The sequence below is a fragment of the Hyperolius riggenbachi genome, chromosome 9 (genome assembly GCF_040937935.1).
Source record: "Hyperolius riggenbachi isolate aHypRig1 chromosome 9, aHypRig1.pri, whole genome shotgun sequence".
In the NCBI taxonomy this organism is placed as follows: domain Eukaryota; kingdom Metazoa; phylum Chordata; class Amphibia; order Anura; family Hyperoliidae; genus Hyperolius; species Hyperolius riggenbachi.
The window spans coordinates 14,649,184-14,708,084 of record NC_090654.1 but is presented as its reverse complement, the minus strand read 5'-3'; the positions used below and the strand labels follow the sequence as shown (position 1 = coordinate 14,708,084).

General features: G+C 46.6%; 2 protein-coding genes across 2 annotated transcripts; both read left to right on the top strand.

The window, feature by feature from the left end:
* Positions 1 to 8,050: 8,050 nt before the first annotated feature.
* On the top strand, positions 8,051 to 34,752 carry LOC137533393 (uncharacterized). The gene is made up of 7 exons (XM_068254796.1): positions 8,051 to 8,333; positions 16,363 to 16,483; positions 20,091 to 20,133; positions 21,554 to 21,704; positions 31,058 to 32,271; positions 34,183 to 34,282; positions 34,676 to 34,752. The coding sequence occupies exons 1-7, from the start codon at positions 8,051 to 8,053 to the stop codon at positions 34,750 to 34,752; spliced, it is 1,989 nt and encodes a 662-aa protein (XP_068110897.1).
* A 1,406-nt stretch (positions 34,753 to 36,158) lies between these two features.
* LOC137531484 (probable ATP-dependent RNA helicase DDX46) lies at positions 36,159 to 56,023 on the top strand. Its single transcript, XM_068251391.1, has 6 exons — positions 36,159 to 36,216; positions 48,356 to 48,487; positions 49,048 to 49,237; positions 49,388 to 49,609; positions 49,780 to 49,866; positions 54,383 to 56,023. Exons 2-6 carry the CDS (start codon positions 48,368 to 48,370, stop codon positions 54,616 to 54,618), a joined length of 855 nt encoding a protein of 284 aa, XP_068107492.1. The 5' UTR covers positions 36,159 to 36,216; positions 48,356 to 48,367; the 3' UTR covers positions 54,619 to 56,023.
* Positions 56,024 to 58,901: the final 2,878 nt, after the last annotated feature.

Below are 58,901 nucleotides of genomic sequence, written 5' to 3'. Positions count from 1 at the left end.
CCAGTGACAGTCTCAAACCTGTCCTCATGACTCCCCAACGGTGCATGTTTTACAGACAACCTAACTATGCCCAGGTGGGGTAACTAGTGACTATGCACCGTTGGGGAGTCACGAGGACAGGTTTGAGAAACACTGCCCTAGACTGCGGGACCAATGGATGTGAAGTCAGGTAGGGGTAACCGCAGTGACAAAGGTAAATCACTCACACCCTAATCCTTCAAAACACCAAAACCTCACTCAGCACGCCTCCTTAATGGATCGCGCACTTTGTGACGCAACTCGCAGACAATGGTAAATCACCCCCCCAAATGACACACACTAAAAGAGCCAACATGTTTCACCCAAAGAGGTCTTCGTTAAAAACTGTCAGCAATTAAACCAGAAGATTGTCTGACTTGGGTTAATTGCTGAAGTTTTAGCGGTGGGTTATTATGAATTTGTTCTTCACACGTTACGCTGTAAATATTACATGTACCCTGATGAAGCCCTATTTGGGTGAAACATGTTGAGTGTGTGTTTTTGAAGTGTGATTTACGCCCTAGTCACTGTCTACGAGTTGTGTCACATAGTGCACAATCCCCTAAGGAGGTGTGCTGAGTGAGGTTTTGGTTTTTTGAAGGCAGGGCCGGCGCTACTGTAGAGGCAAAGGGGGCAATTGCTCCAGGGCCCCAGAGCCTGTATGGGCACCCAGTGGCTACAAGAGGGAAATTTTTTTTCAAATGGACCTTATAGTTTTTGAGAAAACTGATTTTAAAGTTTCAAAGGAAAAAAAATACACATTTAAAAACCCGCCGACTTTAATGGTTAATAGCAAATCCACCTTAAATGCTAGAAACCCTAAATTTGCAGGATATGTTAAGAAGATCATTGGGAATAGGAGGAAAAAACAGTTTTTCAAAAAGACCTTATAGTTTTTGAGAAAATCGATTTTAAAGTTACAAAGGAAAAATGTATACTTTTAAAGGTACTTATCCGTTAGCCGGGCGCATCCTCTAGGTGGCGACAAAACTCCACCAGAGTTACATCTTTCCCTACTATCCATGGCGGCCTGGAGGGGGAATTGTAATTAGCGCCACCTGCCGGATGCGCCCGGCTAACGGATACGGTAAGTACCCTTTTAAATGCGGTAAATGTCACTTTTAGTAGCAAGCCTAACGGTAGTGTAATTTTTCATGCATCAAACGAAAGCGCAATAAATTTCCTGATGGGGTTTCCAGGGAGTCCATACGCAGCCGCAGCGCTTTGGCCAGGGATCGCTATACAGCCGCAATATGGATGTATGAAGATCCCTGGCATTTTTTCCTATTTTCCCAATTTTTTTTTTATGTTTAGAGTGCGGGAATTTAAAAAAAAAAAACTATGTGGGGTCCCCCCTCCTGAAACTTTTTAACCCCTTGTCCCCCATGCAGGCTGGGGTAGCCAGAATGTGGAGCTCTGACCGATTGGGGCTTCACACCCTGACTATACCAGCTGCAAAAAAGGTCCCTTAATGTCGATTTTTGTTCCGGGGTATCTGTTGGGGGGGGGGGGGGGCAGGTTTATTTTGCCCTAGGGCCCCATTGTTGCTTAAACCGGCCATTTGAAGGCTTAGGATGTACCGTGAGAGATTTGATGCTTTCACTGCTGTTACCTCTACCTGACTTCACACCTAATCTGACCTACTTTTGTAGCCCCACAGTCTATGGGGTTTTACGATATACATACATTTCTATGCATCGGTCTAGGTAATTAAGCATACCATTGCATGTACTCAGAGCCGGGACAAGGTCCTCCAACACCCAAGGCTGAGACACCAAAGTGCGCCCCTCCATCCCCCCCACCCCAGCCGTCACACACTGATTGGTATTAGACTAAGAGGGCCACAGGGCCCACAACCTCCCCAACACCTTAATATCTAGTTATCTGGCGTGCAGTTACTGCCATGTATCCCCTTTTCTTATTTCTTTCTGCTTCAAACACAATTAGGAATGACAGCTGAATGAATTCTGCGCCCCCTCCTACACTGCGCCCTGAGGCTGGAGCCTCTCCAGCCTATGCCTCGGCCCTGCATGTACTGACCGATGCACGGAATGGTATAATTACAGACATTTCTACATGTGACACATTTTGCCGCAATTGCCAGCGTGTGCTCCCCTGTGCGTGTTCTCGTCACCAGCGGTTACTACACTGATTGGTGAATGGCAAAACAATACCATTCACTTATCAAAGCACCTGTGATCAATGATCACCAGCTTCAATGAGCAAAACACATGCTACGTTTCCTGTGTACTGTTCACATAACATAGGAATAAGTAGGGGGACATCTACTGGCAAAATAATAAAATGACACCTACATACACCAAATTTCGGGCTTGTTCACACTAGGAGCATTTTCGGCCTTTTTCAAGCACAGGAGATTTTTAAAATCGCCCACAAATCGCTTGTGCAATGAATCTCTAGGAGAAGGTTCATATCAGCGGTGCCTGAACCATTTTTGGGGCGTTTTTGCTATAATGAAAGGTATAGGAAAAGCGCTAAATGCTCACAAAACCGCTTTATGTGGCGATTGCATTCGCGGATTTTAGAATAAATACATTGTATTTATTCTTTTCCGGGTCAAAGAGTTCACTTCTGACTTGCGTCAGGGAGTGAATTACAAAACTGCTGTGGAAAAGCGCTTAGAAAAGTACTTTTACCAGAAATGCAGCGCATAGTAGAGCGCCGGGAGGGGGGGGGTGCACAAAAATGCGAAACGCTTGCGTTTTTTAGGTGTGAATGAGGCCTAATATAATATCCTATTAAATAATATCATAAACTGTCGCCAGAGGCAATGAGTCCTGTACTGAGTGGAAGACAGTCCATGTGCATATGAATGAGGCATAGGATTTCAGAACATCAATGGGCTCTATTCATAAAACTTTACCGCAAGTTTTCCGCTCAAAACAGCGGACTTTCCCGACCATTTAGCAAAGTGGGCATTCATAAAGGCTGTTTCCGCAGGAAAAGTTACAATTCCCCAGCAGAGCGAGAAATTTCCGCCTTGTGCGGTGTTTTTCTAGATTTATCTAGAAAAAAGTAACAAAATGGCCATTCATAAAGATTAGAGGAAGCGGTATGTGGACGGGAAATACCGCTTCCTCGGATGTAGTGAGAAGCCTGCGGATTACATACAAGTGAATGGGACAGACCTCCCAGAGAGAGCAGCGCACAGAGGGACTCTGCCGGCTGAAGTGTTTCCGCATGCCTTCCGACAGCTTACCGCCAGCCTTCAGCGGGAGATCTCCGCTCTGCTATCGCAGCTGCCAACATTTTTATGAATGCCCACCCAGAAGTCTAAAATACCGATGCGGTATTTTCCCTCCACGAGTATTTTCGCCACAAATGTTTTATGAATAGAGTCCAATGTATTTGTTTAGTGCCATATTTATGTACTTTTGTAATAGTTACAATAAAAATGCTCGGTTGTGTAACTGAGGGGCGTCTGAACACAGCCGGACTGGCGGCGTCACAAAAAGGAACCATAATTCATTTTCCTTTCCATTTCCATGGCAGCCCTACTACGGGGTTAGTCCCGCCCACTAACCCCTACAGGACCTGTGTGTATAAATGTTTAGCCCTCCCCTTCTCAGGTGCTTTTTTTTCCCGTCCTACCTACAGGACTGTCGCTTGTGTTTTCTTTTCTTTTTTTCTTTTATATACTTCGCTTGTTTTTCTTTTTGCCCACTTGCTGTACCGAACTACAGCAGCCGCACAGAGTAGCCTCACTGTGCGAAGCCCCCGCTATTTGATTTTAAAGAGATCTAGGCGGCAGGGTCTCCCCCTCTTTCTTACCTGGTCTTTCTGGGGGCCAATGGATGGAGGCATAGGAGCGGAGTGCGCTGTAAACCGGCGCGAAATGATCGGGTGGCAGTGAAGAGCGGCGTGCGCTCCACGCCGGAGCGCACACAACTTCCGGATCCGGCTCCGGAAATACCACTTTCGGGTTACAGCGGCAGTAAGAGGGCCGGAGGTCGGCAGAACGGCGCAGTCTGTGACGGGAGAGGCTAGGAGAAGGACTGCTGCTGGAGCACACAGGACGTTTGTGACAAGGAGGTCCTCTTGCTGGTGCATAACTTTTCCTGCGCAGAGCAGGTAAGACGCAATTCTTATGAAAACGTTGTGAGTGACGTTTGCAGAAGGGGAGCTTAATCAAGCTTATGTACATTGCAGGGCCATACAGGGTGCAATTGCATTCATCAGGCTCATGACCATTAAAGGTACACCTCCATTTATTATCACTGGGTGATTTCGGGGGTTTATGGCACGCTCCTTACTGCATGTACCATTCTCTTCAGACTGTCAGCTGCAGGAGGATGGAGGATGCTACTGCCACCCGCAAAACAGACCAGGCACGCATAGATAGGTGGGCACGGTATTTTTTCTTTTTCTCATGTTTTACTGTTTAAGAGGCACAGAATTAACAGAAATATTTATTTCTGTTTCTTTTCTGCACAGCCCCTCACTACAAGCAGAAGATTCCTCTACCCATAGAAGAGGGTCGTCTTCACGCTCTAGTAAATCAGGGAAATCTCAGCCAAAGGCATCTACATCTGGCAAGCAGAAGGCCAAGCCTTGCTGGGCATGTGGACATTCTTGCATGCCAGGGAAGCTGGTATGCGCAGATTGCTTTTATTCTATCCCCATGGAGGAAGAACCGGTCCAGGACTTACCCTCCTTAGTCCGAGACATGGTACAGCAAACACTGGCAGAACAGTCTGCCTCCCATGCTACAGTGCAGGACACTAGAGGAGTAGAGGCTTCAACAACCTATGATGTACCGGAGGATACGGAAAGCCTGGCAGTTGGCTTCGATTTTTCCCTAGTTGAGCCGTTTGTAAAATCGGTGAGAGAGGCAATACAATGGAAGGAGCCGGAAGAGCCGCCAGCAAAGACGAGACGCTATTATCCGCATCTGAAAAAGAGGCCACTATCCTTTCCAGTAATGGAAGAAGTAACTGAACTAATTCAGGAAGAGTGGGCTAGGGTAGACAGGAAAATGTCTATGTCTAACAAATTAGCCAAACTTTATCCCATGGAGGGGGAGATTATTACTCAACTGGATACACCCCCAACTGTAGACGCCTCAGTAATGCGCCTAGCGAAACATGTGACCTTACCACTGGAAGATGCGGTGTCCTTCCGCGAGCCATTAGAGAGGAAGGTAGACTTTGACCTCAAGAAGCTGTACTCCTCGGTGGGGGGGGGGGGGGGGGCTTGCAGACCAGCGATTGCTCTTACGTCTGTGTCCCGAGCCATTAGAGCATGGACTGATAATTTGGATGGGGCGATCCAAGCTAATGTAGATCGCAAGACACTCTCCAGCGCTCTCGAAGAATTTAGGCTAGCGGCGGATTTTGTAAGTGAGGCCGCATTTGACGTAATCAGGGGTAATACTAGAGCCATTATTCAAACAGTGTCGGCTAAAAGAGCTATGTGGCTAAGGCCCTGGTCGGCCGATACTAACTCAAAAACATCTTGGTGCAAAATTCCCTACGATGGCAAGAACCTATTCGGCCCTAGGATGGACACAGCCATATCCAGAGTGACGGGAGGCAGATCTGGGCTGATCCCTCAGGACAGGAAACAAAGAAGGTTCAGATCTAATGATAAAAGACCATTTCAGACCAGATCCAGAGACTTTCGTCCTCAGAAAACTAACCAGTCCTTTCGTAGAACCTGGCAGGGAACACAGTCCTCCCTGTCAAAGTTTAACAAACAGCAAGGTACCAATCAGGGTACCTCAGCCGCAAAGTCATTCTGAGAATTCGTCCGCCCCACTGGAGCCTGTAGGGGGACGTCTCCAGAAATTCGTACATCTGTGGGCGGAGAACATAAAGGACAATTGGGTGACAAATACTTTAGCTTGGGGTCACGCATGGAGATTCAAGGGCCAACCACCAGAGCCCCAGTTCATGGCCACGAAGGTTCCAAAATCGCTTATGAAGTCTCAGATACTATTCGAATACGTACAAGACCTGTTAAAGAAAAGGGCAATTATACGGGTGCCTCCGGAGGAGGAATTCGAAGGACTGTATTCCCCCCTGTTTTTTGTGATGAAAAAATCAGGCCAGTTAAGACCGGTGTTAGATCTGCGGGTGCTGAACAAACACATATTACAGGACAGTTTCAAAATGGAGTCGGTACAAACTATAATACCTACAATTCAATTGGAGGATTGGCTCCTGTCCGTGGACTTGGCCGATGCTTACTTACACATTCCAATCCACAAAAAGTTTCAGAAATATCTCAGGTTTGCTGTAGGGGCTGCACATTACCAATTCCAGGTGTTGCCATTTGGCATCTGCACTGCACCCAGGACGTTCACGAAAATACTGGTAACATTGATAGCACTTCTGCGGCAACAGGGGTTGCACATACACCATTACCTGGACGACATACTGCTAGTAGCAGCGTCAGAAGCAGAACTGTGTCGACACAGACTAGTCTTACTCCAAACACTCGACCGCTTTGGTTGGTTGGTGAACTGGAGCAAGAGCCAACTGCAACCAGTGCAAACAATTATCTTTCTGGGAGCAACGCTGGACACACAAAGGAATGCAGTAGAGTTGCCGGAACAAAAGTTGACAACAATTATAACAATGGTGAGAGAATTGATCCAAGTCACATCCCTAACGGCGAGACAGGTGTTGAAAATATTGGGAACCTTTGCAGCAGTGATCCCCATGGTGAGGTGGGCGAGATGGAACATGAGATATTTACAGAAGTCGTTTCTCGATCAATGGATATCAGGAGATTACCAACAGAAAATCCTGATCTTACCGAATATCAAACAAAAGCTCACGTGGTGGACACACAGAAAAAATCTCACCAGACATCATCAGCTGAGCATGGACCCCCCGGAATTAATAACGACAGACGCCAGCTTATGGGGCTGGGGGGCACACATGCAACTCCACTTCGCTCAGGGCAGGTGGGAGCAGGACGTGACAGGGACTCCAGCCAACATACTGGAGATGAGGGCCGCATTCAGAGCGCTCAGATACTTTTCCAAAGCAATCAAGGGGAAAAGAGTAGTTCTGAGAATGGACAACACCACTGCAGTGGCCTACTTACAGAACCAGGGGGGTACGCACAGCCAGACGCTTCTCAGGGAACTGGAGCCGATAATGATCTGGGTTCAGGAGAACCTACTAGACCTTCAGGCAGTCCATATTCCGGGGGTGAGGAATTGTGTCGCGGACTCACTCAGCCGACACTGGATCGACAACAAAGAATGGAGTTTGAAAGAGGAGATATTTCAGACATTGTGCAGGACATGGGGGACGCCACAGGTCGACTTAATGGCCACCCCGTGGAACACAAAGTGCCGCATGTTCTTCTTGAGGTGCAAATACCAGCAGGCGGCGGGGTGGGACGCCCTCTCACTCCCGTGGAAGTTCCAGTTAGCATATATCTTTCCTCCAGTCCAGCTAATTCACAGGGTGCTGAAGAAAATTCAGCAGGGACAATCTATAGTACTGATGATAGCGCCGCACTGGCCGCGCAGGCCATGGTTCCCGCTATTACAGAGACTATCAACTGCACCTCCGATCATACTACCGTACGTACACGACCTGTTAACACAGAACCAGATTTTTCACCCGCATCCGCGGATACTCAATTTAGCGGCATGGAGACTGAAAGGAGAAGGTTGCAGGATTTAGGATGTTCCACAGAGGTGATACAAACCCTATTAAGATCAAGGAAAGCCACTACTAATAACACCTACCACAGGACATGAAACCGGTTTCTGCTTTCCCTGACAGAGAGGGGGCTAAGTATTGCTACAGTTCAGGTGAACAACATCTTAGATTTTTTCCAAAAGGGCCTAGACAAGGGACTTGCTCAAAGTACTATCAGAACTCAGATATCGGCAATATCAGCTCTTACTCATCGGAAATGGGCTTATGAAACATTAATAATACAGTTTATGCAGGCCGTAATGAAGATAAGGCCACCTAGGAGAAACTTATACCCCCAGTGGGATTTGCCTCTAGTTCTGAACGGACTAACCAAACCACCTTTCGAACCGATGCAGGATTGCTCTCTCACTGACCTCACCCTAAAAGTATCGTTCCTGACAGCGATTTCCTCAGCAAGAAGAGTGTCGGAACTGCAGGCGCTTGGCTGTGACCCGCCATATATCCATTTTTTCCCGGATCGTGTAACTCTCAAACCAATAGAGCAGTTTATACCCAAGGTGGCCACTCAATTCCATTTCAGTCAAGAGTGGAATTTGCCTTCTTTCTCAGATAATATACTAGAGAGCCCAGACTCATTGAACATTCCGGAGTTAATAAGAATATACATTGAACGTACAGAGGAAATTCGTACAACCAGGAGACTGTTTGTAATCCCAGCAGGATACAAAAGGGGTCAGCCGGCAACCACGAGAACCATAGCCTCATGGCTAGTAAGAACGATTAAGACAGCATATAGGGCAATGAATGTAACTCCACCTGAGGAAGTTACAGTCCATTCTACGCGGTCCATTGCCTCTTCATGGGCTGCGCTAGTGAAGGTATCCCCGGACATTATCTGCAGGGCCGCAAACTGGTCATCCGAGAATACCTTTATGTCTCACTATAAAATTCATCCTGGTGGATTATCCACGGTAGAATTTGGCAGAGGTGGATTATCTGCTGTTAAGAATTCTGTAATTACATGATTCATTATTTTTAGGATGTGAATACTGGATATATTTCATTAACATCCTTTCATTTGTGTTACTGAATAAAGTATCCTTTGGTTGAACGCAGCTTTGTTCCCTCCCATTTGTTAAAATAAGCTACCGAGATCCCCGTAGTAGGGCTGCCATGGAAATGGAAAGGAAAGCGGAAAATTGTATACTTACCTACGGTAATTTTCCTTTCCTTTCGAGGTCCATGGCAGCCTACGGAGATCCCACCCTACTAGGCCTAGTCATTTTTTGGACTACTAAAAAGAAAGCACCTGAGAAGGGGAGGGCTAAACATTTATACACACAGGTCCTGTAGGGGTTAGGGGGCGGGACTAACCCCGTAGTAGGGCTGCCATGGACCTCGAAAGGAAAGGAAAATTACCGTAGGTAAGTATACAATTTTCCGCTATTTAGGCATGGGGCCCACTACAGCATTTGCAGCTGCACTTTGGAATTGCCGCCAATCACCGGAGATCCCAAAAAATGGTATGCCGATAAAAGTGGATAGAGGGTAATGCACAGGAGCAATTGTAATTTGGCCAAATCGTAATCCTGCGGCATAATTGGAGCGATTATGCTTCAATGCAAAAGATAGGAGCACTGTAAAATGGCTTTTGAATTGCTTCTCAATAGAGATTTTGCAGCAACTTTGTGGGCCATTTTCATATGTAAATTAAGTTTCAACCGAGATCCATTTCCGCCAGTTTCGAGCACGTAGCCCCTCCCCTTAGCACAAGAAGTCATCGGCACGTCTGTATTTGAGGATTGAGACTCACTTATGACCTCATGTGTTGGGGGTGGAGCCAGGCACCAGAAACAAAATCGTTTTATGATTGATCTGGGCAAATATACAATGATTGGTTGCGTTTTCGTAAACGATCATTTAGGCAATCCCAAGAACTGCCTCGGGAGTCTATGGTGGTCTGAACGATCAGCAAACGGTCATGACGGTCATTCAATACGAATGACGTCTGTGGGTGGTTGCATGTCGTTAAACTTCGCTTTGTATATTTTTGTTAAACGATGTTGTGGGATAACGTGACGAAAACGATTGTTCTTCGTGGAAACGAGGCTTTTGTGATCCTTCAAACGATAAAGTGTGCAGAATCGATTTAAGCCTGGAACCCACTACCAATCGCTAGCGTTTTTAAGTAGCGTTCTGTAAGCGATTTCATGACCATTTTCTGGTGATTTTTGGCAGCGATTTTAAAAAGTGTAAGCTTTTTGGCAACAATTGTAGGGCCCATTCACACTAGAAGCGCTTTTCTGAGCGTTTTGCGATTGATTAGCGTTTTTTTAAATCGCTCCCATTCACTTTTATTAATATTGCGTTAATTATCATTGAAAAATCTTTGCGATTTCGCGATGGCCTACGTGAAAAATCGCATCAAATTTTCCGCGATTTTTACCGCGATTTTAATGAAAGTGAATGGGGGCGATTTTTAAGAAATGCTAATAAATCGCAAAATGCTCAGAAAAGCGCTTCTAGTGTGAATGGGCCCTAGCAAGTAGCGATTTTAATTCTGATTGGTTCTTTCAAATTATTGTAATTTTTTTTTACAGTTTGCAGTCATTTAAAATCGCACACAAATCGCTATGTGTAACGATTCATGAGCGATTTGCCAGCAACTATATACTTTACATTGAAGCGCAAACGCTCCCAAAATGCTGCCTGTCCTGCGATTGCGATTTTTTTTACATTGGCAGAGTGTTTAGGGAAATCGCTAGCGATTTACAGCGCTCCTCAAACGCTCAAAAAAGCGCTCCAGTGGGTTCCAGGCGTCATACTGATTGGATCAGACATAGGTGGGGTTACAGGTACATCCAATTCCATCTGTGAGATCAAATGGGCATGACAAATTTGTTCACGTGAACCTTTCCTGACTTGTCCAATCCAACCCTTCAATCAATATTGTAGGCAGAAACGAGTGATTGGATCTGACATGTATGGTCCACAAATGTCCATCCAATTCAATCTGGAAGGTCAAACAGGCGAGACAAAAATATTCCTGTGTGTCTATCCTGGTGTGTCCAATTTGACTCTTCAATCGATAAAGTGAGCAGAATGAAAAGTAAATTGGATTGGACATGTGTGGGGCCACCCGATTCTGTCTGGGAGATCTAACAAGTGTGACATCTGTACCCTTTGCCTACCCATCTAGACTAGGGATGAGCAATGAGATGCAAATATTTCCAAGTTCATGCAGATTTATGTAACTATAATGCAAATATATGCAGCTTGAAAATGGACCAATCAATTTAAACCTGGGTGGGACCTGATTGGTCCATTTTCAAGCTGAATATATTTGTATAAAAAATTTGCATACATTTGCATAAACTCAGGGATATTTGCATCTCATTAATCATCCGTAATCCTGACACCTATATTCAAACCCTTCCACCAATAATGTGTGAATAGATTGAGGGCCCGTTTCCACTATCGCGAATCCGCATGCGTTGTCCGCATGCGGATTCGCACAGCCAATACAAGTGGATGGCCCTGTTTCCACTTGTCAGTTTTCAATTGCGTTTTTCTGTGCAGGATTTTTCTGCACGGTAGAGCTCGCAGAATTCGCCTGCGTGTGGAATGCAGGCGAATCGCAGGCAATGTATTTAATAGGGCAAACGCATGCGTTTTTTGCATGCGTTTTTTGCCGCGATTTCACGTGCGATTTCGCATAGGCACCCATGTTAATTCACACAGGCAGTGACATGGTTAAAATCGCATATCCCCTGCCTATGCGAAATCGCATGCGAAATCGCGGCAAAAAACGCATGCGGAATCGCATCCGCATGCGATTTTGTCAGCGGTGGAATCCAGGTGATTCCGCACCGCAATAGTGGAAACGGGCCCTGAAAGTGATTGGATGATGTGTGGGGCAACAGATGTCCATCCAATTTGATCTGGGCTTTCGAATGAGCTGGACTACAATAATCATGCACGCTGGTCCTGCAGCTGCTATATTTCACTAGTCTACTTCTAAGCTGCCTATATTTGCATAATATTAGCATAACATTTGCATCATCTCTGAATTATTTGCATCTCACTGACCACCCCTGCTCTGGAGCTGCGGGGTTAAGTGGTCCGAGCTGTGTGAGCTGCTGTGATTGGCCGGCAGCTGCCTGTGCCCCAAGTGAGGCTAGTTAGTGTAATGACTTGCTGGTGGATGAAGCTATGTAATATATAGGAGTCACTTCACTAGGGCTGAGCGCTGATACTCTGTGAGATGGCTTTGTTTGGTATTATTGGTAAGTCATTACATGAATTAATCTGATGCCTTTCCATTAGGCCCCATTCACACTAAAGCACTTTTCAGGCGATTTCAGCATCGCTGGAAATCGATAGCGTTTTGAAAAGCGCTTGGTCAATGTTAAGTATATGTGGCTGTTCTCATTTAAAGTGGACCCAAATCAAACATTTTTTAATTAAAAATATTTAGTTGCAGCACTCTGGCACATACAAAGATAAATAAACACTCTTTCATACCTATGATCATTTCAGTGCATGCTTTTCACCCTTCTCTTTTCATAGCTAGGGTTATACTGGGGGCAGCCGTTAGCAATTCCTCCATTGCCAGACACATCTACTCCACCAGTTTGCCGGAAAAATTCCGGCAATTTGAAAGGAAGGGAGGGGTTCCTCCAATAAATGTAAAATATTTTATATTTGTCATCATGCAGCTGAAAAATGCTGCTATTTATTATTATAATTTAGAAAATAGATTTTATTTCTAAAATCTTGTATTTTTAATTTGGGTCCACTTTAAGTGCTTTTCAGTGATTAGCTCAAACGTTTAACCTGCACCATTTCTCAGTGTTTTTGAGTGATTAGCGCTTCAATGTTAAAGATAGGAGCGCTTCAAAATTGCCCCAGAAGCGCTGGGCTGTTTACAATCAGCATTTTTCCAGCGCTTTTACTCTTTTTTTTTTTTTTTTTAAATATTGCAGATTACCCATAAAACACTGCAGTTTACCAATAAAACACCGGTTTCCTGTGTAGTGGCCATTTCCTGTATGGGAGAGCGACACACGTGCAGTAAAATTGCTAAAAGCAAAATGTTGGAAAAAGCAGAAAAACACTACCCCATACAGTTAAAAAATATGCTCAAAATACTATTGAGGAAAACTACAGAAAAACCGCTCAGCGTTTGCGTTTAGTGATTTGTAGTGTGAGCATAGCCTAAGTGCTAGAAGTTTCCCTGCAATTATGGGCTCTATTCATAAAAGGCTTTGCGTAAAAAAAAAGTTACTTATGCAGGCTTTCTGCTGTAAAACATATGAAAACAGGTTCCCAAGAGGTAAAAAACACAACCTGGGTATTCCGGAAAGCCTTTTATGTTCAGCTCTTGCTGCTGCCTGGGAGATCTGCCTCCATTAGTTTTGCTGTTATCACTCTCCTATCACCTTTTTTTTTAAACAGATGGCATTCTCCGTTCCAATACTGCCTGTTCTAATCTTTTTGATTTGACATTTACTGACATGTGTTGATGATCACCGCACAAGGTGGTAATTTACCTCACTGCTCAGTAATTTGAGCTTTTCATGCAGTAACAGCTTTTATTAATTGACATTTTGCAAAGTGCTCGGTAAAGTCAGCTGTTTTCAGTATTACCGCATGTGGGAATGCTTTATGAATGATAGCCATTACATAAATTGATCTGATGCCTTTCTATTAGTGCTAGACGTTTTCCTGCAATTTATATGTATAGCTTTGTGTGTAATGGACATTAGCTACAATTCACTGGGACATATTCGGTAAAAAATTAAAGGGTTGGTAAAATACTGAATTTGGTGTTTTAAAGTGACCCTTAAAGAGAATCTGTATTGTTAAAATCGCACAAAAGTAAACATACCAGTGCGCTAGGGGACATCTCCTATTCCCCTCTGTCACAATTTCACCGCTCCCCGCCGCATTAAAAGTAGTCAAAAACAGTTTTTAAAAGTTTGTTTATAAACAAACAAAATGGCCACCAAAACAGGAAGTAGGTTGATGTACAGTATGTCCACACATAGAAAATACATCCATACACAAGCAGGCTGTATAGAGCCTTCCTTTTGAATCTCAAGAGATCATTTGTGTTTCTTTCCCCCTGCAGCTATCTTCCACTGAAGTGTCAGGCTGTTTCTTCCTGCAGAGTGCAGACAGCTCTACCCGTCTGTAATTCCTCAGTATGTAAAAGCCCGGCAGCCAGCTCAGAGGATGATTTATCCAGCTTGTAACAGATAAGAGAGCAGAGAGAAGCTACCCTAATTTAAATGACACACAGGCAGTGTGCAGAGAGGGGCCTGGAGGGGGGAGATGCCTCACAGAACCACAACACTGAAGAACTTGGCAGCCTTCCAGACACGGTGACAAGTCCGAAAGGGGAAAGATAAGCTGATTTATTACAGAGATGGTGATAGTAGAAAGTGCTGCAGTAAGCAAGAGCACATTAGGATAGGTTTTGGAACTTGTAGAATGGTAGAAAACAGGATGACATTTTTGTTACGGAGTCTCTTTAAGCCTGCAATAAAAATAGTTTTACTAACTTTGGGCTTCTACCAGCCCCCTGCAGCTGTACTGTGCCCTCAGTCACTTGTGGATCCTCCTGTCTCCTGCCACCAGGGTCGGACTGGGACACTGGGGGCCCACCAAAGAAATTTCAACCTGGGCCCCACGCATCCCATGATTGCGGTGAAAAAAGGACGTGATCATGCACCAGAAGGTGGGCGTGGTCATGATGTATTATGGACAGGGCCAAATGTACATGATCTTAGCAGCATTGTAATTCAGAGACACTGCTGCCCAGCAAAAATTTGCATAGAGTCCCCTCCTTCAATATAAAGCAATGTCCTAGTTACCATACATATGACATTGATTAGACTGTGAGCTACTCTGTGGACTGTCAATGACATGACTATGTACTCTGTACAGTGCTGCAGAAGATGTCAGTGCTATATAAATATATAACAATAATAATAATATGGTAGGACAGCTACGCCACTGCTCTCAGCATGAGTGATTACAGCACTGAGAATTTTTGTGCTGCAGGCAGCGACTAGAGCTCTGTCAGACGAGGAGGGCCCACCAGAGACCTGGAGGTGGGTCCCACCGAGGGAAAACTGTACTACTGTGGCCCAGTCCGACCTTGCCTGCCACCAGCTAGTTTCGTTTTGGTGACAGGCCCGGCCACATGTCCTCTTCTACGCGTTCCCGTCTGCAATAGTGTCCTGCGACTAGATTCTTGTCGGACCAAAATTTGGATTTTGTTGTTGGATGTGATATGAAGCACAGATTGGTTTGTTTAATGGTGTAATGAATGATGTATTACGATATTTCACTTCAGATCAGAATTATCTGATCTCTTAAATGAATTTTGTTTCACCAGAAATAGGATCGTTAGTGGCCACCTTTTATGCTCTGTTCCCACTTGTGCCTGATCACCTGGGGCCAGTAGGGAAGGATGGTATAGTGTCTGCGCCGTTGTTCCACTGGGTGGAGGGAGCTAATTTTGCCTGTAATGGAAACAGCCCATTGAAATACATTGCTTATGCGGATTTGCCATGATGAAAATGTTAAGGTGCCAATTTAATAGTTTTTCAAGCTGGAAGGAGGAAGTGCGCATAGTGAGGCTTGCAACGTGTCCAATAGGATGTGTGCAAGTTGTTTGGGGTGCTGGCAGGATGGTGGAATTATGGGTAAATAACCCCTTATTATCCAGCCGCACAACTGCGGCAATTACGGCTCATTTTAATTAAGAATTTGAGTCCTTACAGACTAGTGATTAGTCGTGAGCCCAGCCCTGCCCATAGGTGCCTAACCCTAACTTCCTCCAGTAGGGGCAGACTTTGCTGCAGATAGGTAGGGAAAGCATTAGCTAGGCCTGTGTTCTTGTTCCTTACTTGCTGTGAAAGCATCCCAAACAGCCCTTTTGAGGGCCAATACATTAGTCTCCTGTTTTTTTTGTGACACTCCCCAGCCCACTGACACCCAGAGCTGTGCATAATGTGATTCCTGCCCTTTAGGGATTAAAAACAGACTTGGCGTCAACTCCGTAACTTTTGGTGGGACTTTTGGCATGGTTCCCTCTCTACCATGCCCCTGTCCAGGTGTTAGACTCCTTGAAACAACTTTTTCCTCACTTTTGTGACCGGAAAGTCTTTGTAGGTTTTCAAATTTGCCTGCCCATTGAAGTCTATGGCGGTTCGCCAGATTTGCGCGTTTGCAAACATTTGTGGAAGTTCCTGTTCGCGAATGTAAAATTAGGTTCATGACATCTCTAGCTGTAGGTGCCTAGCCCTCACCTAATGCCTAACTCCACCTTCCCCACCCCAAATCTCTACCCTTCCATAGATCCCCAACCCCAATTTCCCCACCTAATGTCTAACCGTTTCCTTATGTGCCTAACCCTAACCCCCACCCTGTAGGTTCCTAACCCCTTCTTTCCACCCCACACACTAATGCCCCCACCCCACACACGGTGAGTGCCTTAAGTTATCTTTGTAACCCTGGACGGTACACGTGATGGTACAGAGTTGGCTGCTGCACATGGATGGTACATATGATACAGGGGGCTGCACATTGAATTGGAGGAGTGCTGGGACAGCCGCTTAGCATTGGAGAAAGTATAAATCTAGCTGTGTCCACCCATTGGCTGATCATTTTCCCCTCCCCCCTCCCGCAGGTTCTATGTTTCAGGCGCAGAACAATGCCTCCAGCTATGATGTTACAAAGGAAAACTTTCCCGGAAGGGTTCAGCGAGGAAAGCTCAGCAAATCTGACATCGGCTCACCCAGCAACTTCAAGTAAGTCCCCTTCTCCAAAGCAACCTGCAGTGCTGAGTAAAGAATTCCCCTGACGTGATCATTAAAGTGGATTCGAGATAAACTTTTACTCATTGCATAATTGTTCCTTTCATATAGTTTATAGGGCATTCCTCAAGCCAAATACATTTTTTTTTTTTAATACGCTAATTCCCTATAAACTAAACAAGCCTAACCCACATATCCTTTTGTGCCTTGGCACTGTAGCAAGGGATTATGGGAGCTCAGTCTGTGGAGGAGGAGGTTACTAGCCATTGATTTCAGAGGGGAGGAGGAGGGGACTGAATTTACACACAGGCAAGCTGATAGCATCTCCAGCCCTTAGCCTGTGACAATTTGACAAACAGAACATGGCTGCTCTCATTGTATCACAGGAATAAATAATCATAAACTTTTGAAGCTGTTTGCAGCTAGATATGCTGTGTAAACTTTAGATAAGATATATAGACAAGTTACTTGTTATAGATAGCTTTTCATCTCGGATCCGCTTTAAAGGGAACCAGAGACGAAGCACCCTTGTGTATTTTACCATATATATCAGTAAGAACATTAGAGAAAACACTTACCATGCTCTCTGTTTCATCCTCACTGCTAAAAGTGTCTGTTACCAGCTGTGATAAGAATCCAGGACTGAGCATTCAGTCTGGCTTTGCAGGGAATAATTATAGCTCAGTCATTATAGCAGAGCCACAAGGGGGCAGGCTTGGGCTTGAAAAGACACCAGAGAAGACAGACTCGGCTATAATCTTTCCATAGCAAAGCTAGACTGAGTGCTCAGTCAGGGATTCTTATCAGAGGTGATAAGTCAATTATACAGAGAACAATGAAACAAAGAGCAGATTAGGTGTTTACTGTCATGTTCCCACTGATTTATAAGGTAAAATACAAGAGGGTGCTTCATCTCTGGTTCTCTTTAAAACCTCTCATGCCGGAGAGGAAGCCGCGGCATGCAAATCAAATCAGAGCAGATAGCGGACAATCAATTTCCCAGCAATGGGTGTATTAACACAGCTGCCAAGCAAGACTGCTGGCCTGGCGCCCGCCTGATGCTTTTCTGGCCACAGCTTCCTCTTCCTATAACCATAAATTCTCAAAGTCCTCTGTAAGAATCCTGTTTATTGCTTCACGTGGACCTGAACTCTTGCACAGGACAGAAGGAAAAAAAGAGAAATGCGCCCTGTATGTATTTAGAATTTAGCCTAATTCCCCCTCATCTGTGACTAATCACAAGTTGTAATTTAATCTCTCCCATGTGTCAGCCGACTGCTACGACAGATAAACTCAATTGAAAGCACGGGATGTTAACCTTATGCTTCCTTCCATAAAAGCAGGAAGTAGAAACACTGCAGATTTATTGCAGGAATTGTATAAGCTGTAACAAAGGTTTTTCTTTAAAGGTTATGCTGTTGCTTATCTTTCAGAGCAGAGAGGTTCTGAGTTCAGGTCCACTTTACCACTTCACCCCAAAGGTGTTTTTAGCCTAAAGGACAAGGACGATTTTCCCCTTTCAGTGCTCATCCCTTTCATTTGCCAAAAGCTTAATCGCTACTTATCACAATGAAATGATCTATATCTTTTTTTCACCAATTGGGATTTTTGGGGTTGAAACTTGTTTTCAGTAATTACTTTTTCTATGCATTTTAAAGGGGAAAAACAAGGAAAAAAATTAGACAATACGCTATTTCTCAAATTTCATCCCCTACAGCTTTAATATAAACACTGTTACTGTACATAAAATCCCCACATTTTATCTGCCTATTCTGGTTATCACAAGATTTAATTATGTCCCTAGTGCAAAGTATGGGGACAATATAGTATTTGGAAATAAAGGTGTATATTTTTCTTTGATTTTTTTTTTTTCCACGTGCACGGGAATGCACGCACGGGAGCAGGCACGTGCACATGTGCACACACACACGCGCACAGCAGCACTGTCTGACTTATGAAAACATCTTGTAGCCATTAGGACTCTCTAGCAGGACGTTTTTATGTCAGCGTGTCATTAAGTGGTTAAATAATTCTCACTTGGTTGCAGCAGAGGGTTGGAAGTACATGATCAATGTGTTTTTTTTTTTTTTTTTCGTTTTTTTTTGTGTGCCTATTTGGCTTCTTGACCATTGACATGGCAATATAGGTTGACTGCACCAGGGCCCTCCAACTGTTACGGCTCATACACATGTGCAAGCTTTCTAGCCACTTATTGTCCAAACTTGGTCTGTTGAACGATAGTTGGGTGTGTGTATGCGTGACAGACTAGACCAGCGAATAAGTTGGTTTACTGAATCTAACAGGCGGATCAACTGACACGACTCTTTGGTTGATATCATGCAGGTTGGCCACGTGTATACAAGTCATTTGAATGACTTGTACTTGTTTTGAATGCAGCCATACCATGCAGTCCGTCATTGGCTTATGTACACAGTATGCAAATGGTTTGGTCGTTCAGTTGGTTGGAGCATGGAAAATGTGTACGAGTCTTTAGGGTTTTTTTTTTTTTTTTTTTTTGGTGGTGGTGTAGTGATTCTTTGACTTGCAGTGGTAGTCATTAGTAAACTGTTCCCCTCCCCCCTTCTCATGGGATTCTTTCACTGTCACCTCCCCTGCTTACACCTGACACTGGGGCTGCCCCCTCCCCTGCTTAGGCTTCTGACACTGCGGCTTCCCCCTCCCCTGCTTAAGCTTCTGACACTGTGAATGCCTTCTCCCCTGCTTGGGCTTCTGACACTGGGGCTGTCCCCCTCCCCTGCTTGGGCTTCTGACGCTGTGCCTGTCCCCCTCCCCTGCTTGGGCTTCTGACGCTGGGGCGGTCCCCCTCCCCTGCTTGGGCTTCTGACGCTGGGGCGGTCCCCCTCCCCTGCTTGGGCTTCTGACGCTGGGGCGGTCCCCCTCCCCTGCTTGGGCTTCTGACGCTGGGGCGGTCCCCCTCCCCTGCTTGGGCTTCTGACGCTGGGGCGCTCCCCCTCCCCTGCTTGGGCTTCTGACGCTGGGGCGCTCCCCCTCCCCTGCTTGGGCTTCTGACGCTGGGGCGCTCCCCCTCCCCTGCTTGGGCTTCTGACGCTGGGGCGCTCCCCCTCCCCTGCTTGGGCTTCTGACGCTGGGGCGCTCCCCCTCCCCTGCTTGGGCTTCTGACGCTGGGGCGCTCCCCCTCCCCTGCTTGGGCTTCTGACGCTGGGGCGCTCCCCCTCCCCTGCTTGGGCTTCTGACGCTGGGGCGCTCCCCCTCCCCTGCGTGGGCTTCTGACGCTGGGGCGGTGTCCCCTCCCCTGCGTAGGCTTCTGACGCTGGGGCGGTGTCCCCTCCCCTGCGTAGGCTTCTGACGCTGGGGCGGTGTCCCCTCCCCTGCGTAGGCTTCTGACGCTGGGGCTGTGTCCTCTCCCCTGCGTAGGCTTCTGACACTACGGTTGTCTCTGCAGGCTTTGGTGCTACATAGCCATTGCTACATGGAGTGCTTGAGCCAACTGGAGGGCGGCACCCCTTTGCACTGCTCACCAAGCGTTCCCGCCTGGCTTTCCTTTTTGTTCAGCAGAGAGCCAATCTTTACATGCTGACTTCTACATCCTAAGTAATTATATTTATTTTTCTTTCCTCAGACATATTACTCATGTTGGATTTGATGGCACGCCTCGTCCAGATGTAAGTCCTCTTTAATATATTTGGAGCAGGCAAACCTTGTTTGAACAGTAAATAGGCTTTTTGTCATAAAAGATTTAACTCTTCTGACCTAAATCCTGTCCAAAATGCAAAACTTAAATATTTGTCTCCCTATTATGCTCTGGAATTGCCCCCTCGTCCTGGAGGCAGCAGAGATCAGCCCACGCTGCAGCTGGTTTACGATCAGTACAGGCACAGTAACCGCTTGTACTGTATACACTGGAGGTGGCAGAGATCAGCTATGGCAAAAATTATGCTGTTCCATTATCCCCACCATCAGTTATTTAATATGGACCGCATACATTTCTCCATAGAGCTTGTTAAAATAAAAAGAAAGGTCCTTACACCAATTCTTCTACTCGTCTGATCTGCGTCAGCAAATGAGCTGTTCCTTAGATATGGGCTGGGCTGTTCCCTGCTAACTGCTAGCTGGTCTCTTCTCTCTGACTCAGCTGATTTATAATGCAGCTCACACACTCCAGAGCCATGCTGTTGATCCACACATGTAACTGTTAATAAACAGGCTGCTAATAACCTACTTTAATTGCGTTATAACTACATGTGAGAAGCAATAGCTCTGGAGTGTGTGAGCCGCGTTATAAATTAGCTGTGGAAGAAAAAGACAGAAGGCTGCTAGCGGTTAGCCGGGAACAGCTAGCTGGTCATGCCAGGAACAGCTGATTTATTGAGGCAGATCAGCTGTGCATAAGAAAAGAATTGGTGTTAGGAGCTATTTTTTTTTTTTAAAACACGAGTTCTATGGAGAAATTTATGCTGCCCCTATTAAAGTGGACCCAAACCAACATTTTTAATTCTTAATATTTAGTTGCACCACTCTGACACATACAAAGATAAACACTCCTTCAAGCTTATGTGCATTTGAGTGCCTGCTTTTCACCCTTCTCTTTCCATAACTGGGGTTATACAGGTGGCAGCCATTACTTCTGAGCTTAGTAGGAGGTTTTAGATCATGTGTGTTTGTCATCAGCTACCCTCCCTCGCAGGGGCGTCGTCTATGTGAAATCTCACACAAGCTGAGATCACCTCCCCTGTGACATCATCAGTAGCAGCCTGTGTTTTTTTTTTTTTTATATCCTCCACCAGTCTGCTGGATTCTGTCCCGGCAATATGAAAGGAAGGGAGGGGTTCCTCCAATAAATGTAAAATATTTTCTATTTGTCATCATGCAGCTGAAAAAAAGGTTGCTGTTAGAAGTTATTTCTGAAATCTTGTATTTTTAATTTGGGTCCACTTTAAATAACTGATGGTGGGGGATAATGGAAAAGCATCATTTTCACCATAGCGCCCCCTTTAAAACACTAGTTTTAGTTGAAGTTGGGTCTTATAATCTTTGAAAGTTGTAGAACATAAAGTATCAGTAATTGTTGACTCTGTTGTGCAGCGGGGATCTGACACTCACCTGAACAGACTGCTGAACACGGCGGGGGTCTCTGAGCCGCATCTTATGGAGAAGGGGTTCTCCCCTAAGTTCCCGAGCACCGCGGAGAAGGAGAGGATAATGGAGGCGGTACAGAAGATGGCCCGCAGGAAGAGTACGTCCAGTCTCATTGTCCTTCTACTGAAAATGACCATTTATTTCAATGTTGCTTTATTGTACCGGTTAGTCCTAATCCAAAATAGAAAGTTCCTGGAAGGTTTTACAGCTAAACATCTAAGCTTGTATTGTCTCAAGTGCATGAGTTTGACAGTTATAGCTTCTTAAACTATTGACTTATGCATTCACTGCCCTAAAGCCTCATAAACATGCTAGATAGTTCTCAGGTGAGGCGGCCAGTCAGTTGGGACCCCTCTACCAAGAATGTCCAGTGTGTACAGCAGATCACGCACCGAACTCTGTCCGATCCCAGCATGCAACAGCCCTTGCATGTGTGCAGGGCCAGATTTAGGCCAAGGCCAGCTAGGCCATGGCCTAGGGCACCACAGGAGCAAGGGCTTCAGATCAGCAGGCTAAATTGGTGTAACATTTTCAAGCTTGCAAATGCTGCAATGCAGGGAGATCAGGAGAGCACCTGACCGCGGTACTCTACTGCTAGCCGCCTGTGTAGCAGCCACCTTGCTCTTTGTGCACATTTGCGCTGTGGCTGGCGGCTATGGACATGGGCAGTGTTGGAGATGAAAAGAAAGAAGCTTATGCACTGGAGACGAGCTAATGGCTGCTGCGGTGTGAAAGTGACCTGGCTACCTATACTAAAAGGGGGGGGGGGGGGGGGGAGGGATTAAGGGAGTCATCTGGCTACCTATACTGGAGGGAAAGGGGGGAGGTCATTGGGCTACCTATACTAGAGGGAAAGGGGGAGGGGTCATCTGGCTACCTATACTGGGATGGGGGTTATCAGGCTACCTATACTTGAGGGAAGGGGGAGGAGTCATCTGGCTACCTGTACTGGAGGGAAGGGGGAGGGGACACCCCTCAAGCTTCCTATACTGGAGGGTGGGGTCATCTCGCTACCATCTCGCTATACTGAAAGGGGGCGGCTGGTGACAGTGGCCTTGGGCGGTAAAGGTTGTGTGTATGAGGCTTTAGAACATTAATGTCAAACTCTGACCAACAAAACCATCAAATTTGGCCCCCAAGTGGTTTCCCAACTTTGCATTATATTTGGCCCAATGTAGACCACCAGGGAAGCTATATTGAGGGTGATGCCCCAAATCACAAGGAAAGCCATACGGGGAGGGGGAAATCTCTCTACACCAAGGAACCCTTTAGGGGAGGGGCACTAGACACCAGTGTACTGTGTAATGCTAGGTACACACCATGCAATTTTGTTATCTGCCAGATAATTTCCAACATGTTGGAAACTAGCTAACCATCTATCTGCCGAGCAATTAGGCATTGTTCTACTCAGCAGGAGATAACCAGAAGACAATGCACCAGAGATAATGACCAGTCTCTACCAGTACTTTATAGGGAGGGATCTAAAACTGGTCGATTCTGCTGCTTGATTCTCCCGTTCGATCGATTCTCCACTCGATTCTCTTATCTTCCACTCATTTTTCTTATATTTTTCCATTCACTTCCATCAAGAATCGAGCGGCAAAACGATCAGACATGTCGGAAATGATCTATTGAGCCATCTAAATGGCTCCAAAGCAAACTGTGTAATCCTAGCAGAGGGCGCTCTAGCAGCAGAGGGCGCTCTAGCAGCAGAGGGCGCTCTAGCAGCAGAGGGCGCTCTAGCAGCAGAGGGCGCTCTAGCAGCAGAGGGCGCTCTAGCAGCAGAGGGCGCTCTAGCAGCAGAGGGCGCTCTAGCAGCAGAGGGCGCTCTAGCAGCTCTAGCACTGGGCGCTCTAGCACTGGGCGCTCTAGCACTGGGCGCTCTAGCACTGGGCGCTCTAGCACTGGGCGCTCTAGCACTGGGCGCTCTAGCACTGGGCGCTCTAGCACTGGGCGCTCTAGCAGCTCTAGCAGTGGGCGCTCTAGCAGCTCTAGCAGTGGGCGCTCTAGCAGCTCTAGCAGTGGGCGCTCTAGCAGCTCTAGCAGTGGGCGCTCTAGCAGTGGGCGCTCTAGCAGTGGGCGCTCTAGCAGTGGGCGCTCTAGCAGTAGGTGCTCTAGCAGCTCTAGCAGTGGGCGCTCTAGCAGTGGGCGCTCTAGCAGTGGGCGCTCTAGCAGTGGGTGCTCTAGCAGCTCTAGCAGTGGGCGCTCTAGCAGTGGGCGCTCTAGCTCTAGCAGCTCTAGCGCTAGGCGCTCTAGCAGCTCTAGCGCTAGGCGCTCTAGCAGCTCTAGCGCTAGGCGCTCTAGCAGCTCTAGCGCTAGGCGCTCTAGCAGCTCTAGCGCTAGGCGCTCTAGCAGCTCTAGCGCTAGGCGCTCTAGCAGCTCTAGCGCTAGGCGCTCTAGCAGCTCTAGCGCTAGGCGCTCTAGCAGTAGGCGCTCTAGCAGTAGGCGCTCTAGCAGTAGGCGCTCTAGCAGCTCTAGCACTAGGCGCTCTAGCAGCTCTAGCAGTAGGCGCTCTAGCAGTAGGCGCTCTAGCAGTAGGCGCTCTAGCAGTAGGCGCTCTAGCACTAGGCGCTCTAGCAGCTCTAGCACTAGGCGCTCTAGCACTAGGCGCTCTAGCACTAGGCGCTCTAGCAGCTCTAGCACTAGGCGCTCTAGCAGCTCTAGCTGTAGGCGCTCTAGCAGTAGGCGCTCTAGCAGCTCTAGCAGTAGGCGCTCTAGCAGTAGGCGCTCTAGCAGCTCTAGCAGTAGGCGCTCTAGCAGTAGGCGCTCTAGCAGTAGGCGCTCTAGCAGTAGGCGCTCTAGCACTAGGCGCTCTAGCACTAGGCGCTCTAGCAGCTCTAGCACTAGGCGCTCTAGCACTAGGCGCTCTAGCAGCTCTAGCACTAGGCGCTCTAGCACTAGGCGCTCTAGCAGCTCTAGCACTAGGCGCTCTAGCAGTAGGCGCTCTAGCACTAGGCGCTCTAGCAGCTCTAGCACTAGGCGCTCTAGCACTAGGCGCTCTAGCACTAGGCGCTCTAGCAGTAGGCGCTCTAGCAGTAGGCGCTCTAGCAGTAGGCGCTCTAGCACTAGGCGCTCTAGCAGTAGGCGCTCTAGCGCTAGGCGCTCTAGCAGCTCTAGCGCTAGGCGCTCTAGCAGCTCTAGCGCTAGGCGCTCTAGCAGCTCTAGCGCTAGGCGCTCTAGCAGCTCTAGCACTAGGCGCTCTAGCAGCTCTAGCACTAGGCGCTCTAGCAGCTCTAGCACTAGGCGCTCTAGCAGCTCTAGCACTAGGCGCTCTAGCAGCTCTAGCACTAGGCGCTCTAGCAGTAGGCGCTCTAGCACTAGGCGCTCTAGCAGCTCTAGCACTAGGCGCTTTAGCAGCTCTAGCACTAGGCGCTTTAGCAGCTCTAGCACTAGGCGCTCTAGCAGCTCTAGCACTAGGCGCTCTAGCAGCTCTAGCACTAGGCGCTCTAGCAGCTCTAGCACTAGGCGCTCTAGCAGCTCTAGCACTAGGCGCTCTAGCACTAGGCGCTCTAGCAGTAGGCGCTCTAGCACTAGGCGCTCTAGCAGCTCAAGCACTAGGCGCTCTAGCACTAGGCGCTCTAGCACTAGGCGCTCTAGCAGCTCTAGCACTAGGCGCTCTAGCACTAGGCACTCTAGCAGCTCTAGCACTAGGCGCTCTAGCAGCTCTAGCACTAGGCGCTCTAGCAGCTCTAGCACTAGGCGCTCTAGCAGCTCTAGCACTAGGCGCTCTAGCAGCTCTAGCACTAGGCGCTCTAGCAGCTCTAGCACTAGGCGCTCTAGCAGCTCTAGCACTAGGCGCTCTAGCAGCTCTAGCACTAGGCGCTCTAGCAGCTCTAGCACTAGGCGCTCTAGCAGCTCTAGCACTAGGCGCTCTAGCAGTAGGCGCTCTAGCAGTAGGCGCTCTAGCACTAGGCGCTCTAGCACTAGGCGCTCTAGCACTAGGCGCTCTAGCACTAGGCGCTCTAGCAGCTCTAGCTGTAGGCGCTCTAGCACTAGGCGCTCTAGCACTAGGCGCTCTAGCACTAGGCGCTCTAGCAGCTCTAGCAGTAGGCGCTCTAGCAGTAGGCGCTCTAGCACTAGGCGCTCTAGCACTAGGCGCTCTAGCACTAGGCGCTCTAGCAGCTCTAGCACTAGGCGCTCTAGCAGCTCTAGCACTAGGCGCTCTAGCAGTAGGCGCTCTAGCAGTAGGCGCTCTAGCAGCTCTAGCACTAGGCGCTCTAGCAGCTCTAGCACTAGGCGCTCTAGCAGTAGGCGCTCTAGCACTAGGCGCTCTAGCAGCTCTAGCACTAGGCGCTCTAGCACTAGGCGCTCTAGCAGTAGGCGCTCTAGCAGTAGGCGCTCTAGCAGTAGGCGCTCTAGCACTAGGCGCTCTAGCAGCTCTAGCAGTAGGCGCTCTAGCACTAGGCGCTCTAGCAGCTCTAGCAGTAGGCGCTCTAGCAGTAGGCGCTCTAGCAGTAGGCGCTCTAGCAGTAGGCGCTCTAGCGCTAGGCGCTCTAGCGCTAGGCGCTCTAGCAGCTCTAGCGCTAGGCGCTCTAGCAGCTCTAGCGCTAGGCGCTCTAGCGCTAGGCGCTCTAGCAGCTCTAGCGCTAGGCGCTCTAGCAGCTCTAGCGCTAGGCGCTCTAGCAGCTCTAGCGCTAGGCGCTCTAGCAGCTCTAGCGCTAGGCGCTCTAGCAGCTCTAGCGCTAGGCGCTCTAGCAGCTCTAGCGCTAGGCGCTCTAGCAGCTCTAGCGCTAGGCGCTCTAGCAGCTCTAGCGCTAGGCGCTCTAGCAGCTCTAGCGCTAGGCGCTCTAGCGCTAGGCGCTCTAGCACTAGGCGCTCTAGCGCTAGGCGCTCTAGCAGTAGGCGCTCTAGCAGCTCTAGCAGTAGGCGCTCTAGCAGCTCTAGCACTAGGCGCTCTAGCAGCTCTAGCGCTAGGCGCTCTAGCAGCTCTAGCGCTAGGCGCTCTAGCAGCTCTAGCGCTAGGCGCTCTAGCAGCTCTAGCGCTAGGCGCTCTAGCAGCTCTAGCGCTAGGCGCTCTAGCAGCTCTAGCGCTAGGCGCTCTAGCAGCTCTAGCGCTAGGCGCTCTAGCAGCTCTAGCGCTAGGCGCTCTAGCAGCTCTAGCGCTAGGCGCTCTAGCAGCTCTAGCGCTAGGCGCTCTAGCAGCTCTAGCGCTAGGCGCTCTAGCGCTAGGCGCTCTAGCGCTAGGCGCTCTAGCGCTAGGCGCTCTAGCAGTAGGCGCTCTAGCAGCTCTAGCAGTAGGCGCTCTAGCAGCTCTAGCACTAGGCGCTCTAGCAGCTCTAGCACTAGGCGCTCTAGCAGCTCTAGCACTAGGCGCTCTAGCAGCTCTAGCACTAGGCGCTCTAGCAGCTCTAGCACTAGGCGCTCTAGCAGCTCTAGCACTAGGCGCTCTAGCAGCTCTAGCACTAGGCATTAGGGAGGTAGGGAAACTAATAGACATTAGATAACTTTGTAGGAGAGGGATGGGGCAACAAGACACAGGGAACCAGTGGCGTAGCTAAGGAGCTGTGGGCCCTGATGCAAGTTTTACAATGGGGGGCCCCCAAGCACTCTATACATAACAATTGATACGGCGCACCAAAACCTGACCAAAACCTGACAAGGACAACCACAGTGTCAGGTGCAAGAAGGGGATGGGGAACAGTTTTAACTGGTTCAGCCCTACAGTGTCAAACCTCATGCGTCCGAGCACCGTTCACCTCCCATTCATTCGCCAATAACATTACTAATCACAATGAATTTATTTATATCTCGTTTTTTCCGCCACCAATTAGGCTTTCTTCAGGTGGTACATTTTGCTAAGAATTACTTTTTTTGTAAATGCATTTTAACAGGAATATTAAGAAATGAAGAAAAAATTTCAGTTTTTGGCCATTATAGTTTGAAATTAATATACGCTACTGTAATTATAACCCATGTATTTTATTTGCCCATTTGTCCCAGTTATTTATGGCACCGATATTTTATTTAGAAATGTGCATTTTTTTCAATTTGCGTCCATCACTGTTTACAAGCTCATACTGCGCTGCTGTGTCACCGGTTGCTGGCAGGGCCGGGCCGAGGCAGAGGCTGCAGAGGCTCCAGCCTCAGGGCGCAGTGTAGGAGGGGGCGCACAATTCATTCAGCTGTCATTCCCAATTGTGTTTGAAGCACAAAGAAATAAGATAAGGACATACATAGCAGTGACTGCAAGACAGATAACTAGATATTAGGGTGTTGGGGAGGTTGGGGACCCCGTGGCCCTCTTAGTCTAATAGCAATCAGTATGTGACGGCTGGGGTGGGAGGGATGGAGGGGCGCACTTTGCTGTCTCAGCCTTGGGTGCTGAAGGACCTTGTCCCGGCTCTGGTTGCTGGCCACCTCTTCCTTCTCTTTAACTTCCACTAGGACTTATTTTCGGGGTAGGGCTTATATTTCAAGCATTGTCAAAATTCCAGCTAGTGCTTATTTTCAGGGTAGGTTTTAAAATAATATAATCTCTTGACATGCATATTTAAAAAATTCAGACCCTTGGGTGACTATTTGTTTTTTGTTTTTTTTTTAATTGTAATTTTTTGTTTTATAAAAAAAAAGTATTTGGGTAATTTTTGGTATGAGGGAAATTTTAAATGTAAAATGTAATAAAAAATAAATAAAAAAAATGTATGTGAGATGGCCACAGTCAAAGTCCTGGATGCGAACAATCTCGCATCCAGGAACTACAAAGAGGACGATAATTTTTTTTTGGGGGGGGGGGGGGGGGGCAGAAAGATGGCGGTCTCTGATTAGAGATCGTCTGTTTTTCTGCGAGGGAGTTAGATCGGTGAATGGGAACTATATTCCCATTCACTAATTGGTGGGGCTAGCGGCAGGAGGGCAAGACAGCAGAGCCTATCTGGTTGAACTTACTCGTCCAGATAGGCTGAACTGGTTAAAGATTACCACAGTATCTATAGAAGTGATTACCGGCACAGGACCAACACTGAGCTAAAACTGCAGTTGAGGTAGGGCCCTTCGGGCCCGGATGCGGTTGCAACCTCTATTGCTACGCCCCTGCAGGGAACTTTATAAGGGGAGGCCACTAGACACCAGGGAACTGTATAAGGAGCAAGGAGGCTCTCTCAACACCTGGGAACTGTGTATGGGAGGGCCACTAGACACCAGGATAATGTATAGGGGATAAAGGGGGCCACTAGACACCAGGGAACTGTATAGAGGGGATAGGGGGCTGCTAGACAACAAGGAGCATTATCTAGTGACCACCTTCATCCCTTATAAAGTTGGCCCAAGGCTTTCAGAGCAGGTCATTTTGGCTCACGCTCTTCCCTGAGCTGCGCCTGACCTGTGCGCCACGCTAGACTTAATGTCATCATGTCGTCTAAAGCCGCCCAGCAGGATTTCATGTCATTCAGGTGCCTGATTTACTTCTCCTCCCTCTGATTTGCTACAACGGGGGGGGGGGGGGGGGGATAGAATGTAATGCCACTTGGTAATTTAGCTGCAGCTGGGTGAGCCCTCGTTTAACTGGGCGACAGGATATGTACTGCGCAACTCTGGCCGAGTGTTCCATTTCCTCCCACTTTGAATTTGACACCTTGCTTTAGGATTTCTGCCAGGTTTTTTTTTTTTTTTTGCTCCTGACTGTAAAGTGTCATTTACAGCTCTGAATTCTAAGCCCTTACAGTGAGAAGAGGCACAGTCTAGTTCTAGGTAGGACATAGACTGTATTTCCAAACGTTCCTCATGTCTGTGGACACCCATGGTTCATGGTGCCACGTCAGACACTGCGCCATTTATGCCACATCCCAGAAACGACACTGACATCCCAGCACTGCCACATGGCCTGCTGTAGCCACTAGAGGGTGCTGGTGAGATGCGAATCATGCTGAGTTTATTTCATGGTACCTTTTATGTACTTTTGGTCTTTGGAAATAGGTCAATCCATGATGCCTTTTGGTTCATTTCCAAGCTACACAACATTTACATAAACTTGAAATTATTGGCATCCCACAGACCATCCCTACCCCAGTGTAAGGGCTGGGACCCACTAGGGCGTTTTTGGCAGCTTTTTGGGATTGCTGGCGATTCCCAAAAAGCCCTTTGCCAATGTAATGTAATTCTAAATGGGGCTGAGCCCACTAGTGTGGCAATTAGGGGCAATCGCAGGACATGCAGCTTTTTGAGTGTTTGTATAATAATGCTTTGAATTGCGATTTTTGCAGTGATTTGGGGGCTAGCGATTGTACATTTAAATGTTTATATTTACCAGATAAAGTAAAAGCAGACCGAGGCGCCAAAAGGATAAAATTTGTTAAAATGTTGAGGAGGTGGTGATGGTGGACTTGCCACCAAGTAGACCTACTGTTTTGAATGGTCAACAAAAAAAATTTCATTTACTGTATATTCCTGTGTATAAGACTACTTTTTAACCCTTGAAAATCTTCTGAAAAGTTGGGGGTCGTCTTATACGCCGGGTGTCATTGATGCCGGGTGATACGCCCTATCCTGTTACTGCCTCTCAGATCTCCCTGCTGAGGGAATGCAATCTATTCTTCCATACCGCTCTGATAAACAGGTAGACAAGGAGAGCTGACCAGTCTACTTAAGGAGAGTGGACCAATGCAACAAGTCAATTGACTATATACTGTTATATACTGGGTAACACATACAGTACAGCACCAGTATCTGTTCATACACAGCACCAGTACATGATTTTTTTATTTTTTTTTAATTTGGTGTGCGTTGGAAGAGGGATAGTCTTATACGGCGAGTATATCCCAAACTCTATATTTTAACTGGAAAAGTTGGGGGGTCGTCTTATACGCCGGAATATACGGTACATACTCCAAACTGCAGTGTAACATGTTTTGCAGGTATAGTCCAGCTTCATCAGGCAATAGAGGATATAACTATTGCAGGTCTAGTTCAAAGCCAAGCTTTGAACCAGACCTGCAGTAGTTATTTGTACATATTACACTATAGTGGACTAGTGGATAGTTTTTTTTCTTTTTCTTCTGTATGTTTACCGGATGTCTGGTTTCTATCTGTAGCCCTTCCCTCTAGCAGGAGGTCACAGGTGCTTCTCTGGCTTCCACCTGTAGCCCCGCCCCCTAGCGGAAGAGGTCACAGGTGCTTCTCTGGTCCTTGTGAAGTACCTATGACCTCATCCTTTAGGGGGCTGGGCTACGGACAGAAGCCAAACATCGGGATACCTGGTAAGTGTAATAAAATTTATTGGAAAAAAGCTAATTGGAAGTGATGTACAGTTTTTACAGCACTTATAATCGCCGGGAAACACGAGTGGAATCGCCCTAGGAATTGCTGCACACAGCGCTGCATGATTTTAAAGCACTGCAAAGGTCTTTGTGGAAGGGTGTTTATTTGCATCCCGTTGACAATCCTTGACCATTGTCCAGAGTAGTTGTAGAGTAATAGCATTGTGCAGTCTGACTCCTTTCTCCCTTCTTCTTCCAGCAACTGTGGAAAAGCCCAGCGCACGAAGCCGACTTCGCTCCTTGTCATCATCTAGTCTTATCCCGTCCAAAAGACTAAACGGACCCGTGGAACCATCTCCACAGATGGTGAAGGCTTCAGCAACGATACCAGAAGTCTCCCCTTTCAACCGACTACCACCTCTGAGGAAACTTCCTCCTCCGCCCCACCATACACCTCCACATTTCCTGCATTTACCATCCAGACCCCCACCACCTGTACCCCCTTATTTGGGAGAGTTGGCACAAAACTTCACCCCAGGAAATAACTCTGCTCTTCGCACTAGAATGTCCAAGAATGTGCCGGCCTTCGCTTCTCCTCCAAAATCTATTCCTAGAAGAAACACCAAAGGTGTCCTCAAACTAGCCACGCCCGCTGAAGAGGACTGCTTTCTGACGCCTCCTTCTGTTCTGAATATCCCCCCTGGATCTGGATCTTTTCCCTTTCCCTGGTTAATAGAAGATTCTCCTTATCTATCTTCTCTACCAAGTAATGAAACATCTGGTCTTAAATATGGAGGTGTCCCGAAGGTACCACCAAATACTCCATGTGTTGAAAGCTTCAATGCTGATGAAACTCTTACCCCTTATTTATTAGACACTCCAAATCCAGAACCTGAATATGGGACTTTACTCCTAAATGAAGAACCTGAATATGGGACTGTAAATCTAAATGCAGAACTGGATTATGGGACTGTACTCCTAAATGAAGAACCTGAATATGGGACTGTAAATCTAAATGCAGAACCTGATTATGGGACTGTACCCCTAAATGCAGAACCTGAATATGGGACTGTAAATCTAAATGCAGAACCTGATTATGGGACTGTACCCCTAAATGCAGAACCTGAATATGAAACTATACCTCTAAATGCAGAACCTAAATATGGAGCTTTATCCCTAAGTATAGAACCTGAATACAGAGCTTTACCTGTAAACCTAGAACCGAACTATTGGACCGTTCCTCCCGCACCTCCTCTTCCATTTAGACTGCAGTCCTCTAGTGGTAAACTGGATCCACTATCCTCCAATAAACACCTCCTATCTACCAGTTCGCAGCCTCCATTGGATATTCGATTCAGGACTATCTTCAGCTCCGATCGACAAGATGTGATGGTGCCCAGTAAAGCTTGCAATCCACAGAATGAATCCACAAGGCTCTTGGATCAGATCAGACAAGGAGTGCAACTGAAATCTGTAAGACCATCCCTTTCTGAGCAAGGCCATACACCATACGATCTTTCTTTCAAGCTTTTTACTTTGTTTCTTGATTGTATTTGAAAACTCAAACAAATCCACCAAATACTATTATATTTGTTTTCCTAAAAATGTTTCCTTTTTCCACCATGTTGATGTTAGATGGATCATAAGATTGAGAAAAAAATTTAATTTGACATTTTCTATTGGAGATTTTTTTTTTCTCAAGTTTTTGAGAATTGGGAAAAATCAATGTTTTGGTTGACTTGAGTATGGTCACCTTTGGTATTGCATAACTGTTTTTTTTTTTTTTTTTGGGGGGGGAAGGGTTATACCAGTTATGCAAGGAGGGGAAGCGATTACAGGGGGAGGGGTTGGAATGTGAAGTGGTGGGCAGAGGCAGTGACCTTTGCCTGCCCCAGGCCTCAAATGTGTAAAAATTCTATCCTGAAGTATTCTTAAAGGACAACTGTAAGGAGAGGTATATGGAGGCTGCCATATTTCCTAACTACTAGTAGACGCTCCACGCCAATGGGCAAGGACCGCCTAACTCCAATTGGCGTCAGGTCCTGGAGCCGGCTAATGCAGGAGACTGCGCGCGGAGCTCCGCCCCGCCCTTCAGTCTCCGAGTGGCGATCGTTGCTCGGGCGGGAGACTGTTAGATGTCGTACCCGTCCTCTATTTACATGTACAGCGCTGCGATCAGCAGCAGCGCTGTTAGGGGGACACTACAGAGCGATCGGCCCTGATAGGCAGAAGCCTATGACAGCTGATCGCCAGGATTGGCCAGCTGGAGGGAGGGATTTAAAAAAAAAATATATGCAAAATGTTATAAAAATAACAAATATTTATTTAAAATAAACACTGGGGGGTGATTAGACCCCACCAACAGGAAGCTCTGTTGGTGGGGAGAAGAGGGGGGGGGGGGGGTTCGGGGGGAGAGAATCACTTGTGTGCTGTGTTGTGCGGTCCTGCAGCGAGGCCTTAAAGCTGCAGTGGCCAATTAGGAGAAAATTGACCTGGTCTTTAGTGGGGGTTTAATACTGCGGTCCTCAAGGGGTTAAACAATACTAGTTACTTGGCTATCCTGCTGATCCTTTGCCTGTAATACTTTTAGCCACAGACCCTGAACAAGCATGCAGCAGGTCAGATGTTTCTGACATTGTCAGATCTGTCAAGATTAGCTGCATGCTTGTTTCTGGTGTGATTCAGACACTACTGCAGCCAAATAGACTGGCAGGACTGCCAGGCAACTGGTATTGTTCAGCAGGAAATAAATATGGCAGCCTCCATATACCTTTCACTTCAGTTGTCCTTTAGGATCATCCCTGCTTGCGAGTGAGTTTCCACAAAGGCAACCACTATGTGCTGGTAGGGATGTTGGACTTTTTTGAATTTTGTTTTAAAAGGAGTTGCACTCCAAAAGTACAAGACTCCGGAGTGACTTGAGGGAGTTAGTTGGACCTCAGTTTATATATAGGGTTGCCATCTTATCCCTTTAAATACTGACACATCTAAGTTATACAGGTTCTGGGGCTATTCAAACCTAATCAGTTCCTAAACTGCATCTAACTAGCCACAAGGCATGTATAATTCATATGTGCCGGTATTTAAAGCTGATGAGGTGGCAACCCTGATTATATAAGCATTGAGTATAACTGCTTCCCTTTAGAGATGAATTGGTAGATGTGAGCCCCAAACGAGGTGTTAAAGCCATTCACACTTTCAGGCAGACCTGAGGAAGTGGTAACTGCACCACGAAACATGTCTGTACTGCTAATGGTTTGTGGCTCTCACTGCTAGATCTGAAGGAAAGACCTTTTTGGAATTTTTTTTTTTTTGGGGTGACTTTTACTCGTTCTTGCGGTTTAATATGGATTGTTGCCACCTCTCCTTTCTTATTTGTTGCAGATTGGCCAGACTGTTAAAGTGGGATCTCCAGAGTGCTGCCATATTGTGCGGGCGTTACGGGATGTCATTCAGAAGAGACACAAGGCTATCCACGCCTCAGGTACATCTTCTGCTGGACCCAGGCAATCTGACTTACAGCAATTATTTAACACTTTAACTGCTGACTTTGGTTTTTTTTAGATGTGTGGCAGCACCACCAGCCCAGCCTAATGCAGAGCAGTACAGGGAGCACTTTATTTACCTGACTCAGCAGGTTTGACTCTTCTCTTCCACCACCAGGTGGCGCTGTAACGCCAACCTCCTTCAGGTCTAGATCACTAGGGATGGTCAGATGCAAATTTCGAGTTGATGCAGGATTATGCAAATTTATTTAGCTTGAAAATGGACCAATTGAGTTTTACCGAAACAGGATTTGATTGGTTCATGTTCAAGCTACATAATTTGCATAATGCTGCATAAATGTGAGATTTGCATCTCATTGACCTCCCTACAGATCACATGTCCTATCATGTGATCAGGACCTGGAGGAAGAGGTTGGTGTTACAGCGCTGCCTAGAGGTGGAAGAGTAGACGATCCTGGATCAGAATAAGGTAAATTCACCGCTCGGCGGTTACTGTGTGGGAGGCCTATTCCGTATGGGAAACAAAGAATATCCTCTAAGGCAGGCATGGGCAAACTCGGCCCTCCAGCTGTTGCGGAACTACAAGTCCCACAATGCATTTGCCTTTATGAGCCATGACTGTGGCTGTCAGACTCCTGCAATGCATTGTGGAACTTGTAGTTCCTTAACAGCTGGAGGGCCAAGTTTGCCCATGCCTGCTCTAAGGTGTGCCACCCACAACAGCCACATAGACTTTATACCAGTACAAAGATATGTATATCAAAAATATTAAACAAAGAATTTATATGCAAAAATACAAAAAGTATTGAAGACAGCACTTGTGCAAAAATGTTCCTAAAAGGTATCCTTCAGGAAACTTTTTCCATAGCAGATTGGCGACGTACAGCAGATTGGTGCAGTTGTAAATATTGAGGTGACAAAGTTCACTTGTTTCGGGATAGACCCTTCATCAGGCCTCCACATATAAAGACAAATCTGTATAGCTAACACATGTTAAGACATCTGGACAAAATGAAGGCAGGTATAACCACTCATCCAATTTTCAAACACAGGAACTGAGATGGAAAAAAGCAGAGGCACTTCGGGCAGCCAATAAACCACCTCTCACGCATGTGGGGGTGCGGCAGCTGTGCTGAGCGTCTTTCACAGTGCTGCGCTGGGGACAGGTGTTCCCTTTGCGCCCTCATAGCTACGCCTCTGACGACTAAGGGCCTTTACACACAAGCAGTTGATGGGCGGAGAAGACTGTCAAACTCACAACTGTTTCCTGCTGCTTGGGAACTGCTCACTGAGCATGCAGTTTAACTGCCCATGTGGGAGGGCCCTTTTCCATTGCTGAAGTGATGCGGCTACCTTGCAGCACATTGCAGATTCTTGGATCGCTCCACACGCAATGGAAACCGTTCCATTGCCGCGCATTGGTTTCGGGACACCCGCGGTGTGATGCGGCTATGTAGCCGCGTCGCACCATATGTAATGGAAACAGGTCCTAAGATAGAGTGACCAGACGTCCCGGATTGCCCGGGACACGTCCCGGATTCGGGGTCCGCTGTCCCAGGCTTAATGAGGTCCCGGGAAACGTCCCGCTTTGAGCAGCGGGACGTCCCGGCCTCGGGACTCTGGCCACTCTCTCCTCAATGAACTGGCAGCGGCGTCTATAGACGCCGTGCCAGTTCATTGCCCGCAGCCCCGCTCCAGCCTCCTCTTCCGGTGTCTGTTTCCGACACCAGCAGGCGAGCAGGGCTACGGCAAGATGGCTGCCGGAGCCCTGTACTGGAGACCTATTTGTGTCACTAGTACAGGGCTTCGGGCGCCATCTTGCTGTAGCCCTGTCAGCGCGGGAGACCAGAGCAGGAGGAACAAGACGGTCCCGGGACGGAGCAGCGCGCCAGAGGCCGGACACTTCTGCCAGGTGAGTAAATGCTTTCTTTTCCAGGTGAAATGTTTGCCCGCATTGTTTCTTTTCCAGGTGAAATGTTTGCCCGCATTGTTTCTTTTCCAGGTGAAATGTTTGCCCGCATTGTTTCTTTTCCAGGTGAAATGTTTGCCCGCATTGTTTCTTTTACAGGTGAAATGTTTGCCCGCATTGTTTCTTTTCCAGGTGAAATGTTTGCCCGCATTGTTTCTTTTCCAGGTGAAAGGTTTGCCCGCATTGTTTCTTTTCCAGGTGAAATGTTTGCCCGCATTGTTTCTTTTCCAGGTGAAATGTTTGCCCGCATTGTTTCTTTTCCGGTGAAATGTTTGCCCGCATTGTTTCTTTTACAGGTGAAATGTTTGCCCGCATTGTTTCTTTTCCAGGTGAAATGTTTGCCCGCATTGTTTCTTTTCTGGTGAAATGTTTGGCCGCAGTGCGTTTCTTTTCTGGCGAAATGTTTGCCCGCAGTGCGTTTCTTTTCTGGCGAAATGTTTGCCCGCAGTGCGTTTCTTTTCTGGCGAAATGTTTGCCCGCAGTGCGTTTCTTTTCTGGTGAAATGTTTGCCCGCATTGCGTTTCTTTTCTGGTGAAATGTTTGCCCGCATTGCGTTTATTTTGTACTGACATGTTTGCCCGCATTGCATTTATTTTATACTGACATGTTGCCTATTGCGTTTATTTTCTGGTGTCCGGGGTAACTGTTACTGCATTTATTATTTAATGGTCATAGATGGCTATGTTTGCTGCTTTGTGGTTACGGTATACTATTAGCATCACACAGTTTCTGCACACCCATGATACAAAGTCTCATTTGTCCACATCATGGCGTAAACACTGCTTTCTTATGCCTCGCTGTTACATCATTACGTTAGCTCCGCCCATACAATGTCATGGCCACGCCCATTTTTTCGGCGCGGCGCGCAGCCCCCCTCCCCCAGTCTTCGCCGCTGCACGCTCCTCACTCCTTCCCACTTTTCGCCGCTGCGCGCGCCGCCCCCCCCCCACGCCCCCCTCCCCGTCCCAGGTTGGACCCACAAAAATATGGTCACTCTACCTAAGACCTACCTCCCAACTTTTTTACACGAGAAAGAGGGACACTTAAGCCATGCCCCTGCCACACCCCTAGTTGCGCAAACCATAAAGATTTCATAAGAAAAGTTTTAGACTTCAAACCACACTGGTCCTTTCTATCTTGGTGCATTTTCCTTCATATTAACAATTTAAAATTAGTAATATATCAATTTGGATAAAGCCCTGAAAGAGGGACAAATGAGAAGGAAGAGGGACAGGGCTCCAAAAGCGGGACACAGAGCTGGGCCAAGGCAGAGGCGAGAGAGGCTCCAGCCTCAGGGCGCAGTGTAGGAGGGGGAGCACAACTTACTCAGCTATCATTCACCTATTATGTTTGAAGCAGAGAGAAATAAGAAAAGGGGATACATGGCAGTGACTGCAGCCAGATAACTGGAGATTAAGGTGTTGGGGGGCCTGGGGCACCTCTTAGTCTAATAGCAATCAGTGTGTGACGGCTGGGGTGGGAGGGATGGAGGGGCGCACTTTGGTGTCTCAGCCTTGGGTGTTGGAGGACCTTGTCCCGGCTCTGGCGGGACCGGGACAGTTGGGAGCTATGCCTAAGTTCTGTCATATCCATCTTTAACAATTTCTGATTGAATGAATTATATTTACTGTTTTTAAAGTGTTGCCCTAACTGCTATATTTTTTTTACTCTAGATGACGATGATGATGATGATTTGGAGGAAGAATGGGAGGATTAGGTTTTTCTTATTGAAATAAATGTTACTTGTCTTAAGTTTTATATTCCATATTTATATCTATTTTTTTAAATGATGGGAAAAAAGATTATGTAATAAAGGTAAAGAACATTTTTCACTTGTCTGTGCTGAATGCCGCCATGTTGCTCTGGATGTCGCAGTTCAGCAGTCAGCATGAGCTGTACAGAGTTAATGCAAGAGTGTTTGCTGCAAATAAATACCTGAAGCGAGAGGGAGACCTAATGGAGGCTGCCATGTTTCCTTATAAGCAATACCAGTTGCCTGGCTGTCCTGATGATCCTCTGCCTCTAATACTTTTAGCCATAGCCCCTGAACAAGCATGCAGCAGATCAGGTGTTTCTGACATTCTTGTAAAATCTAACAGGATTGACTGCATGCTGGTTTCTGGTGTGATTCAGACACTACTGCAGCCAAAGCAATCAGTAGGGCTAACAGGTAACTGGTATTGTTTAAAAGGAAATAAATGTCAGCCTCCATATCCCTCTAACTGCAGTTGTACTTTAAAGGGTCGAAATGTGGGGGTGTGATCAGGGCCGGGCCGAGGCATAGGCTGGAGAGGCTCCAGCCTCAGGGCGCAGTGTAGGAGGGGGCACACAATTCATTCAGCTGTCATTCCTAATTGTGTTTGAAGCAGGAAGAAATAAGAAAAGATGCATGGCAATGACTGCAAGCCAGATAACTAGATATTAAGGTGTTCGGGAGGTTGTGGGCCCTGTGGCGCCTCTTAGTCTAATAGCAATCAGTATGTGACGGCGGGGGTGGGAGGGATGGAGGGGCGCACTTTGGTGTCTCAGCCTTGGGTGCTGGAGGATCTTGTCCCGCCTCTGGGTGTGATGGGAAAGAAGTTCCGACAGAGGCATGTCATGTCATCAGCTAAACAGTTAGTGCACATACACATCAAATCTTCATTGGCCAATTTTACCACCTGTGTAGTAAGAGGTCTAACAGATTCTGAATACTATGAACAGATTGAGTGGGTAAGATCTAATATTCAATGTATAGGGGGTAAAACTGGCCAATGATTGGCCAATCAAAGTTGGATGTGTATGCACCCTGAAGGTGCTGACTGATACAATCTAACCAAACGTGTAGCAGCAGCAGCTGCCTGACTGAATATACATTGAATGGAATACTTCAGGCAGTCCCTCATATTGCATAGAAGTGGTAAGACGGTACGATCAAGATTGTATCATTCCTTTTAAAAATTTAAACTGGGAAGCATTGCATAGCCTGCACCTATAAATTGCATTTTCTGATGTACAGTCCCATGGCAGATGCTACTATATAAATCCTAAATAATATCCACTACTGATGAGAATATTTCAGTAAAGCCACAATCACTGAAGCAATACCACAGATGACCACTAGATGGTGGCATTCATTCATTTTTCTGTCAGGCAGAAACTGATTACGGACCTGTATTGAGGGCGGAAAAAGTTAGAAACTTGCCTCTGTACGATTCCTTCCTAAGATGGGACACTCCTCACAATAATGGACTTTAAAGAACTATCACGGAAATTGTAAAATTTTAAATACATGTGTAATCACATACAAAGTACATTTCTCCCAGAGTAAAATGAGCCATACATTTTCTCCTATGTTGCTGTCACTTACAGTAGGTAGTAGAAATCTGACAGAACCGACAGGTTTTGGACTAGCCCATCTCTCCATGGTGTATTCTCAGGGTTTTCCTTTATTATCAAAAGCACTTGGTGAATGGCAGTGGCTCCGTCCTACTGTCAAGTGTACGGTGAGCAGGGAGGCTGGCCAGCAGCTTTATAAAGACACTTTTTCCATTAACCCTCCAGGACAGGTATACATCGAGATTTGGCCCCTCCCAGGAAACAGGAAACATCCACAAGCCTCTCTATAAATAAAAAACTTTGTCAGGTATCCGGCAGTATGGATGTTTCCTGTTCCAGGGACAGGTCTCTCTATACTTGCGCTGCATGTCCTGGAGAGCCTGGGGGGCTAGGGACTGTTGGTGCTGCGGGGGCAGGTGAGGATCATTAGGCAATGTTATCTGCTGCCAGCCGCTTACCTCTCTCTATAAGCCGCTGTGGAGGGTCTGGGGAGAGAGATGGCTGTGGTAGCTTCTGGTTTGGCAGGCGCCGCCGGCTGGAATGATGAGAGCACGCTGCGGGGAAGGCGGAGGCCGAGTGGGCGCAGCGTGCCAGTATCCAAGATGGCGGATGGGTTACTTCCGCTTCCGCCTGTGTCGTCATTTCCGCCCGCCGGAGTGAAGAATGCACAGCGTTCCCCGCGTCTGGGCACTCGTACAGACGCAGCATGGAGGCACAGCCAGCATCTGGGACGAGCGGAGGCCAGCAGGCTGCTCAGGAGGATCCCAGGGCACATGAGCCTAAGCCGGATACTAAGGTATCTTATGGTATCACATGGAAAACTGTTGTTTGTGTGAAGGCTTCTTTTCTAAGGCTCACTGTACTGGCTGTGTTATGGGGAATTGTTTGGTGAATAGCTTCTTGTGGGAAGTTGCCTCACACTGTGGTGAATTATGATTACTTTGGCTGCAGGGCAGTTAAAACAATATCTGTATTGTGTTATTGTATTACAGAGCACTGCAGCTTCATCCTCGGCTCCATCTGCTACTGCTACTGAAGCATCAGATACTGCCAGGCCTAAAAAACGCTGTCCCTCTTGTAATGTGAAGCTGCCAGTCAGGGTTGCTCGGAATTGCAAATCCGTGTACCGCGGTAAATTCCGCATACCGCCGATCCGGAATTCCGTTACCGGGTCATTCCGCGGTATTCCGGATGGTTTCCGCGGTATTCCGGAGGGTTTCCACGGTATTCCGGCTATATTCCGGAATTTTCCGAGTGTATGTTTCCGTATTTTTATTACGGACTTCCGTAAATTACGTTAGCGTTGTTCATTCCGTCTTTTTGCTTATTGAATAAAGTTTTTGTGTATGGTTTAAATTTGTGATAACAGCGTGCTTTCGTCAGTTTCCGCCCATTTTTCCGGAATTCCGTTTTTTTTTTCAATGATACACTGGGGGGCGGATCCCTGGAGGAATTCCGTGGTTTGCTCACTTCCAGGAACTTGTTGTGGAGTCTGGTGAGGCAGAGAGACCTGGAGGAGCAGATTGCACCTGCTATTGAGGTAAGTGAATAATATGTACATATATTTGTTTACATAGATGTTTATTATGTTTAATGATGAATGCAATTATTCCTTTTTTTTAGGTTAGAAAAACAAGTTACCATATTTGTGTGTTTGACACTGACCTGTCAGTCATTTGATTAGGAATAGGATAGCATCATGTTTCATTTGATGGAGATTTGTGGCATGCACTTTCTGTGCATGAAGTTACCTTCGTGGGCATGTAGCGCGGTTTTTATTCCAGACCACATGGTGGAGGAGGGCCAGTGTTAGGAGTTGGACCCAGGAATCTAAATTGGGTTGCAAGGGTTAGTGCTGCTGATGGGCATTATGGGGTTAATGTATGACTTGCATGACTTTGCACGTGTTCAATTTCATTTGTATGCTATTTTGTCGGGTATGCTGAAATGTTGGAACAAAGTGCAGACTGATTAGTCGCAGCTGTGCCCACAAAGTGCAGTCTGATTGGTCGCAGATGTGCCCACAAAGTAAAGTCCGATTGGTCGCAGATGTGTCCATAAAGTGCATTCTGATTGGTCGCAGCTGTGCCCACAAAGTGCAGTCTGATTGGTCGCAGCTGTGCCCACAAAGTGCAGTCTGATTGGTCGCAGCTGTGCCCAGAAAGTGCAGTCTGATTGGTCGCAGATGTGCCCAGAAAGTGCAGTCTGATTGGTCGCAGATGTGTCCACAAAGTGCAGTTTGATTGGTTGCAGATGTGCCCAGAAAGTGCAGTCTGATTGGTCGCAGATGTGTGCACAAAGTGCAGTCTGATTGGTCGCAGCTGTGCCCAGAAAGTGCAGTCTGATTGGTCGCAGCTGTGCCCAGAAAGTGCAGTCTGATTGGTTGCAGAGGTGTCCACAAAGTGCATTCTGATTGGTCGCAGATGTGTCCACAAAGTGCATTCTGATTGGTCGCAGATCTGGCCACAAAGTGCAGTCTTATTGTTCGCAGCTTTGCCCACTAAGTGCAGTCTGATTGTTCGCAGCTGTGTCCACAAAGTGCAGTCTGATTGGTCACAGCTGTGCCCAGAAAGTGCAGTCTGATTGGTCGCAGATGTGTCCACAAAGTGCAGTTTGATTGGTTGCAGATGTGCCACAAAGTGCAGTCTGATTGGTCGCAGATGTGTCCACAAAGTGCAGTCTGATTGGTTGCAGCTTTGCCCACTAAGTGCAGTCTGATTGGTCGCAGCTGTGCCCACTAAGTGCAGTCTGATTGGTCGCAGATGTGGCCACAAATTGCAGTCTTATTGTTCGCAGAAGTGTCCACAAAGTGCAGTCAGATTGGTCGCAGCTGTGCCCAGAAAGTGCAGTCTGATTGGTCGCAGATGTGCCCAGAAAGTGCAGTCTGATTGGTCGCAGATGTGTCCACAAAGTGCAGTTTGATTGGTTGCAGATGTGCCCAGAAAGTGCAGTCTGATTGGTCGCAGATGTGTGCACAAAGTGCAGTCTGATTGGTCGCAGCTGTGCCCAGAAAGTGCAGTCTGATTGGTCGCAGCTGTGCCCAGAAAGTGCAGTCTGATTGGTTGCAGAGGTGTCCACAAAGTGCATTCTGATTGGTCGCAGATGTGTCCACAAAGTGCATTCTGATTGGTCGCAGATCTGGCCACAAAGTGCAGTCTTATTGTTCGCAGCTTTGCCCACTAAGTGCAGTCTGATTGTTCGCAGCTGTGTCCACAAAGTGCAGTCTGATTGGTCACAGCTGTGCCCAGAAAGTGCAGTCTGATTGGTCGCAGATGTGTCCACAAAGTGCAGTTTGATTGGTTGCAGATGTGCCACAAAGTGCAGTCTGATTGGTCGCAGATGTGTCCACAAAGTGCAGTCTGATTGGTTGCAGCTTTGCCCACTAAGTGCAGTCTGATTGGTCGCAGCTGTGCCCACTAAGTGCAGTCTGATTGGTCGCAGATGTGGCCACAAATTGCAGTCTTATTGTTCGCAGAAGTGTCCACAAAGTGCAGTCAGATTGGTCGCAGCTGTGCCCAGAAAGTGCAGTCTGATTGGTCGCAGATGTGCCCAGAAAGTGCAGTCTGATTGGTCGCAGATGTGTGCACAAAGTGCAGTCTGATTGGTCGCAGCTGTGCCCAGAAAGTGCAGTCTGATTGGTCGCAGCTGTGCCCAGAAAGTGCAGTCTGATTGGTTGCAGAGGTGTCCACAAAGTGCATTCTGATTGGTCGCAGATGTGTCCACAAAGTGCATTCTGATTGGTCGCAGATCTGGCCACAAAGTGCAGTCTTATTGTTCGCAGCTTTGCCCACTAAGTGCAGTCTGATTGTTCGCAGCTGTGTCCACAAAGTGCAGTCTGATTGGTCACAGCTGTGCCCAGAAAGTGCAGTCTGATTGGTCGCAGATGTGTCCACAAAGTGCAGTTTGATTGGTTGCAGATGTGCCACAAAGTGCAGTCTGATTGGTCGCAGATGTGTCCACAAAGTGCAGTCTGATTGGTTGCAGCTTTGCCCACTAAGTGCAGTCTGATTGGTCGCAGCTGTGCCCACTAAGTGCAGTCTGATTGGTCGCAGATGTGGCCACAAATTGCAGTCTTATTGTTCGCAGAAGTGTCCACAAAGTGCAGTCAGATTGGTCGCAGCTGTGCCCAGAAAGTGCAGTCTGATTGGTCGCAGATGTGTCCACAAAGTGCAGTTTGATTGGTTGCAGATGTGCCACAAAGTGCAGTCTGGTCGCAGATGTGTCCACAAAGTGCAGTCTGATTGGTCGCAGCTGTGCCCACTAAGTGCAGTCTGATTGGTCGCAGATGTGGCCACAAATTGCAGTCTTATTGTTCGCAGAAGTGTCCACAAAGTGCAGTCAGATTGGTCGCAGCTGTGCCCAGAAAGTGCAGTCTGATTGGTCGCAGATGTGTCCACAAAGTGCAGTTTGATTGGTTGCAGATGTGCCACAAAGTGCAGTCTGGTCGCAGATGTGTCCACAAAGTGCAGTCTGATTGGTTGCAGCTTTGCCCACTAAGTGCAGTCTGATTGGTCGCAGCTGTGCCCACTAAGTGCAGTCTGATTGGTCGCAGATGTGGCCACAAATTGCAGTCTTATTGTTCGCAGAAGTGTCCACAAAGTGCAGTCAGATTGGTCGCAGCTGTGCCCTCAAAGTGCAGTTTGATTGGTTGCAGATGTGTCCACAAAGTGCAGTCTGATTGGTCGCAGATGTGTCCACAAAGTGCATTCTGATTGGTCGCAGATCTGGCCACAAAGTGCAGTCTTATTGTTCGCAGCTTTGCCCACTAAGTGCAGTCTGATTGTTCGCAGCTGTGTCCACAAAGTGCAGTCTGATTGGTCACAGCTGTGCCCAGAAAGTGCAGTCTGATTGGTCGCAGCTGTGCCCACTAAGTGCAGTCTGATTGGTCGCAGATGTGGCCACAAATTGCAGTCTTATTGTTCGCAGAAGTGTCCACAAAGTGCAGTCTTATTGTTCGCAGCTGTGTCCACAAAGTGCAATTTGATTGGTCGCAGCTGTGCCCAGAAAGTGCAGTCTGATTGGTCGCAGATGTGCCCAGAAAGTGCAGTCTGATTGGTCACAGATGTGTACACAAAGTGCAGTTTGATTGGTTGCAGATGTGCCACAAAGTGCAGTCTGATTGGTCGCAGATGTGTCCACAAAGTGCAGTCTGATTGGTTGCAGCTTTGCCCACTAAGTGCAGTCTGATTGGTAGCAGCTGTGCCCACTAAGTGCAGTCTGATTGGTCGCAGATGTGGCCACAAATTGCAGTCTTATTGTTCGCAGAAGTGTCCACAAAGTGCAGTCAGATTGGTCGCAGCTGTGCCCTCAAAGTGCAGTTTGATTGGTTGCAGATGTGTCCACAAAGTGCAGTCTGATTGGTCGCAGATGTGTCCACAAAGTGCATTCTGATTGGTCGCAGATCTGGCCACAAAGTGCAGTCTTATTGTTCGCAGCTTTGCCCACTAAGTGCAGTCTGATTGTTCGCAGCTGTGTCCACAAAGTGCAGTCTGATTGGTCACAGCTGTGCCCAGAAAGTGCAGTCTGATTGGTCGCAGATGTGTCCACAAAGTGCAGTTTGATTGGTTGCAGATGTGCCACAAAGTGCAGTCTGATTGGTCGCAGATGTGTCCACAAAGTGCAGTCTGATTGGTTGCAGCTTTGCCCACTAAGTGCAGTCTGATTGGTCGCAGCTGTGCCCACTAAGTGCAGTCTGATTGGTCGCAGATGTGGCCACAAATTGCAGTCTTATTGTTCGCAGAAGTGTCCACAAAGTGCAGTCAGATTGGTCGCAGCTGTGCCCAGAAAGTGCAGTCTGATTGGTCGCAGATGTGTCCACAAAGTGCAGTTTGATTGGTTGCAGATGTGCCACAAAGTGCAGTCTGGTCGCAGATGTGTCCACAAAGTGCAGTCTGATTGGTTGCAGCTTTGCCCACTAAGTGCAGTCTGATTGGTCGCAGCTGTGCCCACTAAGTGCAGTCTGATTGGTCGCAGATGTGGCCACAAATTGCAGTCTTATTGTTCGCAGAAGTGTCCACAAAGTGCAGTCAGATTGGTCGCAGCTGTGCCCAGAAAGTGCAGTCTGATTGGTCGCAGATGTGTCCACAAAGTGCAGTTTGATTGGTTGCAGATGTGCCACAAAGTGCAGTCTGGTCGCAGATGTGTCCACAAAGTGCAGTCTGATTGGTTGCAGCTTTGCCCACTAAGTGCAGTCTGATTGGTCGCAGCTGTGCCCACTAAGTGCAGTCTGATTGGTCGCAGATGTGGCCACAAATTGCAGTCTTATTGTTCGCAGAAGTGTCCACAAAGTGCAGTCAGATTGGTCGCAGCTGTGCCCTCAAAGTGCAGTTTGATTGGTTGCAGATGTGTCCACAAAGTGCAGTCTGATTGGTCGCAGATGTGTCCACAAAGTGCATTCTGATTGGTCGCAGATCTGGCCACAAAGTGCAGTCTTATTGTTCGCAGCTTTGCCCACTAAGTGCAGTCTGATTGTTCGCAGCTGTGTCCACAAAGTGCAGTCTGATTGGTCACAGCTGTGCCCAGAAAGTGCAGTCTGATTGGTCGCAGCTGTGCCCACTAAGTGCAGTCTGATTGGTCGCAGATGTGGCCACAAATTGCAGTCTTATTGTTCGCAGAAGTGTCCACAAAGTGCAGTCTTATTGTTCGCAGCTGTGTCCACAAAGTGCAATTTGATTGGTCGCAGCTGTGCCCAGAAAGTGCAGTCTGATTGGTCGCAGATGTGCCCAGAAAGTGCAGTCTGATTGGTCACAGATGTGTACACAAAGTGCAGTTTGATTGGTTGCAGATGTGCCACAAAGTGCAGTCTGATTGGTCGCAGATGTGTCCACAAAGTGCAGTCTGATTGGTTGCAGCTTTGCCCACTAAGTGCAGTCTGATTGGTAGCAGCTGTGCCCACTAAGTGCAGTCTGATTGGTCGCAGATGTGGCCACAAATTGCAGTCTTATTGTTCGCAGAAGTGTCCACAAAGTGCAGTCAGATTGGTCGCAGCTGTGCCCTCAAAGTGCAGTTTGATTGGTTGCAGATGTGTCCACAAAGTGCAGTCTGATTGGTCGCAGATGTGTCCACAAAGTGCATTCTGATTGGTCGCAGATCTGGCCACAAAGTGCAGTCTTATTGTTCGCAGCTTTGCCCACTAAGTGCAGTCTGATTGTTCGCAGCTGTGTCCACAAAGTGCAGTCTGATTGGTCACAGCTGTGCCCAGAAAGTGCAGTCTGATTGGTCGCAGATGTGTCCACAAAGTGCAGTTTGATTGGTTGCAGATGTGCCACAAAGTGCAGTCTGATTGGTCGCAGATGTGTCCACAAAGTGCAGTCTGATTGGTTGCAGCTTTGCCCACTAAGTGCAGTCTGATTGGTCGCAGCTGTGCCCACTAAGTGCAGTCTGATTGGTCGCAGATGTGGCCACAAATTGCAGTCTTATTGTTCGCAGAAGTGTCCACAAAGTGCTGTCAGATTGGTCGCAGCTGTGCCCAGAAAGTGCAGTCTGATTGGTCGCAGATGTGTCCACAAAGTGCAGTTTGATTGGTTGCAGATGTGCCACAAAGTGCAGTCTGATTGGTCGCAGATGTGTCCACAAAGTGCAGTCTGATTGGTTGCAGCTTTGCCCACTAAGTGCAGTCTGATTGGTCGCAGCTGTGCCCACTAAGTGCAGTCTGATTGGTCGCAGATGTGGCCACAAATTGCAGTCTTATTGTTCGCAGAAGTGTCCACAAAGTGCAGTCAGATTGGTCGCAGCTGTGCCCAGAAAGTGCAGTCAGATTGGTCGCAGCTGTGCCCTCAAAGTGCAGTTTGATTGGTTGCAGATGTGTCCACAAAGTGCAGTCTGATTGGTCGCAGATGTGTCCACAAAGTGCAGTCGGATTGGTCGCAGATGTGCCCACTAAGTGCATTCTAATTGGTCGCAGCTGTGCCCACAAAGTGCAGTCAGATTGGTCGCAGCTGTGCCCACAAAGTGCAGTCAGATTGGTCGCAGCTGTGCCCACAAAGTGCAGTCTGATTGGTCGCAGATGTGGCCACAAAGTGCAGTCTGATTGGTCGCAGATGTGCCCACAAAGTGCAGTCTGATTGGTCGCAGATGTGTCCACAAAGTGCAGTCAGATTGGTCGCAGCTGTGTCCACAAAGTGCAGTCAGATTGGTCGCAGCTGTGCCCACAAAGTGCAGTCAGATTGGTCGCAGCTGTGCCCACAAAGTGCAGTCTGATTGGTCGCAGATGTGCCCACAAAGTGCAGTCTGATTGGTCGCAGATGTGGCCACAAAGTGCAGTCTGATTGGTAGCAGATGTGCCCACAAAGTGCAGTCTGATTGGTCGCAGATGTGGCCACAAAGTGCAGTCTGATTGGTAGCAGATGTGCCCTAGATTGTCCACGCTCCTCCTATGCAGCGTGGACAATCCAGAACGCCGCACGCTGCCAGCTCCAGATGACACCAACACTCTCTCCGTGTTCCCAGAGGCGGAAGCAGCGCTGTCTTCCGCCAAAATGGTAATTTTCTTATTCATTACTGCTCCCTAGCAAGTACATCAGGAATTTCTAGCACTTCAGAAGTATATGAAAGTATTAGATATCCACTTCCGTATTACTATTAATCAGATGATTTGTAACTAGATAGCCATTTACACAATAGTCATTGTACAGAGTATAGAACGCTATGTCGCTGTGTTTGCCTCAAAACAGCAAACTCATTGCAATTATACATGTTTTGATCATAAATAATTTCTCGTATGTGAAAAAATATATTTGATATTTTGCAATGTTATTATTCATAGAGTTGTACGAACATGGCAGATGCTGCTGAAGCCGGTGGGAGTGGTGGTGGTGATGGTGGGAGGAGCAGGACGTCAGCCTCTGCTGCCTCCTCTGCACGCCTGCGGAAGCGGGAAAAGAATTTGATTATTAAAGTAAGTTTATTTATTTTTTTCTTCACTGTATTAATCCATGACTTTCAATTTATTTTGCTTGACTGTGTAATGCATGCTGCATCTGTAGCTACTTTAATAGTACCATGAAGCTTTGCAATTGAAGGGCTTAATGTTCAGACTACACAACTGTACGCCCCATACACACACTCAAGTCAACACTCAACAGCGGTCTGTAAAGGCCGCCGGGCGGATTGCTCAGAACCTCAGAAAGAGCCTTATCAGTCAGCCGACAGCCTGTAGACACGTCGGACTGTCCACGGAAAATCTGACCAGCGGGAGGTGACTACAGACCCGTCGTTGCCTCCCGTGTAGCGTTTGTACTGGCCTTTAGGCTCTCATAACTTTGATTTCGATTAACTTACTGAAAATCTACTTCTATTGTTCAAGGAGTTGATAAGACTGCTGATGATAAGTCAATTGAACATTAAATTGACTTTTCATCAGTCTTATCATATGTTAGTACAATAGCAAGCGATGTAGGTATTGTAAAGGTTACTTTTAGCGGATCATTAATTTTGTTGTTGTTTTTTTTTTTTCAGACAATGTTACGAGGGGCCTACGATAAGAGGAAGAGGGAGGAGAAGAGGGCTATTCTGGACCAGCTACAGCGGGACCTTGAGACCCGATACCACCGCACATGGTCGGTCAAGAAGATCCAGACCATGTGGAGCGACTTCAAGTCGAAGACACCATGTGCGGTGAGGAGAATTAAAGACCAGCTTCGGGAATGTAAGTAAATAATGTGTTTTTCATATATGTAGCGTGATGTGTACGTGTTTTCAACCTTGGAAATCCTTACGATTTTCATGTCTAACAAATTGTCTCTCCTATTGGGTATGTAACTCACAATTTTAAAAACAATCTCACATTCTTTTTTAGTGGATCGGTCTCAGGCACGCAGGCGGGCCCGTTCCGCCTCTGCTCCTCCCTCTTCCCGCAATATTGTGGACCCCACTCAGGAGGATCCTGCTGCTGCCTCCCCCCCTGCTGATGATGAGGCTGGACCCAGCAACAGCCAAAGGCCCCGTAGCAGCCGGCAGCGTGGGCGAAGGCGCTGCCGGCAGCGTGGGCGAAGGCGCTCCCGGAGCCGATCTGTGGCATGTAAGTATTTTTTTAACAAAGTTGCAACATTAATCAGATGACAGTGCTACGTCTCTTAGGAGATTAGTACATAATGTTTTTTTTGTACAGAATATAATTTTTTTTTTTTTTTACAGTCCCAAAAAAAAAAAAAAAAAGGTGAATGATACCATGTCTTCTTTTTATCTTAGCCTCTATCTCTGTGCGATTGCGCAGACGCCGGCCACGGCAACTTTCCTCCGGCAGGCCAGAAAGTGGTGCCATTGAAACAGCTGAGTGTAAGTGAAATTTATTGTTGTAGAACAAAATACATTAATAAGTGTTTGATGCAGCTTATTGATTTGGAGCCATTGTGTAGTGTATGTATCGTATTGTACTCTAGGGTCTATTCAGGGGGAAGCCAAGTATACTAGTTGTAGATGTTTTGGATGTGGGCGGAAGAATGAGTGCTAGGAGGAAAACAATACAGACCGAAGTAAAAATAATTTTCTTCATCATAATTTTTTATTACATTTCAAATACAGAGTTCCATAGTAATGAAAACAGCTGACTGCATAATATTCATCATACATTCAAATACACTTGCAAACTATTCTATGAATAACACCCCTGGTCTGTCTTATTCCCATGAAGAACAGAGGGAGGTAATACATGAAGCACTCCTATGCGCTTAGTCCAGCCTGGGAGTTTTAACTTGACCCATAATAGGTAACCCCCAGGGCTCGGACATCAATGTACTGTATCAATTCAGTGGCCCGAAGGTTAGCCCTTGATACAGGGTTACAGGGATCCTGTTTCAGTGCTAGTGTCTACATAATGCTCGTCGCTGTAGTGAGTATAAAGTACAACACCTGTGGGAAGGACGGACGAGGTCTGACTAGTCTACCATAAGTAACACTACCTACTTAACTTATAGTGTATAGTATACCAGGAGCTATATTGGAAGTGAGATTCTAGTTAGTGTATTCCAACCAGGTACTAGGAAGGGTGAAGATCTTATGGTCCACTGAGGATCTTAGTCTAATTTTATATTCCATATTCAGGTTGCTGTTTACTAGGGAGATTAGTTGGGTAATAGATAGGTAGTCGGCCGATTTCCAATTGCTAGTTATCTGGGAGAGTGCCGACAGAATGATATGCATAACCTGGGGCTGCAAATTTAGTGGGATCTCCTCTAGCCCTACTAAGAGTAAAGCTAATTTAGCTGATAGACGTACGTAAGTAGGGAAGGAAAAAGCTATTAATTAAGGGCTGGTTCAGACGGACGTTTGCAGAGCGTTTACAGCCAGCGTTCAGGGCTTGGTGCTAAACGCTCCCATTCAAGTGAATGGGAGCGTTTGTACCAAGCTTTCAAGCACGTTTACACAAACGCGGCGTTTGGGTCCCGATTTTCCCTGGCGTTCAAGGAGCCCCTGGAAGCTACATGTAGCTTCCAGGGGAGGTTAACCGCGACGGCTAATGTCCCCCTAGGGGAAGAAAAAACGCGACCGCATCCAAACGCACACGAACGCTGCTGAACGCGACGCCAACGAACGCAACGCCTCCAAACGTCCATCTGAACCAGCCCTAAGAGTTCCACATGGTCCCAAAACTGAGCAATATTAGGGCACTCCCATAGCATGTGGAGTAGAGTCCCCACTGAGTTCTTACAATGCCAGCAGTTGGGGGAGTTATCCTCTGAGAACGAGGCCATTCTTCTGGGGGTCAGATACCACCTGAAAATAACTTTACGTGAAAGTTCACAGTGGGAGTTGTTCTTTGAGAGTTTTAGGCTTTTAGAAGTGGTCCTGACTGAGCACATGCTGGTCAGTTATGTTAGATTGTAGGTCATTGGACCAGGCTAAAGCATATCTTTTCAGTGAGGCATCACTCACTTCTAGTATCGACGTATACCAAGTGGAGATACATCCGGCCAAAATGTGTGTGTGGGGGGGGGGCCTTTATTGTTAATGGCTGTTAGGATTAGGATATGACTATTGAGCTGGGGTATATTAATTGTGTTATTTTTGATCAGGCTATATATCCTATGGTAGGTAAAGAGTTGGTTGAATGGTAATTGGAATTCTTTATGTAATTCCTCAAATGTTTTAAGCTGAGAGCCTTGTGACAGTTGGTTTAGTGAGGTGATTTTAACTTTATCCCATGCGGATAGGTTCAAATGGGGGCTGAGGATTTTAAGGGCATTTAAAGAGATGGTAGGACTATGAGTCAGGGACGACTTAGGCGGGAATTTGATAAAGTGTTCCCATGCCAGCAAGAGAGCCTGGATAGTTGTGTATTGGGAAGATGGTCTCTTTGCTCCCAGGAGCATAGCTTCTGACAGAAGTAAAAACTTAAAGGACCACTATCTTGAACAAAGTTGGCAGTTAAAATGGGACAGATGACAGGTTTTGGGCCAGTCCATGTTTTTAAGGGGGATTCTCAGGGATTTCTTTGTTTGCAACAGCATTTCCTGAACATTTGCAAAATGTCACTGACATAATACAGTGGACTGTTCAAGTGATTAGTGTGGCCGGCTGGTTTCTTGCTAATTTTTCAGTTAATCAGATGTTATTGTTCAGGAAATGCAGTTGAAAACAAAGCAAACCCTTGAAATACCCTATGAGGAGATGGATTGTCCCAAAATCTGTCGGTTATGTCAGATTTTCAATGCCTACTGTTTTTTGCGCTCGTGGTCCTTTAAGGCATACAGTAAAAAATGGCGCGGAGGAAATAATGGCGCACCGTTCTGCCGATTATAAAACGCTATTTACCGTTTTAATGTAAATACATTAAAACGGTAAATAGCGTTTTATAAAACAGCAGAATGGTGCGCCATTGAAAAATGCAGGGAACTAGCAGAGGGGGTCGGGCTGGCAGCGGGGGTCGGGCTGGAGAGGCAGCGGGCAGTGGGCTGGCAGCGGTGTCAGGGTGGAGAGGCAGCGGGCTGGCAGCGGGGGTCGGGCTGAAGAGGCAGCGGGGTGGAGGGAGGATTACGCAGCATGTGTATATTGTGTATACATTACCTTGTCCCGGCCGGCGATCGCTCCTTCACTTCATAGCTTGCACGAGTTCTGCATCCAGCCAATCACCATGCGGCTTCAGTTTCCGCATGGTGATTGGCTGGATGCAGAACTCGTGCAAGCTATGAAGTGAAGGAACGATCGCCGGCCGGGACAAGGTAATGTATACACAATATACACATGCTGCGTAATCCTCCCTCCACCCCGCTGCCTCTTCAGCCCGACCCCCGCTGCCAGCCCGCTGCCTCTCCACCCTGACACCGCTGCCAGCCCACTGCCCGCTGCTTCTCCAGCCCGACCCCCTACTGCCCGCTGCCTCTCCAGCCCGACCCCGCTGCCAGCCCGCTGCCTCTCCAGCACGATCCCTGCTAAAAAAATTGAACATATAAAACGTTAAATATCGTTGTAATGCAGCGCCATTCTGACACTATTGGCGCTGTGCGCCATTTTTGCCTGTCCCCCCTTTAAGAACTACATCCCGATGTTGAAGGGATTGGAATCGTTGAAAAGCAAGAGCACTAACACACCAACCACCACTACATCACCCTGCCTCCAAATTAGAACACTTCTTCCGGCCAGTGATTATGTCCATAGTAAAACTAGTGTATCATCTGTAAATATAATGTAAGGACATGCTTTAATTTCACAACTTCAAAGGAAGCTTCATTCAAATTTGGCCATAAATAAATGTACATAATGGGGCAACATATCACTTGAAGAAATGTTGACAAGCTGCAGTACTATGCATGTGTGGAATGGTAGTATAAAGGTATTTCACATCCATTGTAGCCACAACAAGTTCTAATACATGTTTGATTTTTTTGGGTGGATTGCAAGGCACTACTTTTGGCAGTCATATTTCATTACTCTTTCTTTACTTTAGGTAAAACCAGGAGTTTTGTTTTTGAATCTGGATGATACCATTCATTGTCAAACTTAGACATGAGTAAACAGTGAGCTTTCGGATTTTAAAATGCCTTCGGCGGACTGGTTCCTGACTAAAAATGAAAACCACACTTTATGTACACTGACATACAGAGTTGAATAATTTTTCGGCAAACATTAATGTATTTTTACATGTCTTAACTGTTACTCAGAACACTTTTCCTGGCCTCTGGGCTAAATTGATAAGTTAAACAGTTCCCTTCATGTAACGTAAAGTACACTCTGGTGATGATGATGGGTAACTATTGGAAATTCCAAGTTGAAATACTAACTGGGCTAGTAGTCATATGCCACATTAATTTTAAACTAAAGAGCATTCTGGCATTTCAAACCAGCAAATGCAAGTAAAAAATAATGCATAGTGACAGTAAACAGTAAACACCATCAAACGCAAGCATATAACAGAAAAATTGAATTGAAAAATTAAAAATAAAATAAAAAGAATATTGTAATATTGAAAAGCCATTGTACCAGCAAGAGAAGTTGTAAACAAGAGTCCTGGTTTTAACCATGTTGTACAGATATGATCCAATGTATGTACTTTGTCTCTTTTTTAAATCTCATTTCTGACTTTAAGCCACCCATTAATACAGTGAATGTCAATGTTTGTAAGCCGTGTTTTCAGTGTTGGTCAGGGAAAAGTACAAGGAAGCCTTTTTATAATTAGAAAAATCTCATGTTATTTTTCTCAAAAACAGCCAATAAATGCTATCATCCTGTTTCAAAACTCCTTGTTTTTATGGCTAATACGGTACCACACTGTACTGGTTTGACTTTTATTAAACGTTATTGTACAATGTCCATGTATAGTGTAATTTTGTAATTTTGTACATCTTGTTTTTTACAGCTTCTGAAGTAACCGCCCGTGTTGCTGCCCTTGAGCAACAAGTACAGCAGCAGCGGGTGGAATATGAAGCGCGCCTCCAGCAGCTACAAGCTGCTTTTCAGCAGCAGATAGAGCAACTGCAACAACAGCTGGAGGCACAGATTGAGGACCAACGGCAGAGGATTCTGGCCTGCAGGGAGGAGGGAGAACGGCTCCATGAGTATTTTGCCCAGGTTGCCGGGAAAAGGAGGATGTAAGGCGGGTCCTCCTGGAGTCCTCCGGAGTCAGATTAGATGGACAGCGTGTGTGAACAGCTTTTTTCAGATCTTGCCACTGATTCTACATTGGATTTAGATCTGGACTTTGGATGGGCCTTTCTAATACATAGTTATGTTTTGTTTGAAACCATTCCATTGTTGCCCTGCCTTTATGTTTAGGGTCATTGTCCTGCTGAAAGGTGAACCTCCGCCCCAGTCTCAAGTCTTTTGCAGAGTCCAAGAGGTTTTCTTCCAAGTTTGCCCTGTATTTGGCACCATCCATCTTCCCATCAACTCTGACCAGCTTCTCTGTCCCTGCTGAAGAGAAGCACCCCCAGAGCATGATGCTGCCACCACCATATTTGACAGTGGGGATGGTGTGGTCAGAGTGATGTGCACTGTTAGTTTTCTGCCACACATAGCGTTTTGCATTTTGGACCAAAAGTTCCATTTTGGTCTCCTCTGACCAGAGCACCTTGTTCCACATGTTTACCGTGTCCCCCAACATGGCTTGTGTCAAACTGCAAACTGGACTTCTTATGCTTTTCTGTTAACAATGGCTTTCTTCTTGCCACTATACCATAAAGGCCAACTTTGTGCAGTGCATGACTAATAGTTGTCCTATGGACAGTCTCCCACCTGAGCTGTAGATCTCTGCAGCTCGTCCAGAGTCACCATGGGCCTCTTGACTGCATTTCTGATCAGCGCTCTCCTTGTTTGGCCTGTGAGTTTAGGTGGACGGCCTTGTCTTAGTAGGTTTACAGTTGTGCCATACTCCTTCCATTTCTGAATGATTGCTTGAACAGTGCTCTGTGGGATGTTCAAGGCTTTGGAAATGTTTTTGTAGCCTAAACCAGCTTTACGTTTTTCTATAACTTGATCCCTGACCTGTCTTGTGTGTTCTTTTTACTTCACAGTGCTGTTAGTGTTGATCCAAATATTCTCTTAAGACAACCTCTGAGGCCCTCACAGAGCAGCTGTATTTGTACTGAGATTACATTACAGACAGGTGCACTCTAATCTCTTACCCACCCTGTTTTAAAAGAGCAGGCAAATGGTTGATTTGATGTTGGCAGCCAACCTTTTGTTGAGGTGACAGGGGGCCAGATTTATCAAGAGCGTTTTAAACAAAATATTAGTTTTATTTTTAAAAATCCTTGCAGAACTGTCTCAGACAGCCGAAAAAAATCACTAGATAATGAAGATTCCTTCTTAAACTGTAAGGAATAGAAGGAGATAGGAAGGTCTCTCAGGCAGTGCAATGTGTGTGGAAAATTGCTGTGGCTAAGGCTACCAACACACCTGCTGTCAGCAAACTCTGACTGAGAGGGGAGGAGCCCTTCACAAATCACATCTAGCCTACACTATCTGTAGAACTGCTAATGAGCACTTTTCGGCAACATTAAAGGAATGGATTTGCACATTTCTTAAATGTTCAGTTTATTGATTTTTATTATTTAAATGAATCACATATCAGTTACTTCATATGGAGAGCATATCTTTCTCCATAGACCTTGTGTTAAAAAAAATAGTTGCTATCACTTATTTTTGCTTTGGCAGCGAGCTGAGCTGGCTCATTAGCATACTGTACGACGACGGGCTTCAGCCTGCTTATAGCAGACACTCCAGCTGATTTATTATAACGCTGACTCACACACTACAGACAGCTGCTGTTCTGAGTTCTCTGTAACCAGTTAATTGAATAGATAAAGCAGTCGGCTAATTATGTACTTATGAAAAAGCATGTTTGTTTATTTACTTATCTAGTTACAGAGAACCGCAGCTCTCTGTAGTGAGTGAGTTAGCGTTATCAGCTTGAGTGTCTGCTATCAGAGAAGTCCGTCCGGCGCATGACACAGCCCAGCTCTCTGTGGTGTATGAGACAGCCTTATAAATCAGCTGGAGTGTCTGCTAGCCTATAAGCAGGCTGAAGCCTGTCGTCGCATACTATGCTAATGAGCCATCGGCCAAAGCAAAACTAAGTGATAGCATCTACTTTTTTTTAACACAAGGGCGTCAATTCACCAGAGAGGATTTACTAAGAGAAAAAAGGTAGGTAGATTATCTCATGAGGTATTTTAACACTCTGGAGTCAATTCACCAGTGTGAGAGGACAGAGAGAAAAGTGTTCGATAGCAGGGGATAATGGAGAGATATGCATGAGGAAAGTGTGAGAAAGCAGAGATTTAGGTAATAATCGGTATTAATGATTTACATGGGTTACTTCTCCGCTCTGTAAGCATGAAAGTGAAGCATTGTGGGTAGGAGGCAGAGTTTAACCACTACATGACCAGAGTATTCCCGCCTTATACTGCCGGATCACATCATCAATCATATCATTCACGAGTGATTCTGAACGTCTTAACCACCTCTGTCTCAGTAAAATTATCACGAACTGTTCTCACACGAAAAATACGAGGGGCGATTAAACAGACCCTCCTCCTGCGCCTTCGTATCCTCATAATAGAAGCAAGCTCTAAGGCCTAGTGCACACCAGAGCGGTTCGGCTGCATTTTTTGCGATCCGCTTGCGGCTGCGGATACGCGTGGGAGGCGTTTTGCATAAACGCATACTCCCGGGCTGCTGCAGATTTAGGATTGCGGAGGCGTTTCTGACTCAATGTTAAGTATAGGAAAAACGCAAACCGCTCTGAAAACCTGCACTTCACAGCGGTTTGTCAGGCGGTTTTTGTTACAGTAGCTGTTCAGTAACAGCTTTACTGTAACAATACAGAAAATCTACTACACCAAAAACGCTTCACAGAACTGAAAAATGCTAGCTGAAACGCTACAGAAAAACTAGAAAAAGCGTTTCACAATCTGCTAGCATTTTGCGAATATACTAGCGGTTTTTGGTGTGCATCAGGCCTAACAGAGTAAGCTCAAAAGGCTCCATCTTCCACAGCAGCAGCTGCTGTGTGAAAACCACGATATCTCCAGGTTAATTCAGGGGGTTAAGAGATGTAAAAATTACGAATGACCACACACCGTTTCTTCCCTGGTGAAATGTGATTTGGGGAAAAACTAACTACTAACTATCACTTATTTATCTCATACTTATCTCACATTTATCTCTTGCATTTCTCTCGATCGATAATTTCCCCTATACTTCTGGATAATTGCTACTTGGAGATATCACAGGAGGTTAATTACCTCCCAAGAGATATTTAGGTTGTTAACCTCTGGTGAATTGACGCCAAGGTCGATGGAGAAAGATAAGCTCTCCATATAAAATAACAGATATGTGATTAATGTAAATAGTAATTATCAATAAACTGCCCCTTCAAATAGAGACACTGAAGCGAAAAAAAATTATGCTATTATGATTTGTATGTGTAGTACAGCTAAGAAATAAAACGTTAAGATCAGATACATCAGTCTAATTGTTTCCAGTACAAGAAGTGTTAATAAACTCCAGTTGTTATCTCTATGCAAAGAAGCCATTAATCTCTACGGCTTTCAGAGTCGTGGAATGGGCTGTTTTATGACTTTTATTATCTGAAATGTTATTGAACTATTTAATATTTCTCTGCCAGAGGCGAGGTCAGTAGTTCACAGACTGCTCGGAAAGAAGAATTCTGAATGCTGAGTGATGTGTAATCTGAACATAGTGTATAATGATCCAATGTTATAAATACAACTATATACCTAAAAAAAGGGAATATTTTCTTTTCTGCAAATCTTCCAGTAATTATTCATAGTACACTACAAATTCATTATATCATATATTTTTTTTTCTCTTCAGAGTCTTTTTAACTGTAGTGTAGCTCTAGAAATCCACGCTAAACTGTCGCTATTACATAGGCTTTGCGAATTTTCTTACTATCATGCAGAACTATTCTTCAACTGGCTAGAACAGTTTTAGAAGAATAAACTGTCGGTAATGCTTTGAGAAATCTGGCCCAGGGACTATGTTACACAGTGCCAACTGTCCTGTGTCCTGGTCACCCCTCCCAGTTGATAGACAATGCACTGTTATGTTGATGGAGTAGTAGACATCAGAAGTTTCCTGTCTCGTCCTACTACAATTCTCGCAAACTCTTTCTGTTGTAAGAAAGGAAAGTTTTATGTTTTCCTGTGTTTCTTGTTTTGTACCTTTTTTAAAAAAAATTGACAAAACTTATTGCAAATTGCAATAAAAGTTTTTTAAAAAACCTGGTCTTTGTTGTATTGTATGTATTGCACAATGCATATCTAACTGGCTGGTGATGACAACCATTAGGCTCTTGCCTGCCTGGCATTACTTTTTTGTCTGTTGTAGGCACCACAACGTCCGGTAGTTGA

What these genes read in the sequence shown, in the direction of transcription:
- LOC137531484 (XM_068251391.1), top strand. Translation starts at nt 48,368, where the DNA reads ATGGCAGATGCTGCTGAAGCCGGTGGGAGTGGTGGTGGTGATGGTGGG. An exon ending in AAAAGAATTTGATTATTAAA is followed by an intron (nt 48,488 to 49,047) that starts GTAAGTTTATTT and finishes TTTTTTTTTCAG; the next exon opens with ACAATGTTACGAGGGGCCTA. An exon ending in TGCCATTGAAACAGCTGAGT is followed by an intron (nt 49,867 to 54,382) that starts GTAAGTGAAATT and finishes TGTTTTTTACAG; the next exon opens with CTTCTGAAGTAACCGCCCGT.
- LOC137533393 (XM_068254796.1), top strand. Translation starts at nt 8,051, where the DNA reads ATGCAGGATTGCTCTCTCACTGACCTCACCCTAAAAGTATCGTTCCTG. An exon ending in AATAAGAATATACATTGAAC is followed by an intron (nt 8,334 to 16,362) that starts GTACAGAGGAAA and finishes CCCCTCCCGCAG; the next exon opens with GTTCTATGTTTCAGGCGCAG. An exon ending in GGCTCACCCAGCAACTTCAA is followed by an intron (nt 16,484 to 20,090) that starts GTAAGTCCCCTT and finishes TTCTTTCCTCAG; the next exon opens with ACATATTACTCATGTTGGAT.